General features: G+C 43.0%; 1 protein-coding gene across 1 annotated transcript; it reads right to left on the bottom strand.

The window, feature by feature from the left end:
• Positions 1–32,546: 32,546 nt before the first annotated feature.
• Positions 32,547–61,582, bottom strand: CLYBL (citrate lyase beta like; the record flags this gene model as incomplete). The annotated part of the gene is made up of 6 exons (XM_017816722.1): positions 32,547–33,192; positions 49,296–49,420; positions 54,424–54,591; positions 55,928–56,021; positions 57,795–57,896; positions 61,394–61,582. Coding segments are annotated over 6 exons (774 nt in total), but the record flags the coding sequence as incomplete, so codon positions are not given.
• Between the last annotated feature and the right edge of the window lie 10,507 nt (positions 61,583–72,089).

Genomic DNA, 72,089 nt, shown 5'->3' with positions numbered 1-72,089 from the left:
GCTTTTCGCAGAGAAACGTGTGAGTAAATACGGTTCTCCTCTGGATTTACGTTTGGGTTTGCAGCCAGGCAGAGGAGGGATGCTCTGGGCCGAGCCTCCCCTGCGTCCCCCCCGCGGCTGCAGGCCTTGCTCCTGGGGGGGTTTGCCCCGGAGCCGGGCTAAGGGTGGGGGCATGGGGGCACGGGATTGGGGGGTGCCTTCTCATGATGGAGCAGTTGGTGATCTGCTGCTGGCTTCCCGGGCACAGGGGAAAGAGAGGGATAGACAGACAGATAAGACACAGACAAAGTCTGACATTCATACACACGACATTCTTCATTTCTCTCAAGGACAGCTAATCAGAGTATCAAATCAAATCAATTAAAATGTTAGTATTTCTGTTGGGAATTAAAAAAAAAAAAGAAAAGAGATGTTCCTGGCAGTCTGCTCTCTCAGATACTTGTGAGTTAAATAGCACTACTCTTCAGTAGTAGACACAGAAGCAAAACGGTATGCCAGAACATGATTCTGAAACAGAGTCAGGTCAGGCAGGAAATAACGCCAGGAGATCACTGGAATGAAGGAGAAAAAAAAAAAAAAGTAGTTTTCTGGAGCTGAGGAGCAAGGACACAGGTTTCTCGTTTCTAGAGAGGAAAACTGAAAGAAACGCGTGAAAAAATCCGGACAGAATTGTGTGTCAGCATCCTTCAGGATTACTTTTTAATTTTTAAAAATAAAATAAATTAAATAAAACTAGCCCAGGGTGATTGCACTCCCCGTCCTGTAATTTACCAGTGCTCGAAAATGACTGGTCAAAATGTCAAGAACAGTTTCACCAAAAGGTTAGAGTGTTTTTTAAGTCAGTTTTGTTAAATGTGGTAAAGGTGAAACAGGTTGCAAAGAGTTGTTTCAAGCAGAATGACAATAACCAACATACGAAGCAGAAAAACACTCATAAATGAGGGCTCCAATCAATGGGAAAACTTATAGCTCCCTAATGAAGTTTCTTGTGAAAAGGAAGGCGACACAAAGCCACCGAGACATGAATCATTCATGGGAAATATAAAAGATAAAAGATATCTGACAATGAGCAGAACCTTGTATAGAGTGTCTAAAACAAGTTTCCCCTTCTTATTTTCTGCTTCCCCCCCTCCAATCTCCCTCTCCTAGTGTTCCTTGCCCGCCCTATAGAGTTAACATTGACCAGTGCACGTCCTGCCCCACTTCAAAGTAATTTAGCCCAGAACGGAAGGCTTGGCGCTTGGACAATCTTCATGGTGTGTTAGGATTTCTATGGCAATTGGCAAGCAAGACGTTCCCATCTGAATATGGCTCAAAGAAAGCCACTTATTGACACCGAGTTGGCCATCATCAAAGACTTCATCTTTTCCTAGGCGAAACGTGGTCCTAGCAAACACTGTTTAAATCATCTACCTTTGTAGTCGCGGCTGGGAGACATCTCGCCACACACTATTGCTGGCGCTCGGCCCTTTAAAGGCGAGAGCGGCGGTCGCGAAGTTTGAAGGGGCTAAGAAATTTCGGGAGTGTGGGAAATGGCATTGCGGGGAGGGGGGCTGTGGATATGGATAAGCGGGGGAGTTCTCGGCGGAGAGCCACGGGGCAGCGCCCCTGAACGCACCCGCCACGGGCAGGGTGCGGGACGCAGCGGGGCCGGGATAGGCTTTTTCTTTGCCTTACAAGAGGTGGGTGGTGGGAGAACCAAGGATTTTTAGCGTTTTTCTCCGCGTGTTTCGTGCTTCTAGGGGTGTCGCCAGGGAGTTGTGAAGTGCTGGGAAGGATGGACTGTCACGCACTTTTCCCCTTCCCCTCCCCCATCGGAAAAATATTTCCAGGTAGAGCGGACCAGGAGGGATCAGGCAGGGAGTGTGCTGGCACACACACTGAACTCACACAGGGACACAGACGCTCCCCCCTGGCTCGGACACCCAAACGCCGGCGGGGCGCTGTCCCAGCTCCCCCCCGCATCCCGCGTACCGCCAGCACACACAACCACGCTCCCGCATTCACACACACACCACGCAAGTGCCTAATCAGGCAGGGAGAAGTTCAAAGGCAGGTTCTTTGAAATTCAAACTACTGCTTTTATGGTACATCAACATGGAGCGTTAGGATTGCTATGGCAATGAGCGCAGCAAAAGCAAGCTGCATTTAAAATAGTCCACCTCGATTCGAGACACTCTATTAAGATACAGTTGCATTGACCTTTAGTTTCATGCCGTGTTAGCGCAGTCAATTTTCACTTCATCAGAACGTCTCATATTTTTTGGCCTCTCTCCCAACACCCCCTCCCCTCCCCCTTTTTTTTAGGACCCCCTCCCAACTTCAGCAGATAAACAAACAAATAAGCGGCGAAGAAGCTCCATCTCCAGCTCTTCTTGTCTTCTCTCTCCCTCTCCCTCTTTTTTTTTTCCTCACACCTAAGCACTTTTATTTGCAGAGCGATTGTTCTTTGTTTATTTAATACAAGTACTGTGTGAATGGTGAAAAATAAACACGATGAAAAATAACCAAACAGATGATTCCGCCAAGTGAAAAAGCCCGGACTTAATAAAAGTGCGAAGCAGTCACCGTTGAATGAGAAATCCTTTGAAGTGGAACTTATTATAGGAAGAATACTTTTTGGTTTCCCTAACGACGCTGCTGAATTGAAAGGGCTCGCCTTTGTCAACGATTTGTTCTCCTTTGCCGGGATGCCCGCAGAAATTACTTACATGGGCTGCCTTAACATGCAGCCTGCAAATCAGTAACTTCGCAGCTCAGACTCGCAGACGCCGCTCTCCTAAGGACAAAATAAAGTCAGGAGGAAAACACCCCAACCTTTCACTCAGCCTCTTATTTTGGGGGGTGCGGGGGACGGAGGAAAAAAGAGGGTTTGGGAGGAGGGGGAGAGGCCAATGTATCCGTGTAACAACACTCCCCACCCCTCCAGCCCCCGGCCCCCCCCTCCCAGGCCCTGCCCGCCCCGCCCGGCGGCAGAGCACCCGGAGCGGGACAGTCCTCCGCTCGGTCCCGGCCCCGGCGGGAGCAGGGGGGCGGCGAGCTCCTCCGGCAGCACCGTGTCTCTCCTTCCCCCACCCCCGCTCCCCCTTTTTTCTAGTCTACCAAGTGATTTTCCCAGGCAGAGACATATTTAATAAGGGTCGTTTATTACGAAGGCGCTTTGAAGGGTCGCCCCTGAAGCCCTGTGTCCATTAAAAACATGGAGGTGACATTTAAACCTCGTTTTAAAGGAGCTCTGGCGTAGTTCAATGAAAGGCAACTCGTTTGTCTTATGAGCTTGGAAACAACCTCCCTTCTTCTCCTTTTGACCACATGGGATAACTCAAAAACAATAGTTCAAAAGTAAAATGGCATCGTGGTGTTCAGCCTCAGACAGGCACCCATCTAGCAGGAGAGAAAAGGGATAGTCCATAACACAATGTGCTTTTTGTGTCCGACTCTGTCACAAGGATTTCGTTGTTTGCTTTAGAGGCTGCGCCTGTTATACTTTCTTGAAAGTGCTTGTGTTAAACAAGAGTTATAAGTCATCCAAAACAACAAACATTTTGATTTTCTTTGCCTAAAGGGTTTTCCCTGGCCATGGGCACCGTGAAAAAATAATGTACTTGCTGAGAAAGGAGCACCAGTAGTAGCATTACAAGCACAGTGCATTAAATATTGAATGACACGAGGAAAAAAAAGAACTTGTCGAGGGGCACTCAGCCTTAAAGTCTTTCTTCAACTTTGTCTTCAGTGCCTGTTGGACTATTTAAGATGGTGTTAATTAAGGGCTGCATCTGATTCCACTAGCCCCCAGCTTTGTCTCTTTGCAGCGTTCCCGTCAATAGCCCCTCTCAACTGCGGGCTTTCCCCACACGTTGGTTTAGTGGTGCATGTGTCACTTCTTATTTCGAGGCTGAAGAGAAACCCGGATCGTGCATTAAGGGCAAAGGGGAGATAGTAATCAAGCAGTATTGTCGGGCTGGGGTGGGGAGCCGCGGCGGGGCAGGGGTAGGAGGAGGAGGATGTGCGGCCAGGGCTGGAGCAGGGCAGCAGGGAGCAGAGCGGGGGCACGGCGCCGGGGTGAAAGCCTGTTTGCACATTGCCAACAGCCTGTTTGGCAAACAAGACGCTGGCGAGCTTAATTTGTTTCAAATTAGTCGTTTTCCACGAAAAAAAAAAAAGAAAAAAAAGAGAAAAGAAAGTAAAACCACGCGTCAAACAGCCCTCTTCAAAATCCTGCAAGCGAACAGGAGGAACCGCCTCAAGTCCCGCGGCAGCCCCGTGTGCGAGCCCATGCATGCCTGTGTGGGGAGCCGTGGCAAGTGCCTGTGCACATTCCTGGCTGTACCCCGGTCGCAAGCAGGCAGATGCTGCCGCTTCTCTTGGCGGGCCCCCTAAACGCGTTTGTCCCCCTGTGTGGGACAGCCCCGAGTGTGCGCTGGGCAGCGGGGTGGGAGATGGCAGAGCCCCCGGCAGCCATGGGAGTGGGGGGGGACACAGCCTTGGGGACATCCGTCGGGGCGCCTCACCCTGCATTTATCTTCTCGCACTTAGAGACTCGCCGCTCCCCTCTCTGCCGGGAGGACTGAGCCACCCCACATTTCGAGGAGAAGCTGTTCCTGGGCCCAATCCCTGCGCCCGGGCCGTCGTGGGCGCAACTCGAACCGCGGTGGAGCGGCTCGCCCCTCCCTCCCCGGAAACACTGGAGGTAGAGAGGGGCTCTGCCCGTGGGGGGTATCGCCTCCGCGCTCCGTAAATACCAACAGCGGGGGCGCAAATTGGGGGGCGGCTCCGCTTTTCTCCCCGACTCCTTTGCAACCTGCCAAACGTACCGGGCGTTAAAAGCAAGGAGGCGCAGAGGAATCCTTCGGAGGTGTGGAGGGGCGTGTGCCCCCGTTCCCTCTGGGGTCAGCGGGGACCCACTGCCCCCATAGTGCACTCAGAGCTGAGGTCGGGTTAGGGGCCCCCTTAATTAGAGGCGGCGGGGGGGGGGAAATGGGTCACTTCGGCTCTGCCCTGCCCGAGGGGCGAGGAGGGGAAAGTTAAACGTGGAGCTAGGAAACCCAATAGCCGGATTTTGTTCGTCTTCTTCTACTTTTTTTTTTTTTTAATCTCTATGTTCCCCCTCTCCTCCTCCTCTTCCTTTCACTCGGCAAGCCCGTCTAAAGCGTTCCAAATGGCCTTTCAAACAAGAAAACCCTTGAAGGACAAATGGGCACACATCCCCCTCCAGGCACCTTGCCAAAATCTCCCAAGCACCCTACCTGGCATCCTAGCCTAACTTTCTTCAAGAAGTGTGTGTGTGTCTGAATATGCGAGGGGGGGGTGGAGGTTCGGGGCCGGGGGGGGTGGAATTACAGCCGTCCTGTAGTGGTAGACACAAGTTCAGAGCTCCACTTCCCCCCTCTTTAATTAGGCTGGGGAGAGCCGCGGAGGCGCCTGGTTGAGGTGCAAGCGAGGCGGCCGGGACGAGCGAGTGAGTACCCAGCACAGCCCCGACGGGACGGGGGTGGGCGCCGGGGGGGAGCCGCGCCGGGGGCCTCCGGACTGAGAGGAGAGGGGGCGAGCAGCCGCCCCCCGGGGAAGGGATGCGGGAGGGGGTTGGGGGTTGAGGGTGGGAGCAGTGGGCCGGTGGTGTGCCTAGGGGACTCGTCTCCCCAAACTTGCGGTGCGAGTCCGGGGAGGCCAGTGCCGGTGCTGCAAAAGTCAGCCCGACCCAGCTGTGACTTCACCTATTAGCCCCGATGTCTTTCCGAGGAGATTGGCGGAGTTAAACATCCCACAATGGGCGCTCTGGGGCGTCTCCAGCCTGACCTCTACCCGGTTTTAATAGTTTCATAGGAACTTCATTAAATCAATTACTTAGTGAGCACATCATCATTTATTTGTAATTAGCACTGAAGAGCTTGATTTTTGCAGCAGCCCACAGCCCGGTTCCCAGCGGGGTTGGCCATGTACTACAAGCACTTTTGTTTGCTGTGTGTGTTGACTCGTGGTATTATTCGGCCGCCACAATAAAAGTGTAATCTTCACGTCTTAATCTAGCGTTCAGGGGGGAAAGGAAAACAAACATGGCACGGACGAGGCACCGGTTCCCCATCTCCATGCTCCCCCCCGCCCCGGGCTGTCGGCCCCACTGCGCGCAGCCGGGCGCGGTGCGGCGGCGGCTCCCGGGGCGTGCGGCCGGGAGGAGGGACGAGAGGGTGGGACGGAGGCCGGGGCCGAAGGGGGGGAAAGGGAGGAAATGGGTCATCCGCAGCCAGGACAAAAGGGAGCAGCGCGGTGCCTTGAAGGGCATGAAATAAGGGTTGCAGCTGCGAATCGGCTGCCCGCGGCCCGGCAGAGCGTGGGCGTGTGTGTCAGGGGGGAACCAGCGGGCCTCAGCGCTGGGGGGGACAGCGAGGCGGCTTTCGTTTTGGGGATTGCGGGGCAGGAAAGGGATGGGTAGGGGCAGGGAAGGCCTCCTCGGACGTGGAGTGGACGTGACCGTTGTTGGGGAGGGTGAGGAATAGGGGGGAGAGAAGCATAACCACGTAACCAGCCAGGCCTCCTCGCTTCTTCCGCAGCCAGCATCTTGCCATCGCGGCTCCCACGGGGAGGCGGCTCCACGCGTGGGGCGCCCCACGGCCGCCCCCAGGCGACAGCCCCTGCCCTTTTCTCCCACCGCAGAGGCTGCCGTAGCCGAATCGCTGCGCATCCCGGCCGGGCCTGCTGCGGGGCCCGCCGGCGCGGTGAAGGACAGGGATGCCAAGCGAACCCAAGGGGAGAGAGGCTTTGCAGGCCCCTCCCTCCTCGGGCTGTGCTGGCTCCCAGAAAGGCGCCCTCCTGGCAGGCTGGGCTCTGGAGAATGGGGACTGTTTTGGGCTGTCTGTCTGCCGCCCTCTCACTTCCTTCCCGGTGCTAGGCGGGAGGTCGGGGGGGGGGGAAGCTGAAGTCCCGTTAGGGGCGGCAGCACACCCGCAAACTCACGGGCTTATGCACCCCACCCTTAGCCAGTCACGGGTGGGCACTGGTGCAAGGACCCACGAGTGAAACAAAACGAAGGAGAGCGGGTCATGCTATATGTACCCCTGTACGGAAAGAGTACTGTGTTCGGCCCTGGAGACACCCCGACTCTTGGTCCTCAGGCGCTGCCCACATTTCGGCAGTTCACCTGCAGAGGGGCCCTCTTGCCCCGCTGCCTCCCCGGATCTTCCTCACGGAAACCCGGCGAGGAGAACAAGACGAACAGCCAGTACTTGCCTGGGCCGGCGCCCCCCGGCTGAGGGGGTGGGGATGATCCTTAATTTCCACCCTCGTCGTGGCGAGAGCCCGAGTCCGAGGCAAGGCAAGTGCAGGGGAAAGTGTAGATGTCACTCGCGGTGGAGCCGCCCCTCATCGTGCCGTCGGGCATCTCGTCGGGGACTGTGGGTCTCTGTAGGCCCCGGCTTGGGCCATGGGGGAGCGAGGCTCGGAGGCCCCCAACAGCAAGGGCCGAAGCGGGGGGGCGGGGGGGTGGTGGTGGCTTTGGCAGGGCAGAGGCCGCCGTGCAGGACCGCCGGGGCGGCTGCGACGCCGTTCGCATACGGGTGATAAAACAGGCGGGGAGGCAAGGGGGGCGGAAAAAACCCTCGCGAAAACACTGCTCGGGATTCGTGCAAGTGCTGGGGGTTTCAGGAGGTTCCCAAAGTCACACACATAGCATGGAAAAAACCTCCTAAATACTATATGGGAGTCGGAGGGGACAGACGTTCTTTACTTGCGCAGAGCAGCCGGCACGAGGTGTGATTTTAATTGCTACGCATTTTTAATGTTAGAGTACATCAAACATATCCAATCTCTTCTGTCCGAAAACGGCCACCCGAGAAGCCGAGAGCGGCGGGTTCGTCGCCGGGGTTGGGATAAATGGGAGCTCCCCGAGATGGCACCGGGGAGGCGGTGAGCGAGGCTGCGCGGTCGCGGAGGTTGCGCGGCTGCCGAGAGCGCTCCCAGCGCGGCACCTTTCTTCTTGCCGAGCAAGAGACAGGGACAGAGCCCAAACAATACAAAGGCGTTTTCTGGGGGAAGGAAACCTGTGTCGTCGTCATCCCCTCCCCATCAGCAAATCCCCGGGGCAGCTTCGTCCCCGAGGAGTGCTCACGCAGAGTCGCGGGAGCTGGCACATGCTGCGGGGGGGCTATTTTTAGGGCGTGGGGCTGGGAGTGGTAGGGCAACCCTGGGCTTTGCAGAGCAGGAGAGGTGCAGGTGGAGAAAGCAGCGCAGGCTGCAGCCGGGGGAGTCAGCACGTCTGATCCGCGGATGACACGAGTTGCTCGTGGGTGGAGGGAGAAAGAAAGAAGGACCGCCCGCCATCCACTCTCCCCCTCCAACCCAGAGCCTGAATTCGCTGGACAGGCGCCGTGGTGCGCGCTCCCGCTGTGCGCGGATCCGAGGAACGTAGGTAGCCTGCAGCAGAGGCACCTGCCCGTGGCCAGGAGAGGGTCTTGCCCGCGGCCGCGGCCGTGGCCGTGAGTTTTATGGAACAGGGAGCAACCCGGACGTGTTTTAAATTCTAAGCTCTGTTTGGGGGGGGTGGGAGGTGCTGCCGCTGCGCCGTGCCGAGGCCGCATGGGGAGGGTTGTCCCGGGGGGAGCCCGGCCCCACGCGGAGTCACGGACACTGCCAGTGGCGGGCGACTCAGCACTCCCCCGCCCCCGGCTCCCGCTCCTGCTACTCCATGGCTCGTCCTGCCTGGCCTACCACACTTGTGCCTACTTATGCTTGTCCGTCCTGCCCGTGCCTGCCCTTTCTGTCCGTCCTGCTTGGTCCTGTTCTTCTGCCCGTCCATGCCTTGCCCAGCTCGCACCTCCCCGGCATGCCCTCCGGACTAGCAATCCTCAACCTCTGAAGCTGGTGATTTTCATCGCTGGCAGGCAGCTCATATACAATTATTGGGGGCTGCACCCTCTCGCAGCCAACCCTCTCATCTGCAATAAGGAAGAGGAAAGCTGCCTTCTGTGGAAAATGGGTGAGGAAAGGAGGGTCAACAGGGCAAATCCAGTTAGCGATCCCCTATCTCAAACCTGGAAGTGGCTCCCAGACAGCTACCATCATCAACTTGTATTGCAGGTAGTGTTTGAAAGTTGGGGCCATGCTATCAAATATTTTACTCCAGCTGTTTAACATTCCCTTACCCAGTTATTAAACAGAAATGGGAGTAAATTAAAATGGCACAGTAAAATGAAACAAACTCCCTCTTCATTCTACTAAGAGACAACACCTAATTAAGGAATATTTTAATTCCACAAGAATGCAGACTCTCCGTGGTGATATAAAACTGCTCTTTTAAAGGTATAGCCAATTACAAACTAACCCAGCTCAGACCAAGTTTAGGCACGTGTCGGTCCCAATCCTGGCTTGCCAAGGGCCGGGGCAGGCCAAAGAGAGCAGCCTGCTGCCTTGACTCTACCTCAGCCCAGATACTCTCACGGTGGGGAGCCTCCTTTTGACTTTTATGTTCTCATTTCTTGCAGGACAGGGAGGCTGGCTTGGCCTAGAGCACTTTTTCAGATTCCAGGTTTGCTGGTGGCAAGCCAGGGCAGCACCAGACACTGGCTTCAACAGCAGTGCCAAAGTGTGCCTAGCTGTCGGGGACAGTCCTTGATCCTTTTTCCCCCTCTTCTCTAGCACAGAAAAGAAAGAAAGCTTCCTTTGAAACTGTTGATAATGCACTTCCTGGGAACCTTGGATTATTTTATGCTGTACCATCACCTGATCTAGGGCTCAGGACAATCTGCCCAAGATTTTTTCAACGTTTACTTCATCAGTACTTAGGTTTCTGTTCACTATTTGGAAACGTTCATATGCCAGATACATTTGCCATGTAGTGCATCCTGCAGGGACTAGAGAAATATAACCCAGCAATGAGATTAACCTGTCCCAATCACTGGGAGCATAGCTATTGGGTTTGATGCTTGCAGGTGGCACCTGGGATCTTCCCAGGGGTATGAGCCTGCTGGGTAGTGCTTGGAGAGAAAGCTTTGGGCTGGGTGCATGCAATCTTGCACCAGTCTGCTCTTAACTAGAAAACAGGGAAAATGGGAAGATCTTAAGCTCAAATACAAAAATGAACTGTGGGCATTGAGCTCTTCCAATGGGGCAGCAAAGCAGGTGAGTAGCCCCAGTTCCCCAAGATGGTAATGAGCTGGCAAGCTAAGGATTTAGAAGCACTTTATAGCCGTGTAAATAGAGCTATTCATTGTTTTGTAAGGTACGATAAAGCAGGAGTCTATCTGCCTCTTGGCTGCTCCAGTTCTGCTTTGTGTTCTCCCCAAACAGAGACTATTTCTGCAATTGCAACTAAAACCCCTCTAGACACAGATAACACATACATGTACACACACCTGGTTCCCAGCCCTCCCTTCCGTGCAGGCACTGATCTCACCCAAATACCCTCAGATCATGTTCATTAGGAGAGTAAAATCCACAGGGATTTTTCCAGGATATAGGGGAAAGAAAAACAACCTTGAAAGGAAGGCGATACTGCTGTCATTCAGCCGCCTTCTCCCCTGAGCTCTCCAAGGACACAGTCAACCCCTCACCACTGTGCAGAGCATAGGGCACAGAGTGACAGCAAGATCCCCTTTAATGGCAGATGTGGCTTTATATGAGTGTCCTGTTTTGTAGTGTTTGCTTTATTTTTATTACCTTGCCACATAAAAAGCAGAGACCCAGCTTTCATAGGGATCAAGGCATTGCTCCCTCCCTTTCTCAGTTGCATATCTGTTGAGGAACTAAGAATTTTACAAAACCGATTTATTATATCGAAATCAAATTAAAAGTGTCAGTGTGGAGGCTTTTGTTTTAAAAAAATTGTTCTTAGTGTCAGAAAAGATAGGGCCAAATCATGGTCAAGTCTATCTTACCTGCTGCCCTGCCAGAAACATAACTTGCAGCTTCCACTCTCCCCAAAGCACCTGTGAGTCTGATAAGCTGGTAGGGACAGGGGTGGAGAGGAACATGTGTCCCATCCTCTGGCTGGGCAGCTGGTCAGCCCAGATGTGGGACTGGAAAGGGTGGTGCTGAAATGAATGTGCAGAGAGCCTGTGCTGGTCCCCAGGAGAGAGGGACATTCACATTTTGTATACCGCCTCTGTCTGCTCCTTCAAGGAGGGCCACCTTCACCTCCTGGGAAAAGGATCCCACCCTCTACCTTTGCACTACCTGGGCAGCTCCTATGCTCTGACACAACACACCTTCCAGCTCAGGATTCCCCATGGCAACACCGAACTTCTGATTCACGGAGGGCAGTAGTACCATTTTCTGTGCTAGCATGGGGCCCAGATGCTCCCCAATGACAAAAGGGATGGATACGTGAACTGCTGGTGACATGGATGTGCAGGCTTGTCTGTGGCTGCCAGGTCTGGGAGCGAGTGTAGATCAGTGCTGGCAGAAGGTGCTTGATTGATGGCTGGGAGCTACGGGGGACTATGGTAGATGTGTCGTGCCAGCTTCCGTGTACCAGTCCAGAAAACCAGGGATTATATCAAAATGGCAGGTTACAACCATGCCTAAATAAAGGTGCTTGCTTACAAGTGCAGTGAACCCAGCCATTTCCCAATGCCAGCACTACACTTGCTTTCCACAGTTGCATCTGTGGCTTGTCTGAGCTCTGCACGTTGGGGAATTTAAAAACAATAATTCGTATTTTTTTCCTTGTTTCTGAATGAACCAGGCTCCTGCAGGGGGGAATATTTTTCTGTTCAGGGATATAGCATTCTACTCAAGGCATCTGGAGAACAAAAATGTAAATGTATAAAGCTGTGAAGAGATAATACACGGGAAAATAATTTTTAAAATACAGAGGTAAAACCAGGATTACACTTTTTAAGAAGCAGTTTGTAGACTCTGTGGCAATAAGAATTGGCATGGCAAATGTGAAACTTGGCTATCCATATATATAGATGCTATCGGGATCCTTCAGCAGCCATTTAAAAAAAAAGATTAGGTCACGACATGATGGTGTGCAAACATTAAAGTGTGCATACATGCACATGCATAAACAGACATATATGTGCACACACACATCTTTACAACTGGCACTGTGTGATTATTCCTTTGTTTTCAGGAGGTTTAGAAATTTTGAAGCGCTCTGATAATTTACACTTACCTATAGAGTCTCAACCATTGGGGTGGCACCTGGTTTATTTCTTGGTGATGTTGATGTCAGTAATTTATTTCAATGACCAGAGGGGACGTGCTATGCATTAATGAATACTTGTGTGCTCTATACATATTCAGATTTTGACTCCTGAGACTGTGCACGTTTAGTTTGCCAAGAGATGCTGCTGTCTCTCCAGCAGGTGTTATTAACTGAGGCAGCATTAAAGTGGCAAATGGGGCACTGGGAGAATATCTCTGCTAGCTGAGAAGGGCCAGGAACAGATCACATACTAAACTTCACTAATGCTGAAATACAGAGGACATTATCTTGGAATGAAAAGTTATTTGAAACTCCAGTCTTTGAGTGAGGAGTTCATAATGGGATCTATTACATTTCAGAGCCAAAACTATGTTGCCAGGTTATGAGCTTGGAATTCTGTCATGGTCCAGTCGCTGCTGCCTAACCCTCTCTTCAGGCACCAGCACTGCATTTTTAAAGGGCAGTTTGGGAAATGTGTGGTTTGGGAGGAACCAGGGATGCCAGGGAAGTCAGTCTGGTTCAAGACCGACTCTTTCTTTTTGTAGCACAGGAGGGAGTGCCGGGCCCACGGCATCATCAGCTCAGAGGAGGTGAGGGAAACACAGACAGAATTACTAACCACATCTCCCTCCATGACAAACTTGTTTGCCTTGTAAGAAGTGAGATGCTTCTTCAAAGCATGAAGGAGAGGGGATAACTGGCAGGCGGGGCTCTGCTTGAGCATGCAGAGATTTTCTCCCCCTTCCCTGAGGTCTATTTTTTGTGGTTGTGGCTGTCTTTGAAAGGCAGTAATGAGGCTGGAAATCTTCACGCTCCTTTTGGTGTTGAAGGGTTTCAGAGCTGGATTGATGCTGGATGGCTGGAAAGAGAGAGTCCAAAACAGGAGCGATATTTGGGGCTCATGTAGACAAAGTAATTTTTGTTTGATATATATGCAAATCATTTGATATATGTGACTACACAGACAGCAAGCAGAGCAGGATCGTTACAGGTTTTCCCAAATCTATCCAAGTCTAAATTGTTTTCCCAAATCCCAAGTCTAAACTGTTGCCGAACACCATTGTGCAAACTTGGTTGTTCTTGCTTCTAAAAGGCTATCTTCTTTTGGATCTCTTTTGGATGGTATTAAATTTTAATCGACAATATAGATTTCTAACTCAGCTAATCCTAAGGGTGCCCTTAAGACAAATCAACATGGCATTGGTAGGAAGAAATAATTCCCTTAGTGAAAGCTGGAAGGTATTTTTTGTCTCTCTTGTGTCAGAAAAATAAAAATCTTCCCCCAAATCTCTTCCAAGAGACACGGTCGATGCACGGGGCTGAGAGCTGGGACACATAACCACTAATCCCAGCTCTGACAGACCTCCTTGACGGCAAATCTCCCCAGCCTCCCTTTGAACACCTGTAAAATGCAGATAATGAGAACGACAGCCCCCCTTCCTCGAGTTCGAGGCGTTAGCTAACATGTGCCGAGCTGCTGGAAGCTGGTCTCGCAGGCGTGCCTGTGTACAACCAGCTAGCCCTGATCTACGCGCTGGTATTTTGTTGCCATTTGGTTGGCATGGATATCCCACAACAGCACAGTGCTCCAGACGATCATGGGCAGGCATGTAGCAGTCATCCTTTGTTTTCTTTAAATGATTTCCAGCACCAAATAACATGTCTTTTTCTGGAGCTGCAGGCAAACCATTTGGCCTCCTGGCAAACAGCTTTCCTAGTCCTCATGAGCCCACTGCCCTTTGCTGGGTAGGCTCACATTGTGTTTTCTAACCCTTTCTCTCAAAATGTTTCTTTTGCAGAGGGGAGGGGGAGAGGGTGTGCTCTTGTTTTATTTCATTTTTCGAGCCTCAGAGCTGGCAGAAAATACCTCTGAATAAGCATGGCTGGCATAGAGCAAAGGCCATGGGGGGGATGAACATGAGCCAGCAGTGTGCCCAGGTGACCAAGAAGGCCAATGGCATCCTGGCCTGTATCAGGAACAGCGTGGCCAACAGGTCCAAGGAAGTGATTCTTCCTCTGTACTCAGTGCTGGTGAGGCCACACCTCAAATACTGTGTCCAGTTCTGGGCCCCTCAGTTCAGGTAGGATATTGAGGTCCTGGAGCAGGTCCAGAGGAGAGCAACAGTGCTGGTGAAAGGACTTGACCACAAGTCCTATGAGGACAGGCAGAGGTAGCTGGGACTGTTCAGCCTGGAGAAGAGGAGGCTTAGGGGAGACCTCATCACTCTCTACAGCTACCTGAAAGGAGGTTGTAGCCAGGTGGGGGTTGGTCTCTTTTCCCAGGCAACTATCAGCAAGACAAGAGGCATGGTCTCGCGTTGTGCCAGGGGAGGTTTAGGTTAGATATTAGAAAGAATTTCTTTACAGAGAGGGTGATCAGACATTGGAATGGGCTGCCCAGGGAAGTGGTGGATTCTCCATCCCTGGAGGTTTTTAAGAAGAGACTGGATGTGGCACTTAGTGCCATGGTCGAGCAACTGCAGCGGTAGTGGATCAAGGGTTGGACTTGATGATCTCAGAGGTCCCTTCCAACCCAGCTGATTCTATGGTTCTATGATTCCTGGCTGCATGGGCTGTACACTCGTGATTAAGGTTGGTTTTAAGAGGGTTCTTCGTAAAGCACCCAACAGACCCCAGCATGAAGCGACAAGAGATCTCGGAAATGCCAAAACGGCGCTCTTAGTGCATTTTTTTGTCCTAGGAGAGATTTTTAAAAAACTCTTCTATATTGACACACTGTCAAGGAGTGAACAGGAGAAATATTTCTGATTTTCAGACTGAAACATAGTGCAACAACTCGTGCTATGGCTGTAATAAAGGTGAAAAGAGACAAGGGAAAACAAGCACTTGCTCAGCTCTTGCCTCCACACTTTCTGCAGTGTGTCTGTGACCTGAGCAAGCTGCTGCCTCTGCTGCACAGCTGCCACCACAGTGGCCTGCAGTGTCACGGGGAAACTGTCCAGATGCAACCAAGGCCACCAGCCCTGGATGCACAGTACAACCTGTACTGATGCTTAACTCTGTAAAACGCCGAGCAGGGCCACACTGATCACACCAAAAGCCACTCTTCCCATTGCATCAGTAAAGTACTCTTCCCCCCTCTTTTGTTCCCTGAGAAAGCCCTGTCATGGCAGAGAGGGACCAGGCCACACCAGGGACTGGAATTTAAGAGAGCTGAAGCCTACATCCACCTCCTGTCCTGTTACTCCATGTTGGAGATACCACGTTGCATCTGTCCCTCTTTAATTTCTCCTGTTTTTTAGATCAGGCTTGTTCGTGTTATGTGTACCTTAAGTAGAACCAAGGGGGCTTCCAATTCACTGTGGTAGTAGTAGTAGCAGTAGTAGTAAAAATAGTAATTATAATTATATTAAGAAACTGGGCTGTAGCCAAAACAAAATCCCTTTTCACACATTCCTACTTAGATATAATCCATAAAACTGCATTTTTATGTCAACACATTGGCAGTGCTATAACCCAGGGGCTGGAATAGGCAAAGGCATAGCTATATGCATATTTATTTTATATCAGCTCATTTTTACACTAGTGTGTGCATAATTGCATGGCATGTAAGAATTTATTCTCCTGTGTTCACTGGGATATCCATTCATAGCAGTGTGCCATTTACACAGCAAATGTTAAATGACTTTAGCTTGTTATTCTGTGTGGTACACAGGTAGCCTAACCTTTTTTGATCAGCTGCAAGCTGGTCTAACTCTTTTATGGCACTAGAAAGGATCACCAGGCTTACAATTTCACAGAAGCAGGGAATTGGCTCTTGCCACTTGTAGCTTCAAAAAAGAAAAAAAATAAAATTAAGACTAATTGCATGAGGTGCTACCACTTCCCTCCTCTGATGTGGCATCTCCCATAGCAGCAGATTGTATCGCTGGCTCATCCAACCCTGGAGTCAGGCGGTTGTCAAGAACTGACTTTTTCCCCTCTGGTATTTTGGCTCTAGGTCTCCAGGTTGGAGGTCACAGTCTTCAGCACCTGCTAATAATTTTTTAACAGATGATAGAAAGGAAAATTTCCAAATACAGCAGATACAATCTGCTGTAGCCTGGCTCAAGCATGGACCACAGGGTTCACTTGCCCTAGAGATGGGGAGCTAATGATGTCCATTGTTTTAGCAATTATGTTGTCTTTCTTGAAGATGATGGTCAGTGCAGCACCTTTGCTGCAGAGGGGAAGTAGGCTGCGTGTAAGCTCTCCTCTTTCTACTCTAACAGCTCCCAGCTTCACCACCACTACGGGTAGGAGAATCCACAGTACCAAGAATTATAATTTGCATTATTTCAAACAAGCTTTTATTTAAAATCCAAAGGAAACATTGCATATATGCAGGTTCAAATTGTAGCACCACCATGGTAAGAATTCAGATGCTCTGTTTCTCACAGAGTTCATGTCTAAAACAAGTCTTGACATAAAACCTCACTTGAATATTTCTGGCAGCTCTCTGTCTCGTGACTTCCACCACCCTTTGCTAAGCAAGTCCCCTGCCCCCTTCCCTCTGTTTTTCTTGTGATAGTATGTGTATTTTAATCCAATATAACTATTTGTTCTCATAGCCTTCCCTGGTCAGCAGGAAGTAATGGGACCCCTGAACGGCTCTTTAGAGGCAAGGGAAATAAATAAAAGACAAGGAAATTGAAAGAATAACAAAGAACATACCACCAAGGGCAGGTTTCCCTTAGGCTCAGGAGGCAAATAACAACAGGTGTGGAAGGCTGTAGATGAGACAAAATGTCTCATAAGGTTTTGTCACTCTCTGATGGCACTGGCTACAAATAAATATGCCTTTTTTTCTTTCTTCTGAGTCCTAAGCTGATACAAGGTATAAATGAGGAGAAATGCAGAAGGATCAACATTTGCAGAGTGCGTGTTACAGCTGGGGCTTTTGCCACTGCCTTTTCCTAGTAAGTATGTATATAACTACATATGCACACCATATACATCTATAACATCAGCCAAGTCTCTGCTCTGGTAACTGGCATGGGGGAGGTGCATTGCCTTCCTCCAAGGAGTATTTGTTCATCCTTGTCCCAGCCCACAGGTGATGGATACACACGCTTTTCTCCTATGTTGCATTCAGAAGTTACCTTTAGGCTCTCTTTCACAAATTAAGTACTTTCTAACATACCCATCATAGGGTCAGAGCCTAAAGGTGAAATCAGAGTCTAGGTGAATGTTATTCCCCTCTTCTCCCCCTTTATTTTTTTCTGCTTGCAATACTCTTGTCAAATTTAGAAATTATAGTTATTTTCCTGCCAATGTTTTCTGCTTCCATGTGGCAAACATTTCTCTTTCCAGTGGAGCAGAAGCCAACATGGCTGCCTCGAGCATGCATGGGTTTTGTGTATCCTGTCAACACTTTCTGAGACAAAGTGAACAGTCCCAAGATCTGTTCTGTCTCCCTCTAACCCCCTCGTGCATCAACCCTTGGTTTTAGTGCATCGTGCATGAACCTGAGGCAAAGTACTGGGTACTTTTTTCTTGTAAATACGATTTTGAGGACACTGCTTGTTTTATCAGAACTATGAACCCTTTTCTGACTTTTCCCTGTACCTTTTCAAGCCTTGCTATTACTAAAAAATGTGATGTAACACCCAAAGCACAGACTTCCACATGATTGTATCTGAGTGACTACTCTTAGTTGCTCAAGTTTTGGATAAATGGATCATTTGTCCTAATTGCTCATTGTGTGAACTTTTGATAAGGACTTTGGCCTGTACAAAATACAGACGGCTGTTGTTGCAAGGTAGGAGACAGTGTGATGAGCTGGTGTATCTTGCTGTCCTTTACAGATGGAGGAGTTGAGTGGGTTGTAAAAGTGTACTGGAGGTGTCAATGCATACCATTATCCTTTTTGTTAGGCAGCCAGCACACGCACCCTTAGAGATAGGATTCCTGGCTTGGTGGCCATTATCCATCCTGAACTACAGTGGTTTTTAAGGAAAACATGAAGCACTAGGGAAAAGAGTTTCAAGACAGGCAGGTTTCTCTTGTCAGTTCATCTTAAATATTTCTGTCAGTTGTTCTTGTTACATTCATATTCTTTCATATAAATACATTTATAAAATGAACAAGTATAGTAGTTGTATGTGCTTGTTAATATATAGGGCTATGCACTGCTTCTGGAAAAGTCTGTTGTTGTGGATGGATATTATCTTGAAACGTGTGTCCCTTTGCCATGGAGAAGTCCCTTTGCCATGAGAACTTGGGTAATGAACTGGAGATTAGTTCATGTTTTCCATCATATATCTGCTTATGTCTATTAAGGGGCTTAATGGGAGTCAGTAACTCTAGGTCCTAAGAAAGTATGTTAGATTGGTTCTCTCTCCTTTTCAAATCAATCTCCCTTTTGATTTCATATTTTGCACTCTGGAGAACTACAAGTATAAAACTGTCCATATACTGTTCCTTCGTCACATAGTATGAGCATTGCAGCCTCTGCTGAATAGTTTTTAGCTGTTTCTAAGGTTATAGAAAAAACCACCCCCTCTCTGTTTCACATGAATACCTTTAAAAACTAGACCTTAAATATGGTTTGCGTTTTTCAAGTATTGAATCAGGTGGTCATAGGTGGATTTTTGCATGCTAAGTTAGAACAGATGTAAAATGAAACAAGATTTCAGCTCCTAGCATAGGCTAAGTGCCAGCTTCCAAAACCTGTATTTCGGGGTATGTTTTAAGTTTTGCTTCAGTTTTTATGATATCATTGTTTACTGTGTTGTCAACAGATTTGCTTCTGCTATACCTCTGCCCTTATGATACATGTACTGATGACTGCTTAACTCTTGCCAGAGTGTGTCTTCCATATTGTGAATAAATTGCAGCTTGAAGTTGCCACAGAATCACTGTTTGTTTTATTTTGGTGGTGTTATGGTTCTACCATGATGGACTTTGAGTGTGATTCTGTTACTTTCAGCAAGTCCATGAAAAAATTATGGTGTCTTGTCCTCTATCTGCCACCTATACATCAAAGAACGTGATTTGACATATAGCTAGTCCAAGAGTTGCCAAAGACATATGCCAGTTGGGACAAGACCAAAATGATGATGAAAAATAGCCATGATCACTCAGGGCAGAATGTGCCTTTACAACTTCATTCAATTAAATCCAGTAATGCCTCCAAAAGTGACTGTTGCTTCATGTCTTCCCTCTTCTTTTGGGACTACTTTTTTTCTATCACTGCATTAAACACCATAACAGAGCCATAGTACTGAGAATTGCAAAGATTTGTTCTGTGGCCGACTGGAGTCTTTGATCTGTGGCACTGAAGCTTTCCATCATCCATATACTGGCAGGGCAGGGACAGAGGTGAGTTTGGAGACTGGCAGCCAGTGGGTGTAGCATGAAGACAAAGGCTGGGACTGGTGTCAATGATCTAAGAGCTTTTGTTTTCACAGCACCTTTCAGGGAAAGGATGGGGTAATATATGGAATGAAAGGATGACAAAGACCAGACAGCATGGACATCTCTTCTAGACCTCTCAGCAAACAGTGTGGGACATGCATCTTGGCAGCTATTTGGAGCCAAGAAGCTCAGAGAAATCCACCAAGAGACAAGGGACAGGAATGGATGCAAGACATCCTTGCACTCTGACAGAAGCCAGGTGGTCATTTCTGCAGTCCTTAGTCAAGCCAGGCTCTCCTTGGACCAGCGAGACTTTGGTCCCTGTACGGACTACAGATTTTGGGCTCTGTGGTGCCAGGTTTCTGCAAAAAACTGGTGCTGCAAGGCCATTGCTCGGGGCTTCACCAGGAGAGAGTGAGCACAGGAGGAAGGGATGTTTCCGAATGAGAAATAGCTGCGTTTTTTTAAATGAGTGATTTGTTGGCTTCAGGCAAATGGCAGAAGGTTTTGCTGAAAAGGCTTCTTTATGGGATTGTGGTTTTGCTTGGGGTAGCTGAAAGAAGTCTGTAAACCCCAGGAGCTCAAGGAGTTTGACAGGTTTGACAGGCCTTCCTGCTACTTATGAACAGGAGGCTGGAGCAAGTGTTCCTGAGATCACCCCCCTGTTTTCCATCAAAGCATGCTGTCAAGTCAGAGGAAGAGAGAAACTGTTTTCTTCCCCCATTTTATTTTCTTATATAAAGATAATCTTAGAAACCTTAATTCTGGATCTTTTAAACATTGTATTATCTGGGCTTCCCCTCAATACAAAATTCCTGTCAACCTTTTTAGGCTTTGGATCAGACCCTTCCACAGAGCTTTGAGCACATTAAAATCATTACAGCAATAATCATTAGTGACAAAGGGGAGTCACACCAAAGACTGGTGTACGTCACCTCTGAAAAACATGCCAGCTCTAAAGAGCCATACTCTCACCTGCACCACATTACTACTGTCGTCTTTTGTGTCCACTTACCCTACCATGCTTCATGTGCTGCCCTGTCCAAAAGTGAGAAAATGATGAAAATTATAAAAATCTTGAATGACAATAATTAAGGTAATGGAAATGAAAACAACTGTAGAGCTATATCTGTGTCATGTGTAATGACAGGGCTGCAGCTTCTGGTGCTGACAGGGAGAAAAGCCCTCTTGACTCTCCCTGGGTCAACCTATGCCTACACACTACCCCTGACTCAATAAAGGGAGTGAGTGCTTCTAATTAAATCACATACACCCTGAATGTGCAAAGCAAAGGGCTTGGATTTCTGCTGTAACAGGAGTAGCTGCTGCTGCAATACTTAAACCATCGCTGGTCAGAGAGCTGTTGCAGTGCTTGAGCTGGGGGTCACCAGCCTCCAAAGGGAAAGCCTGGAAAGAATCAGTAGTTCATGAAAAATGTACGCATAAGAAGGAATTTCGTATTTCTTTGAATGCTGGTAATTTAATTTAAAAGGAAATCCAGTGACAACTTCCCAGGAAATAAATGCTGTATTGTAAATCTCTGTGGTGAAAAGGTGCTTAGCTGAAAATCAAATGAATTCTTCTTACTCTAGTTTCTAGTTGTGGCTCAGTTTCTAAACCAGCCCAAAGCTTGGGAAACTGAAATGAGCTCTGATAACACGAACAGAATGCTTAGGGCAGAACAAACCCAAGAGATTAAGTTAAACTTGCCAGCTGAAGCAAGCCTCTGAGCTTTATCAAACATGCAAGCTGAAGAAAACTCTGGAGCCAGCACGTGAGCCTGCCAATATCTTCTGCAAAATCTTCCAGCCACAAGGAGGTCCTCAGACCTGGGTAAGTCTCCTACCTCCTGAAGAGAAGGAGCAGCTTAGTTCCAGAGGCTAGTTGGGTAATTTTGTAGTCCTTAGCTCTGGCAGCACCTGATCAGCCCACCTTATCCAGCTGACCCAGCTGGGAGGCTCTTGGGCAAGTCACTTTATTCAGCACCAGCTCAAAAAGTAGAAACTACAATATCATAGGCAAAGCACCAGAGAAGGCTAGTTGGACTGAAGAAAGAAAAGCAAGCCCTTGGGTGTAAATCCTCTAGCTTCTATTTTCCTCTTTTTTTAAACTTTTTTTTTTTTTTTAAATTCTTATTGAAGTCTTTTAATACAAATTATTTCAACCTTTTAATTCTCATACAAAACCGGTTTCTGCTTTTCTGTACTCACTGCTGTGGTGGACTATGTCCTACCACTCTCAAGTATTTTTGTGGAACAAGTATTTCTTCCCCCTTCTGGATAGAGTCATGAAACTTTGGGGCTTCTTTCACATCATCTAGACACTTATCTGGTTTCTTCAATTAGGGTAATGACTGCAAGCCCCAAATGACTTTGCTAGAACTATGCAAACACCATAAGAGGTGACTTATGTCCCAGAATGCATCATCTATATAAACAAGACAGGAAATACTAATGTTCCAGCTGTGCAAAGAGGAACCAATGTACAGCAAAATTTAAGAAACATTTCCACGTAGAAAGTGTATGCTAGGAGCAAAAATTCAGTTTGGTCCTACCCAGTGCTTTGTCACCTTGTGGTTCTCTCTCTGACTAGTTTTTCTCTCTGTGGAATTAAATGTTACGTTCCAGGTTTGCTCTTTGTAGGTGCAGATCGGGCAGGGGAGCTAGAGGGGTTATCACCACAGTTCATAGATTTCTCGTGGTGAATGTGGACCCAATGATGCTTGTGCTCTGAGTTGCAGCTAGCTCTAGCTGCCAAGCTCTCCCTGTTTGCATAATCAACTGCATCACATCCTACAAATGAAAACCAGAGCATCCTTCAGATACCTCAGTCATTAAACAGTTGGTTACAACCATATGAAACCCTTCAGGAGCTGTGGGAATTTCCCTATGGCTCCCAGTCTGGGATTTGGGCTGCACCTCCCCCTGTAGTCCTTCCTCACAAAGTATTCCTGCTCTCGTGACTGCCTTTTGCTTGAGTAAGGGGCGTCCAACATAGCTTTTCAATTTGAACTCAGCTCCCACTCCACAACTCATTTTTATTTTACTGGGATACCAGTGAAGCTGTAGCTCAGTAACTGATGTTAAGAGGAACTTTTAACACCTCAACAGCAAATGGAGGAGAGTGTTTCCCATTAGTGGCTGAGGAAGTAGTACTCCTGTAGCTTCAGCCTTGAAAGCTAATGAAGCTCAGATTGTGGCCATGGCCTTTGATGTAGAGATGCCTGAGGTCAGTGTAGCTTTCAGAGGTGCCAGTGCTATGCTGTGTCACTGTGTTCATTTGGGCGAGGGCCCAATAACTCTAATCCTGTAATCATGTTTCTGTAAGCAACAGCATTTATGGTGCAGATAGTGGGGAATAGCTGCAGTGGTAATTAAATCAGGGATATACTACAGAGGAAAAGCTAATCCAACCCTGTAATATTTCCAGTAGAGCAAGTTACAGCCAACTAAGTCAGTAAATAAGTAGCAAAGTACTGGAATTGGTGGAGGGAGAGACTGTGGGGATAAAAATGCCATGTTTGGCCATCTAATCCATCTCCCTGCCAGGACCCTCATTTTGCTAGGGGAGTGATGTTAACATGCTGGCAAAAGTCAGGAAATTCAAAGCTGTGCCTTGACACTCCATCTTTGTCTCCCACTAATACGTGGGGAGGGGGGGTAAAAGCACCCACTGATGAGTTTGGCACTGCTAGCTTTGAATTTAATTCCTTCTCTTCAGCTGTTTTACAACCTTAGGCCACATAGTATGTATTTTATGTCTTTTAATATAGGCTGTTGTCTCCCAAGTACATACAATGGCGTATTCGACTCTAATCGGGGAAAAACACATATTTGAGTAAATATGGTTTGTCCGGGAGATGAGGAGAGCCTCCAACAAGCTGTTCTGCTGTACTAACGAGTATGTGTATAGACATTTGTGTTATTTTATTTTGCACAGTCCTCTCAACTCCATTATAGATAAATCTCTTCCTATGTACATTTTATTAAATCAGATCTCTTTTATACCCTCATTATTTTTAAAAGGAAAAATAAATGGGAGTACTTTGTACCCCTTTTTGACGTGGATATCTCTAACTTTGGTGGGGGTTCTGTATGTGAAATTGGTCATGAAGGATCAGCTCTATATATCAAGGAATAATGAAAAACGTTTGTTTATAGAAAGTCTAATGTCAAACTGCAGACTTCAGTTGCGTTACTCACAACTACACACATGCACATATACAAATAAATTAATATTTTGTATGCATACATATATGTATAGAAATACACACACATGAATATATTTCCTTTAGCTCAGTGCCTGAAAGTTCAGTTGTGGGCATCCTGATTTTGATATATTATTTGTAAACAGAAGGCCAGGGGACTGGAGTATTTCCTTGACTTCAATGGATGATGGGGCCTCAAGCTGTGAACTCAGATTGGGACCTCTAAGTATCCTGCTGCTACCTAACAGCTTGCTGAAAAATGACATAATTTGTGACATCAGCAATATGCTACTTTAATAGAGGTTTATAAAATGGCTTCCACCCTTGTGTGTCAGGACAAAACCATCTATACTTACTAAATCTGAGGCTGTCCCCTCACACACCTTGCATCCTTTGTACTTTTTAGGCGTACATGGCTATAAAGTCTCAATATCTGAAGAGCGGTAGAAAATCATTTGGTGACATCCGTGCAAGAACTCCCACCCCACCAGTGCCAGAGATGATGTCACTTTTCGGAAGAACGGTGGCTGCCAGCAGGAGGCTCAGCAATGCAGATTTTAATGTGGAGATTTAATTTCAAATACAGTTCACAGTTTGTATGCGGTTGAAAAATGTTTAATACCACCTGGATGTTCAGGACACTGTTTTGAATTAAATAAATTTCAGTTTGGACAATGCCTCGTCATTTCAATTGCTGCCTTTAAAGCATTTCACAGCTCTGCAAACAAGATGTTTCATATAATTCTAACAGTAACAGCAAACAACATACCAATTTAAAAATCACCCAAAATAATTCCAAAAAATAACTGACAACCTTGGATAACAGGACATTAGTCTGAAACTGATTCAGATGTGAGAGTTGTAATGACTTTTGGAAACGCTCCATTCTATAATACAAGAAGAAAGGAATGATTTGGCGCTTGGAAATGACATTGCCTTTGGGATAAATTTATTTTAAAATAAGATGAAAACTAAACTCCTTCACATTTTAAAGAATATAAACATTGTCAGAACCTGAATGGCAGTAGGAGGAGTGTGCTTTAACTTGAAAGAGTTGATGCTCTGGATTCACTGCTGTGTCACTGATACACGACATGAAATCAGTACCTGTCAGGAAACTCAGCCTGGCAGTCACAGTTGACCAGTCTTCTTCGGCATCTACTGAGATTTCTGGTTGGAGAGAGGCTTGACACAGTCATGGGAGAGGGACCTTCACACACAGCTCCTTATAAATGGTAAGGGAAGGTATCTTAAGTGAAAGGGGCTCCGCAAGTGAGTACATAGCGGATGAGGCAGAGTACCTGCCTCTTCAGAAGGCTGTGTCCTGGGTTTTCCAGCCCACCACAATCTGCTCCCTGAGGCAAAGGTGCACTGAGTTAAGAAGAACATTGAAGAAATCAGGGAGGGTCCATGCAAAAATACAGAGACTTCTTTATCTCTGTAAATAATAGTGTTGTAGGTCTTCCTTGGAGAGAGAGAAAGAGAGAGAGAGACAGATAGATAAAGAAAGAAAGAAAGAAAAGAGAGAAAGAAAGAAAGAAAGAAAGAGAAAAGAAAGAACTTCTTAAAAAGTATTTTCAAAGGGGGAAACTGTTAATTGATGTAGATGTTTAGGCAAAAAAGTTAGGAAAGTAAGTTTCCTATTCTTCCCTTTTTAATTTTATAAGATTCCTCTTTCTCCTCTGTTTTTTCTTGCATCTCTGTACATTTTATAGCATTAAAAATTTTTTATAGCATAGACTATAAAAGACCTTTGGGTGCACCTAGTCCACTCTTTCATGAAGGCCCTGTAGCAGATACTTGCCTAGCCTGCTCTTAAAGTAATCTCATCCCTTTCCTTTAGTGTCTCATCTCAGTGTGCATCTAATCTTCAATTAGATTCTTTTTTTTTTGTTTTACTAATAGTGAAGATGTTCACACTTTCCTTTGCTGCAATTTAAACATTATTTCGGCCTATCCTTATGCCTATGGATGCTGAGAGCAAGTGATGAATCCACTGTGGAGCATGGGAGAATAGTCACGCATCTATCTTCTCCATCCCCATACCTCAGCCATTTCTCAGCCACTCTCCAGCAGTATTTCTCCATCTCTTAGGTCACATCTCTGTTAACTTTGTTTTGAAAGTTATGGTCCATGCCCATCTACTTCTTGTAGTTGGTTCTTTGTTCAGGTTGGTAACTGTATGCACCAGAGGAGAAGCAGCATAAGGGCTTCCACAGACAGCTCCAGAGAAAGGTCACTTTTGATGATTTTTTACCATGGGGAGAAATGGTTTATCAGATGTTCTAGAACTGAATGGAAGCATGCATGGAAGGGGAGCTGCAAAGGCAGAACTGAGTGGGTTCTGCCAGCTCCTCTTCAAATGCCATCAGGAGCCTCAGGGATGCAAAGAGGAGCACACTGAACCCACAGTGCAGTTGGTGGACTTCAGCCCTGTGTTTACTTCTGGGACAACTGACATGAAATATGGTGTAGAAGCAAAAAACCAATTTCTGCTTTTGTCCGTAACAGTACTTATAACTAACCTCAGATCTCTGCTGATTTCTTCCCTGGTTTTATGCACATTGACTGTATCAGGAGGGAAAGCCGTGGCTTCTCTTTTCGTACTTGGTTCTCACATAAAATAATGGGGGGAGGGGAAGATGGAGGGGAAGATGCAGCTGCAAAAACAGTCAGTGAAAGATAAAAATCCGTATTGTTTTGTTATAGTTTTTGGTGTCCTTCTACTTCTGGGCACAGAAAAGGCCTCCTCCTGCTCAGATTCAATACGCAGGGGAGCCTTGAGGCTCAGAGCTCCCTTCCTACTTTCCCTAAGCCTTGCTGTCAATTGTGCTTTTGTTCACAGGAAAAAAAATTAGCCCAACGCATGCTAATTTATAGCCAGGGAAGCAATTAAAAAAAGTTTATTATCCTTTCCCCCCTGGCTCTCAAATGGAGTGTTGCAGCGGCAGGGTTTTTTGGTAAGCTTGACACAAACTGATGTCAGTGATGAGGGAGCAAGGCCAGGAACCAAGCACAGGTCTTTACATCTCTCCTCCATGTGAAATGGGACAACCTTCCAGTTTTCTCTGTCTGCCTATATTTGGGAGTGTGTACGCTTTAGGAAAATCTAGGTGCAAAGTCACACTTACTTCCTTAGGCTTTGACAGTAAATATGCACTGTACGTATTGCTCTCACACACCCACTTTAACAAATGATAGTTAAATATTGAACAAAGAATTGCCTAATATAGCAACAATGTAGAGACATAGTTACCTTTTATTACTGAACTTACTATATGCCTTTTTCTGTAAATTAAGGCATATCCTTAAAATTCAACAAAATATTAGACACCGGTTAATCCATATAGTGAAGTCAGTTAACCCAGTTTGTCTCTGGATTTTGTAACTCTTTGCAAAACCTTAGAACTGCCCCAAGAGAGATTTTGCCATCAGCACAGAACTGGCCTTTTCTTTCAGGAGGAGCTGGTTTTTTCAAAACTGATTGTAAAGAAAGCAATAGATGTCTCTACCTACTACATATTTTAAGTGGTCTCTGAGTGAAGTCATGATGTTGAAAGTGCATGAATACTTTCAAATGAGCAGGTATGCTTTCATATGTACCCCAGAAGCCACTCCAGTGTCGAGGTTGAGGCACTGACAACACTGCCTCAGGGCAGGCAGGGACGGGCAGCCTCTGCAGGGTGAGCTCCTTCTTGGGCATCTCATGGGCAAGAGACCATAGCCCTTCCCTGAACTCCCACCAAGTACCACAGACCTGGGGGACCTTCTCTCTGTAGTTCAAAGTAAAACACAGATTCTTCACTGGGGACCCAAGTGCTGATGATTGAAGAGGGTGGAAGTGATTTTGTTCCCCAGCCTGTTCTCTCACACAGCAACACTAGCGAAGTGACCAGGCAGCCCTTGCACATCCACTGCCACTGGTTTCTCCTTCACTTACAAGTGTTTAATTCTGTGTTATACAAGCACAGACCTCTTGGTGACAAATCTGGAGGCAAGTCTGTCAGTGATGGTCAGATTTGCAGTGATATGTGCACTGCTGACTGAGCTGCATTTTTACACAGGACAGAACATGCAGAGTTAACATGCAGCATTTCCAGTGGCATCCCATAGAGTACCAGACATGCAAAACCTCTACTATATATTAGGGACTACTGCAAAAGCAAGCCAGGAATTAAAATACTTATCAGGAAGACTATACCAGGTCTTCCCAGCATGACGGTCTGCCATAAATTCTAGGCTTTTGCAGGCATTTCTCACACAGAGACAAGGCTTTTTACCTTCAGCAAGCTTCACTTCAGAAAATTCTAAACTGGTATGTGTGCTTGATAGCACAGCTTTAATAACATTAACAGCACTAGAAGAAGTAGGAATAAAATTCTAAACATAAGACACAAAGCTACATGGAGCCAGACTTTAAACTACAGAGGCCCAAGAAGGTAGCATAAGCATTTATCACTCCTCATTCTCATCAGGATGATCAGCTTCAAATAATGCCAGCAGGCAGTGGGCACCTACAACAGCTTAGGAACAGCACCTCTTGCATTTCTGAAGACATCATTCTGAGCAGCACTTCATGTTATTGGCTTTGCTATCATAGATTGGGAGCTTCAGACTTAATTGGAGAAGCAATAACCCTAAACATAGTGAGGCTGTCTGATCTCTCCCCTGCTTGCAGTGTGGGCACATGTAGGACATTTCTGCTCTGCATTCCATTACCTGCATCCCAATGTGAGGAGAAAAGACCCCATTCTGTTCCCAGTGAGGGACATCCAGTCCTGAGAGCCGAAGGGAGTTTTGGGGTGCACCAAGAGGACAAGAAGACTGAGTGGGGAGGGAATGTGTGATGGAAATAGAGGGCACTAATTTCTTCACTGTCCCTTGCAGGCACCATTGGTGCCAGGATGGTGTGTGTGTACCACTCTGCAGCTGGCCTTTTCACGGGCACCCTGGTCCTGATTGAAGGGGTGTTGTGGGCATGACAGTGGCTGGAGGAGACCATTCTGGTGGCAGAGTAATGAGTGTCATTGAAGGACCTCATTCTTCTTCCTCCTTCCTTCCCCCTCCCCTTGCTTCCTTCCCTTTCTCCTTGGTGTCCAGGGCTCCTGGCAGAAGCCCAGGAAGGCGTAGGGCTGTCTTGAACCCTGCGGGGCCAGGGACCGCCCTCCACCCATCCATCCATCCCCACCCACCGGTGTCGCGGCTGCATCCCGGCGGTCCCGCGGCACTGCGGAGCGCTGCAGGGGTCTCACTTCTGCCACCCCGGGCGCTGCTGGCAGCTTCTCGACCCTGGGTGGAGAGGACACCCCTCCCGTCTTCGGGCACCTCGTGCAAATACCAGCACTCCGAACCGACCCGCAGCCGCCCCCCCCGCCCCGCCTCGCCGGGCGCTGCTCCCCGGGGCTGCCCTCCGCGGGATGCGCGGCTCCCCAGCCCCAGCTACGGGGAAAAATAGCAAATAGTATACTTGCCCGTACGGGCTTTTATTCCCTTCTTCCCACTTTTTTATCTTTAAAATAGTCGTTGTAAACTAGCCCTGTCTCGGGGCTTTGCCATGATCTGAACTTGAGGGAGGTGAAAGTGGCAGAAGAGAGTTGGAGGGATGGGATGAATGAAATGTGGTCCAAGTTAGTTCCCCCCCCGCCCCGGCCTCCTTTCCCCCTCCAATTCGTAATCAGAAATTACTGCCCGAGGAGCAGATACTTCGTTTTATTGGCTCGTTAAAAAAAAAGTTTTCAAAGTCTAATTTCCACCAGATACATTGATTTTCCGTTGAAAACAGAATTAAAACAATAAGCGCGGGTAGGTGCCATTAAAGCTAAGCCATCTTTGGCTGTTAATCACGGGAGAGAAGTATTAGGAAAGTCAGTAAAGGAGCACTGGGTTTGAAACGCAAAAATCCAGAGTTTAGGAAGACTTAAGCTCAGAGGAGAGGGACTGAAGCAGGTCAAGAAACAAGGCAAAACTCTTAATAAGAGTTAAAATTCAGTGTGAGGTTACTTCTCGATATGGCAAATAATACGTCGTTCCTGGAAGGGCTTTGTGATTGTGAAATACATCCATTGCTAAAATACCGTTTGATGCTCGTGTCGAAGAGGAAACCAAAATAATCTTTTTCTTTTAAGCCCCGATTTCAAATCAAACCAAACCCAAACCCAAGTAACCAAAAAAACCAAACCGAACCAAACCAAAAAGCCACCCCAAAAATCCCTCTAAATTTCCATCCCCGGCTGTGAACAGCTTTCCTAGTGATATTTGTTTCAAACCTTACAGGCTCAGTGCCCTTGTGTTCCCGAGGACTCTCTGCCTTCCCTTCCCTTCCCCCTTTTCTACTGCGTGGATGGTCCGTTCAGAAGCAAATGTCTTGCTAAATAATGGCTAGAATTTGGAAAGAAAAAAAAGAGAGAGAGAAGGGGAAAAAAAAAGCCGGGAAAATGCGCACCAGCATTCAGGTGCTAACCTACTTATTTGAAAGTAATTTATTTTCCATTTTGCCCGTTTTCCCCCTTTAAAACAGAACGCTGAAAGAAAGAATAAGTGCTTTAACATTTCAGTGTTGTGCTCTGGTAATTACTTTTTCACTTTTCCCCTAAGTTCCAATGTGAAAACCTCACAGGGGGGTCTTTGCTGTAGCAGGGCTACAGTTCCCAATCCCAAGCGCAAGATCTGCAATTACAAACCCATTCGGTGCCCTTCCCTATCATTAATATGCATAAAATCCTGCTGCTAATCTTATAATCTGTTTTGTTTCATCAATTGCTTGCCTAGCACCAGGCGGGAAAGAAAAAGCGAGAAAGAAAAAGAAAGAAAGAGGAGAAGAATAAAGCCGGAAAATCACGGAAAGCTTTGGAAAGTAAACGGAAAAGCCAAATAAATCGGATTTTATTTTTGATAAAGCAAAAATCGTTAAGGCTGTTAAATGGAAGTAGGATTTTCCGATGGAGGGGTGGGTGTCAGGGAATTTTAAGGAAAAATCTGAATATATCCAGCATTTTATTTGCATATTCGATTTGTCCGCGTACGGGTCATGAAGTTCCTTAAGCACTCAGCGGCGAAGGCGGGAGGGTGCGCGTAAACACCTCAGGAGGGTATATTAATATTCCTTCAGTCTGACGAGGGAGAGGAGGTGGCGAGCTCGGGGAGGGGGGGTACGGGGGCTCCTCCGCTGCCCCCTCGGTGGCCTGCGCGACCGCGCAGCTCCCGCGGGCTTGTCACGCCTTGTCATTAAGACTTCAGTAAAACAATGAAGACATTATTTTTTGAAATCCTCCTTCCTCGACACCCCCCCCCCCACCACCACCTTCCGGCGCGATATTAAGGGAATAAAACCATCTACACCACACGCGTCCTATTGAGATTAATGAAAAAATTATGCCAAAAAAGCAGAAAAAAAAAATTAACCGCAACAAACCACCAACCAAAAAACCCCAACCCCAAACAACCATTATCTCGTATATCTTATCCTCCGTCCCCCGCGCCGGGCCTCGCCGCCGCCTTGCCGTGCACCTGATGATTTATTAACGCAATCTGCAGGGATAACGACACGCGTGCCCGGCTCCGGCTCGTCCCAGCTCATCTCCTAAGTAATTGTTTCTCATTAGTTCTGATAATGTTTTAATAGTGCTGCCCATAATTTAGTCAGCCTGGAATTAATAACGGAGGGTGTCCTGAAACGCACGGGGATGGGGGGGGAGCTGCAATATAAGCAGTTAGTCTTTAATTAATCAGATTAGCCCGGAGGTCCCCGCGCTGTAAGGGATCCGCCGGCGCAGCGCCCTCGGACGGGACTCGGGTGGAGGGAGGGAGAGGGGGGTCGGCCCACGCTGCTCATCCCCAGACTCCGCGGAGGGCTGCGACGGGGGTCTCTGCCGCCCGGAGCCTCCCGGAGGAGCGGGGAGGCGGGCTCCGTGGTCCAATCCCGGGGGGGCCGCCCTCCGCTCCGCTCTTACGCCGCTCCCGGGCCGGTCTCCGCCCGGTCCCCGCCGTTCCCGGGGGGGCCGCGGAGAGGCGCTCCCGCCGCCCCCGCGCTCCCTTCCCTCGCTGCTTCCACGCGGGCCTGTCGGTGGGATTCTTCCTCCTCCCCTTTCCTCTCCCTCAATTAAACCAAAAATAACCCAAAATGATTGAAATCGCTGCTCGGAGTCGGAGGGGAAACATGCTAAGCGAGGAGACGGGAGGAGTAAGGCACTGTGGCTCCATACGTGAGGCCATGGAGGTAGTGAGAAATGAAACTAAAAAACAACTGTTTTCTATTTACAGTTTTAAAGAAACAGAACAGCCTTCCCTGCAGTGTTTGTCTAAGTGCAGCAGCATTGCTGCTGTGTAGGTCATGAAAAGGTTGGTGCATAGTTTAAAACTTCCCATTCTGTTAATTTCTTAAAGAACAGTCGTTCATAGTCTGAGCACAAAAGCTCATGATTTAATGAGGAACAGAAACAAAATCTCTGATTGTTGGTGTTTCAAACTTCATTGGAGTCCTCTGGCAACCACAAGTTGATCCTCTGCAGCTTCAATACCCTTTAGCCCTCCATATAAGAGTACATGCTGAATAGAGGACAATGCCTGGTTGTTATGTTTATTTACCCTTACTACAAGCTGGGTTAACCTCTTCAAAACAGCTTTACTAAGCCCGTTAACCACACAGCCCACATGATCTGTAGCCGTATCCCTAATGTGATGTAAATCTGACTCGAGACCATATGCACGAGTTCTGCTGCATTGTGTCTCCGAAAACTACAAGTTTATTGCCGTCCAACCTTTCCCGGGCTGGATGCTTCCAGGAGGAAACTCTCTGAATAGAGACCACTTAAAAAAAAGAGAAAAAAGTCAAGAGTCCTGCACTGTTGGAGCAATATTTTTAATGGCTGTTGCACATTTACAGAAGGGCGGTGTGTGGGGGATGCAAAGCTCACACAAGGTAAAGATTTTCATTGCAATTATTTCAACTGATGCCTAATCATTTGAAGTTTTGCCCTTTCTGCCAGGAGTTCTGCATCAGAGTGGGAAGAAGCACAGATAGAAATAGAAGCAATTGAATCAGTTTTTGTCTGCTCTTTCAACAGAGCTCAGAGTTTGTTTCACCTTTCTCCTTCAGTGAAGTCATAATCCTACATTTGTAGTAATTATCGTGATGTCACACAGTTGTTGATGTAACTTTGTCACAGGCTATGAGTAGAACATGGGCCATGCAGGAGTGAGCAGTGGTTTGAGTCAGGAATAATTTTAGTAATTAGCTATTCTGGCAAGCAAACTATGACAGATCTGCAAAATGGAAATGAATTTCTGCTTAAGCTTGACATCTTTAATTTCCCCCCCACACCCTCCAAGTATTATAGTCATCTTTAAAAACAGCTACTGGGGCCCCATGGCGAGAGCTTCATTTACCAGCTCATTTTTTCTTGATCGCTGTGGCAAGCGTAACAATGTTCTGTGCCTGCTTCAGTAATGGCATGTCGATCATACTCCCGTGGAAAGTAAACGCTCCCTGGAAAAGAGAGAATATAAACTTCCTGAGAGACCTCTGGAAATTGTAGTTGGCTTGTCTTGTTCTTTAAAGACACATTTGTTTGCCAAGAAACAGCAGCTCCCACAATAATCCTGAACAAGTTTTAGGAGACAAACTAACCGAGACGGGGCAAGTGCATTTAAAGAAATGCAGAGAGCAAGAAGTGCTCCAAAGAGGAGGTAAAAAGAGAGAGAAAAGAGAAGCCCAGTGTGCAGCCAGCCTGTTTCAGCCTCTCTAGCTGGCAGACACTGAGGGCCAAGAGCAGCAAGGCTGTGCATGCCAGCTGGAGAGAGGGGCTGGCAGACACAGCACCTGGGGGGCAGCTCTGCTCCCCACCTCCAGCATTGATCCGGGACTGTGCCACAGGGTCAGCACGAAACTGCCTACAGACAGAAGGAAAAGCCAGAAAAGTTATCTTTGTCAGGAAACAGCAATGGCTGTTTGTGGGGGTGGAGGGAAGTTTTCTTTACTTGGGGGTTTGCTAGGCTGTGCTGCTGTTTCACCTCTCCATTAGGTCTCTGGTGTTAAGATAGACCGGGCCTGTGCTGAGAGCCAGGAACTGGGATGAAAGCTGAAAAAAAAAAGTGGATGGCACAACAATATTGCCCGAATCTGTTCTGGAGCCAAGGTAAAGCCCACCTGAGCACCACATATAGGGAATTTCCCCAAATGGATGCAGACTACTCTGTGTCTCAGCGGTGGTAATCTGAGAACCAGAACAGGTTTCAAAAGTCACTTAGTATTCCTAAGAATTTTTTGTTGGTACCATGGTGACAAGTTTAAAACAATTAATTGTGAATCATAGTTAAAATTTAAACAGAAGACATATGTTTTAAATAGGGCCAAACCTGACTTATTTCTTTGGATGCTTTAATCTACACGTGTTGCTGAGGTAGGATTTGGAAGACAAAACACTGCATTAAAATGTGCTGAAGTTCAGTAGACAAAAAACCCCAACTTATTTGCAATTCTAACAGTACTTTGGCACATTTGAATAAACACACAAAAAACAATAAACCCCAAAAAACCAAATACAAATACGAAATCCCGACCCTGAAGAATTCAGAACTGAGGGCCTGGCCCCAGCATTGCATAGGGCGTCTCTGTGAAGCACTGTGCACACTTTTAATGCCCTGCTGCAGTCGGTACGGGATCACAGGCTGGTCCTAGATTTGACAGTGAGCGAGGCTGACCAGGAACAGGGTAAGAATGATAGCAGCATGTGTGCCTGTGAACGCGTAGTGAGAGAAATGCAGAGGAGAACAAGCCATTTATTGTTTTCTGGTTTTCGTTTGAGACTTGATAATCATTAAATAGAGGACTCCAGTAAGTAAGGTGAAAATATAATCCTTTCACAAAAATGTTTAGGAAATGTGTTGATCCAGTGGCATATCTGATTTGACCGAAGTATTAATTAAATAATAATCACATTTTGGAATATTTAAGACAAAAATCCACCTTAAACAGTAATCTAATACAAATCAATATTGTTGTGTGTAAGAACAGGCTGTATTAAAGCCATTGAAAACCTAATAGTAAAAACTACTTTATTCAAAGTAGATTTTCCTACTATAGTGTGCAATATTTTAGGTAGATTTGGAGAATAACTGGAATGACAGAAATACTCAAAGGTTGATGCTTCAAATTGAATTTTTTTGTTTACAAAGCAAACAACTAATCCTACCTTACCCCAACAACACCAACATTAATATTATTATTTCTATTAATAAGACATTAGTAAATTAATAATTTATTTTAGCTACATATCAGTCATTTTCACTTTTAAACCTTTACAGAAAATGCAGTCTCAAACTATTCAATTTATGAGCTATTGTGAAAATAAATTAGGAACTAAGTAAATATTTTATGACATAGGATTTATTCAGGATAATCAGGTCTACACAGTGATCTCAAACTGCAAGATACATTTTTTTAACTGTAAGAAAAACATATTTTAATTGTGCCTTTTTTCTACAGCCATTCAGTAATGCCTATTCAGTAACAGCCAGTTCAGTAGCAAAGTAAAGAGTAAAACTAATTCAGTAACAGCTATTGCTTACGGGAGAAATTTGCATGCGGATGACAGTGACAGGTAGAAAAATGCTGAGGTCTGGCATTAGCCTTCTCAGTTTTGTGAAAGGAGCTCAGTTATCCTAAGTACCAGCAATAGTTTTCAGAAAGAGATGGGTGCCTAGCAATATCAGTTCTGATCTCTGGTAGTCCAAATCATGATTGGGAGGGTCTTATCCCTTCCACTGACTGGATACAGGATGATTTGAAGTCAGATACCTCTGCAAGGTGCCTAAGTTGTAGCACAATGAATCTAGGTCAGGATGTCTTTTTTACAAAGCAAGAGTTAATTAAACAGCATGCTTGTTCTCTCTTCATTAAAATAACATGTTTAGAAAGGAAACCAGGATAACTGTGGATGTGGACACATGAACACTGAACCACTTGAGAACTGCTGTATGTTCCCTGCTTGTCAGTGTGCAGCTGTACTTCGGGTTGCTAGGATTTGAATTCTTGAAGGAAAAAATGCCCCCCTCTTTTTTTTTTTTTTTCTTTTCTAGCAGTAAAGGGTAACATGAAGTTGGCTTCTCTGCCTGTTCACTCTGAGGCTTATTTTCTCCCTGCTAATTTGCAGTGTTGAGCTAAAGTCCAGAAAAAGAAACCGATTTTAATGCTATTGAATATACTCTATTCACTGACTCTCTTTCCACCCACAGGTTTCAACAGATAGGAAATACCAGTAATTACAGCTTTGTCCCCATGCTCTCTTTTCCAATTCTGCTAGATGAAATTTGCCTTTAGCATTCTTTTGATTTTCTCTCGCATGAATATAAAGAAAACAAGACTTCCTATAAACACCATTTGCTTTGATAGCATTAATCTGGGGATTAATTTAGTCATAGATCTAAATTGTCTTTTTGGCTAATTTTCTTAACAATCTCACACTTCCAGCCTGTACTTAGATTTCCAGTAGTTCAACTATGGGACCAAGGGTCTGTTTGTAAGGAAGCTTGCAGCATGAATAGGAACAATGGCAGGTGGGTAGTGCAGGGCTGAGGTTTGCATCCATCCTGTTTGGTGGCTGTAGCCCTTGCTTGCCATGTCACCATATAAATCATTCAGTGGGAGCCTTTTCAGGAACCTGTAGAGGGACCCTCCAATCAGGTTAATCCAATGTGTCAGACCAGCCCTGGGAAGAGACAGTCCCTCCAGGTAAAAGCTGATGGAGAACCTGGGAGAAGGAGCGGCTAGGAGGCAGTGTCAAAGATGGTGGGTGCAGCCTCTGGGTAATGGTGCACAGGTGCAAGTAACTCGAGTTGGAAGAGAAGTGAGGGAATGGAGGACAACTGCAGCACTCACCAAACAGCATATGAAAGTGCTGCCCTTATGAGAAGGGGTGGCTTTGTGGACCAAAGACTCTGCCCTATTTTAAGCAATGCAGTGTGTATTCTGTTGTACCTATCCAGTGCTATCCTTCATGTAGCCACACAGTGAATGTGCTGAAGGTAAAGCCCTGTGAGAAATAGGGTGACTTTTGGCACTCATCAGTCTGTAGTGTATGGGAGCTGTGAGGGCGCTTTGGATGGTCCACACTGTACAGCTGTGAAATCAGTACAGCACAGCAGAAGGGTTTGTATTTGTACAGTCTCTCTGCTCCTTCAGCCTGATCACTCTATGCTTCTGTCAGGGCAGATTGTTAGGGAGGAATCGAGGAAGAAAGTGAATGGGCAGCATTTCCCATTTGGGTCATGGTGCAGACTAGCTAAGAGTCCTTCTAACTGACTGACGAGCAAGGAAAGACTCAAGGTATTTCCTTCTGGATAGCTCTGTAAGGGCAGAGGAAGAGAAAGGCAGCAGACTCATCTAGCTCCTCTTCTCTCTGTCTGCCTACTGCAGCTGCCCACAGAGCCCACCAAGTCATCTGCTCCCCACCTCCGTCTCTTGTGTCAGACCACATTCTCCAGGCCGGATGATGCAGGATCAGTACTGTGAAATTTGCTGCTCCCCCCAGGAACCATGTAGTATTATTCACAATGACTTTTAATGCTCTGTTAAAGCAGTAGTAGCATTTTTTAAAAGTAACAGCAATTTATGCAAGATGCAGGCCATGCTGAGTAAGGTCTTAACAGCTCTATTTTGAATTTCAGTATGCCCTAAAGCACTTTGAGAACGGAATAGAGAAGACTTGGCAAATACAGAAAACAGTTGTAAGGGAAATAAAATTATAGAAAGCTGCTGGGTTTTGTTTTGTTTGTTTGTTTTTTGTTGTTTGTTGTTTCGTTTTTTTGGTTTTTTTCAGAAGGTAATGCCAAAAAATTATAGTCTTGATAAAAATAGAATTGAGAATGGTCAGCCCCAACTGACAAAAAGATCCAGTCTACAGACAAGAGAAGTAATAAGGTGGAGCTGACAGAGAACAATCATTTTCACAGGTCAGGAGATGAAGATATAGGCTCATGAAAAGGGAAGGCAAATCCAGCTGTGCAGTAAGAATAACTAATGCAAAAAATTTCCAGGTAGCTGTGGAGAGACTTAAGAGGTGCAGAACCAAACTTTGTAACACATCAGTTTGGCGGACTTTATGCTTGTATCCTATGAGCTTCCTTTTGGATAAATGCAGCCACTACCAAACCCAGCTCAGATCTGGGTTCAACATGTAATTGAGGGGTCATCTTTGACATCTTAGAAGACAACTCTGGTCATGGAACTTGGACATGTCTCTTGTCATATCTCTATGCCATCCTTAAAGATTTCCTTTACCTCTAAGAAATGACACTTATCAAGTCACAGAAAGAGCCTGTTATTTGTCTGTTATTTGCCTTGGTCAAAAGATGAACACATTAATGCAGTGTTTCCTGGAACATGAAGACCTCCTCTTTTTGTGTGTGTCTATGTGTGGCAGCATCCAGGAACATTTGCTTTGTGAAACTTCTGAGAGTAGTTAAGAGCTTGGTAAATCTATAAGACCATCTCATAAACAGAGCATAATCTTTTTAGTGGCAAGAAGCTTTCTAGAAGTTAAATGGACAGGATTCAGGGTCCATGATTTCTGTGTTGTCTAGGGATCAATATGTTCTGATGGAACAAGGAGAGGGAAGAAATGATACAGGTAATTTTATTGCTAGTGTTTATCATGGGTATGATGGAATTGTGTTATATATGGAATTGTGTTGATGTTGACTACAACAGGAGAGGTACAGGATGACAAACTCTTCATGTTTTTCCAGAAGATCAGGGAATGTAAAGTTTTATACTACTTCTGTCCTGAAACCTTTTTATATAATAGGCAGTGTTACATGGGGTTTTACTTTCACCATCTTTTGTTTCCTTATAAACCACTGGGTTAAGGAGAGGAATAAGCAGGATAAAAAGCATCATGATACAGAACATTTAAGGCACCTCATAGTTATGTGACACAATTATCTCTAAGCTGTGGATTAAAGTACTTGAGTTAATTAAAGTAAAATAATAATTGTTCTGGGACATATGGGACAATGATCAGACAAGCTAGTCCCCACTGGCTGACAAGACAGAAGAATTAGATGTACTCCTGCACCTGGGAATGCCTGTGGCTTTTTCCTCAGCATTTGCTCCATCTGTGGTTATCTAGTACCTCTAACCACATCCATCCTGATGACTGCAATGAGCTCACTAAGGGCGTTACTGCAGACCTTCAGTACAACTGCTGTTGTTATTCATTACCTCAGTCATTGGCAAGCCTTTGCTAACAAACCTTTGGTGTCTTGTTCTACCAGATCCCATCGTACATGTAGCCAACAACTTTAACTCCCATGTGACAGCAGCCAGGATTTTCTTAAAGATTACATGAGCTTACATTAAGACCGTGGCTTGTCTACAGCACAAATAAAAAAGAGCTATTATCTTGCATCGGATGAAAGAATATAGCCAATAGTGCTATGTTAATTTGTTATGTGTGTCAGTATATGGGCTGTCCTAGGCCAATGTGTAAAGACAGCCAACTTTTTCAAAAGCAGTTTACTTTGGGAATCTAGTCAGGCTATTTAGATGGCAGGCTTGGAGGTGCTAGGGGATCCTGTTGAGTAGGTAAGGCTTTGGAATGGAGGAGACTCTGGTTAGTCAGGCCAGTGGAAGAAAAGGAAAAGCAAGACAAGGTAATGTTCCAAGAAACTTCAACATGGACAAGAAAGCACCTGCTGCTGAATTTTGAATTAAGCATAGGTCCAAGATATGTGTTATCTAATGCTCATGAAATTGCCAAAAAATCCCTCTGCCACTAGTTAGGAGACTATTGAGTGGAAGGCAAGCAATCTCACAAGTGAGGGGAGGTCCTTTGACAGCACTCTGCTGTGACAGGGTTAGAAATAGTGCCTCACTGATAAAGATATGGGTTTTTTTCCAAATACTTTGCTCAACAGTTTAGCTAGCAATACTTTCCTTTGCAGATCAAATCCCTGCAAAGAGTGTGTGGCAGTTGGGTTATCTTCTTGTCCTACCTGGCTGCCTTTTGAGGGGATGTGCAACTAGGACCTGGGGGAAATGGACATATGGGGGCCAACTAGCCAGTCACGCTTTTCTCCTCCACCCCCTTCATCATTAGGAGATGTCGTGAGTCAAACAGAGCTCCCACACTGCTCTGGTAGCATGGGCCAGAGCCTGTGTGTGAATACAGCCATTGTGTAAATAAGTAATTATGTAAGTCCCTTTCCAACCCCTGTGACCTGTGTCAGCACTTGTGGGCAGATGCCAGGCTAAATGGAAACGAGCAGGATGGGTGATGCCAGCTGGCCAGGGCAAACCTTGCATACCTCCTACTAGGAGAAACAGAGAACCAATATAGACAAGCACCCTGAAGTCCAAAGATGAATCTTTGATCCACAGTTATCTGAGAAACACTAATTCTTTCCAAGGTAATTCAGTGGCTCGCCCACTTCTGAAACCCAAAGGTTTTATAAAATACAAGGAATAAACCCACTAAAATGTGCTTGGTTCTGAGAACATTACCTCTAATCCTACACTATATTAGCTGTTATAAGGAAATAAGAGTTTTGTGTTCTGCCATAAGGGCAGATTTGCTCTTCCAAGGAGGGAAGAGAGCAGGTGGATGGCAAAGGCTCCCCATAAAAAGCATGGCATTCAGGAAGATAATTCCCCTGGGATTAATGAAAACACACATTGTTTAAGTGACTCCCTGCAGAGGAAATTTGGAAATCTTTGCTTTGGGGCTTAAAAAGAATGCTTGGGTTTGCTTACAGGTGATGAACAAAAGAGAAAAGAGTTCTGGTTGCAGCAAATGACATTGGGTCGGTGCCTGGGGGAGGAGTGATTATCCTGAGTACAAAGGAATGATTTCTCTTGAAACAGAAGGTTGAGACCATATTTTTGGGGAAGTCAAGAGCAGGAAATAAGCTAACAGCTGTGATGGTGCTGAATGCAGGTTTAATTAATTTTTTTCTTCTGCAAGTTTTAGCCAAAGAGCTGTCATAAAGAGCTGGGTCATGACTGAACCTTCTCGTAATGAACTTCCAAAGGTTAGAGCTGCTAGGAGGTGTTCAATGATATCTGGGTCAACTGAGCATGTTTTCCAGACTATAATAAGATAAAGTCTCTCCCTCCTCTCTGGTCAGGCCTGTCCTGCCTCCAGGGCAAGCTGATAGACAACTATGGCCTTTTTTAATCACGTTTGCAATAGGTAGGAAATGCCCAAATAACTAGTGTAGTCACGTATGACAAACTGAAGACTTCACACACAGCAAGCTATATGGACAGAGTTTTTTGAGCTACATATTTCCATATCCTTTCCTTTGAACACTTTCACATTTGCTCCTTTTCTGTAGCAGTATTATGGGTTGAAAGACACTTGTACATAAAATCTTTGAGGAAAATAAATGATCCCTGAAAAGGTTTGTCAAAGATATCTTTTTGGCAAGAGGAGATGCTCAGTGGGTCTCTGTGATCTGTTGAAGGATGGACAGGGAGGGAATTCTGCCAAGTATCAACACCAGTAAATTTCTGTAGCCATTTTGTTGATATGAAGAAAACATTAAATATCACTACCTTTTGTTTCTTTTTGTCAGTGTAAACTTCTACTGGAGTAGAAGTAGTCAGTGAGTTCAGAGGATAAATCAGTTTGTAACACCAGAAGCAGGCCTGTTTGTATGAGATAGACTTCTACCTCTAGGAGCATATGGAAGGACACAAAAGGTCGAGAAAGAAAGAGCAACAACCACATGAAATAGAGACTGATTTTTGCCTCAGATAACTCCGAAGCAGCAGTACAAGAACTCTGGCAGAAGAAGCCCTTTCTAAAGCTCAACAGGTAGGAAGGACTTTGTGATCCTTCAAGTCCACAGTAGGGCAGGAAAGATGAAGATCAAGGACCTACAAGGTCCTTCACTTCTTCTCCACCTGATATTATTTTCCCAGCCCATATTGTATCAGGGTGAATTTATGCTGACACTTTTGGTCTGCGTTTGGTCTAGACAACTGTAAAAGTTTTGTTCTTTCCCTGCCAAGTTCACTGATAAAACGGTACCTTTGTCCTTGGGGAGAGACCTTCTTGTATAAACTGTATTAATTGGTGTTCTGTGATTGGTTCATCGTCTGCCAAGGACATTTGAAGGAGAAACTGAAGAAGAAGGGAGGAAGTCACGACCCCCGACTCAATTAGGGAAGACCCCCAAAGCATACTGCGCATGTGTACGGGGAATTCCAAAATTCTCACACATGCGCTGAAGGGATGAACTTGCATAATAGGGGGTGAGACTGAGGGCCTCTGGCTGGCGGTGATGGCCACACCTGCAGAGGTTGAGGTCACTCAATTAATTGTATAAAAAGCAGATAGCTCTTTCTTGGGGAACCTAGTTTTACCTCAAGGACAACGTTGCCTTTGGCAGGGACGCCTGCCAGTTTGTGAACTTACTGACTCCCCTAGGATGCAGCTTCTGCTATGGGTAATTATAGGCATGCTAGGTCGGTAAGATAACTTTATGGGCAACAGCTGGGTAACTGGGGAGGGAGGTCGTGCTGGGGGCTTATTTCTCTCCTCCTTCCTCCCTTTTGGGTTTGTTCGTTTTGTTGGCCACCTCTTGTTGATAAATATCAGTTTTGTTGAGCTTGCAACGGTGTCATGGTTTTCAAGATTCAGTATGATTTGAACCCTCACACATATATAAGGGTCTTGCCCTGCTGTGTGAGCCAGACAAGCTGTTTTTCCCTCTTACAGTCCCCCAAGCTGCCTGAACCACTGGGGACAGCTCTTTCAGCTGGGATGGGCCTGGGAATCCTGCTTGGTCCAACACCAGAGACTCCTTCAGGCTCCCCAAGTCTCTCCCTCTCACTGAGCAAACAACCTATTTAAGATCCGTGAATGGAGGGCAGACATGAGGCCATTTTTATTGCTGTCTTTGCACTTTCTTTAGTTACGTTCTCATTGTAGTTGTTGCCTTCCTGTGTGCTCCTCTTAAGTAGGAAAGAATAAAATTAAAGAAACTGAGGGAAGTTTTAGAAGTTGGAAATATTCTCCACTGGTTTTCATTCTCTGTCTTATAATGTATCGTGAACGGAAGAATCCTAGAGAGTACGCTTGCTGTTGCCAGGCAAATCTTCATTTTATAGCACAAAAGCAGCTTCCTGGACAAACCCTATCCAATGATGCATTTTTTCCCCCTAGTGAGCATCATGGTTACTATATGGAAAAGTGAAAAGTAACTAATATTAAGACCTTAGTATCCTCAGATACCCTTAATTAAGTAATTTGGAATTAACTTGAGGTTTATGGTCATGGATGCAATTTAAACATAAACTAGAAAATTCAATCTGAAAGTAAATGACTGATTACAGGACACACAAAAGGCATTTGATACTGAGGGGAAAGGTAGCTGTAAAATACAACACAGTTGAGAAAAAATAATAATAGCGAAGCTCGTTCTGCCAACAAGAAGGGAATTGCCTGTATTTTTGTGTTCTCTGTTTTTTCTAATTTTAGGTTCATTTTCTGAATATGATTGAACAGCCATATTTTACTGTGATTCTCTATTTCAGCTGAGAGAGCTGTTGCAGAGAGCCTCTCCAGGTCCCTGAAAAAGCTGGCTAGCACAGAGAGGAGTGAAAAGGCAGCAAGACCGCTGCTACTTAAATTAACTGAAACAATATTTTGGCTGTACAGGCTTCTGAATTCCCTCAGTAAGCCTTTAAAAGAGCCATCTGGTCAGAACATTACATCTCTAGTTAGATACTGCTTTGGAAATTGAAATGAGGCTCATGAGTTCTTGTTAATGCTTTTTAGAAAGGGATTTTGGAGGTAGGTAGTTGCCTCGGTGGGTTGCTTGGTGCAGAGCAGGTTTTGGCACGATGGCAGGCAGGTGTCTGCAGCAATGGGTGTCTTCCCGCTCCATGCCCATAACAAAGCACTGACTGACTGGGAATGTGCCGACACAGCATGGCCCTTCCAAAAGCAAGGGCACTCACCCTGCATATATCTCCTCGAGCCAACAAGGATAGAGAGGGCTTGTGCCTTGCTGAGAAAGAACTCAGAGAAGTGCCATCCCTCTGCAGGGCCCATGTCCCCTGGGACAGGAGGAGCCTCCTCCTCCAGGAGCTACCTCTAGGTGGAAAGGCTATGGAGGGGCGCAGCATCTGTCCTGCTCCAGGCTCATGGAGAAACTTCTCCCTGCGGGAAATATCAAAGTGCCACCCGAGTCTCTCTCCCTCCACATTTTGGTCACAGGTCTTTAATGAGTGGCGGAAAACAGATTAAGAGCCACCAAATGCCTGCTGGGGAGTGGGAGGGGGAGAAGTTGGCAAGAAAATGTTTTGTATGAGTTTTTGCCCTGCTTAGAAGCTTTTGCAACCCCATGTAGTAAAATCTGTCTCCTTCTCTCCCCACCTGGCATAACTCCCTCAGGACTGATTTCACCAGTCTAGGAACCAGTATAGCACAAGCAATTAGCCAATGCAGCCCCTTCTGCTCCATTGTAAAGGTTCAAAATTTTCCCCCAGATGGATCCTTCTAAGAGAAAAACCTTCAACTGTGACACAAAACACATTTCTAAAGTATCTTTCAAATACTAAAACTGTATAGAGAAACTTTGAGTACTAATATAAGCTCTCTTGACGTCTATTTATTCATCAGTTTTCACATTAAAATTTCACTTGGCCACACTTTAAAAAGATAAACAACATAGCAGTGGCCCATCAGCACTCTTCACCTTTGCATAGAGATGCATCTGAGCCTATATTAAGGCTGAAGCTCCAAAAAGGTGGCAATTTACCACAAATTCCTGAATCCTCCGCTCTGCAGTGGAATAAATATACATTGCCTAATTAACATAAACGACAGCAAATGCCCTGTGTTCTCGGAGGGAGGGCTAACAGCACTGCAGTTCAGCATGCACAGAGGCATGGCAGCACCCTGTGCTGCCACTGTCACCCTGGAATGGGATCCAGCTTAGGTGGTGGCACCTCAAAGCTCTGCAGTCTGTCCTGGGCAAGGAGAGTGGGGAGCTGGGCTGCTCCCTCACTCCCAGCTCCTCATAAAGCCCCGAGATATAATGCCCTATAAAGTTCAATATAATCCCTGGGGGTCGATGAGGTCCCATACAGCCCTATGGCAGAGGAATGCTCCAGGGCAACCCTTCCAAGAGACAGCCTAAGCCTGGCACCCCTGGGACATGGTCCTGCTTTCCTAGCAACCAGGGGCTGGACTGGGACGGGTAGGATCCCGTGTGGCTGGGGCCGTACACGGAGAGCCCTCATGGGGTCTGCAGCACGGCCGGAAGAGGGAGGGAAGCATGGAGAGACCGCCCTGTGAGGCAGTGGGAGCTGGACCTGGCCCAAGCACGAGGGCGCATCGTCTCCAAGATACAGTGGCTTGGGGTAGCTTTTCCTAAACAAAGAGCATTATAAAGGAGCCACTGCTGGAAATTTCCATTCCTTTGTTGGGTTGATGCTGTGTAAATAAATGCAGTCCTAAGATTTTTCATAATCCTGGAAAGGTCCGTAAATGAAATTGTATAGTTTGCCAAATCACTGGAGTTCATATATATTATTCCTCAGCTGCCGGGAACATGATATACAATGGCACAGAATATAATGCAAGAAACATATGCTAAAAGTCTTCTTAGAAGCACTCTGTGCATTTGTATGTGGCATGTACAGATATTTCTTTTGTTTTGCTCTATGGGATCTAAAATATTCAACCCATATTACAACTTGGGTTTGTGAATTACTTACCTTAACTCTAAATAATCCTTACTTGACAAGTGACTTTGGTGGCAGCATTTAGTTATTCCCTGGTTTAATGTGTGGGTGCTTTGAAAGCATTATAAATTAGTACGTGAGATAAATGTGTAATCAACCTTTTACTTTATTCTTTTGCTTTTCTTTATATTTGAATTTTATTTAAAAACAAGACAATTCGGGAAGATCCCAATTTTGATAATGATATTGTGCCAGATGTATTTATAAGTCGAATGGATTAAAAATGCATTTTTAATGTCTTACTTTTTTGTCATATATGAACACTCACTACATATAGAAGAGATTACAGTCCTGTATCCAGTATATTGGTAATGTAAATGTAGGAGTTACTTAAATAGTAAAGACTATGTACCCTCATTGTTAGAAATCAGATCTTTTTCTTAAAATAGGCTAATAACTTCTCCTGCTAATAACTACCCACTTGAATTCAGTTAATCGGTATTTATAAGATCACTTCCCTGTTTAATGTGGTACAAATGCTTCAGAAATTTCTAAAAGAAATTGTCCTTTAGACTACCGGAATGATGTTTATTACTCTTCTTTTTAATTTTTGAACACACTGACATTTATCTTATATTTAGACCTTCCCAACAGCTATGCCTGCTTTCTTTAGGATGAATATTTTTATTTTGAAAATCATATTCCTTACTAATGCAGTTCTACTGGAAATACATAGAAATCTTTTTAAGCGCTTTTCAGTTTTTGATCTCCAAGTTCTAGACAAAAGAGAGCACTTAATGAATAGTTGAATAAAATACAAAAGGTACTTTTGCAACATTTGTCTTCTACTTGTCCAAACTACCATGTTACCATTTATTTCCTAGATATGCTATTTTTCAGTTGGATTAGAAATGTAAAAAACAGCCCCACAACCAAAACAACCTAGAAACCAAACCAAAGCAATCCCTCAAACAGGACTATCTCCATAAGGTAAGCCCTAATCCTTCTGGCTTGCTGGCTAGCTCTCTAATTTTTTTCTGTTTGGACACTGCCACAGCACTTCTAATTCTGCAGTGCTCATCTGAGATCCTAATTTTTCCTGACCTCAGTACTCATATTTGGGGGCTACTATGTCAAAGCATTTCAGCCTCCAGGATGAAGTAGCCTGGTTCAGTCTTCTTTCAAAAGCAGATTATTATGACAAATGTAGGTCTCAAATTGGAATAGATTATAAAAGCTTATTACTGTATTTTAATATAAAATATTGTTAACTAAGGGCATCAAACTTTAAACCAAATTAATAGTACACTATGATCCCAGAGACTGCAGACTAGTAACTTATCTACCACACAAACAGCTGCACAAATCCCTCACATTTATTTTTTCCAGGCTTTCAACTTTCATTAATAACATGGCAAACCCATGCAAGTCTCAACCATATTAATCACAGCTATATTTTTAGTCTTACTGACATGAACACTTTAATATAATAAAAGGGAAAGGAAAACAGAAGAGGTGTTTCATTAGGACATGAGGATTACTAAAACCGCTGCGTGGAGTATTTGCCAGGAGGTGGTAGGGGAAGAGTTATTACTTACATTTTAGCATGTCACTAGGATGCAGAGTGAGAGGATCCCTCAGTGAGATATGTTTGCTTTGAAAAAAATATTAAGTAATCAGATGGTCCAAGCTCTTCTTATTGACACAATCATAATAGCAAATTATAAACTCACTTAAGGAGTTGTCAGCATTACATGGAAAACTATTTTTCCAATTTTGTTATAAAGTCTGGTAATATAACAGTGCTACAAGATCCAGAAATTCACATATTAACCTGCCTGTCCTTTTTTATTGATAGATGGCTACGTGCAAAAATATATGAAGCATGCAACCTGGTTGATTAAAAAAATAGCCCAAACCACAAACCCTCTGCAAATTTGCTCTGGTAGCTAACTACAGGACTTTATAACCTATTTTAAAAACATTTACGAAGAGAAAAAAATCCCCCAAACCCAAAAGCCCCTCACCCCACCCGAATGGCTGATAGAGACAAACCCCCCCAGTATTATTTCAGTAAAATAGCAGCTTCAAAACAAATCCAAAGACTAATGCTTGCCAAATACAAAATTATTCAACATTAAATGTTTGGCTCAGTGATAATGTAATACTGGGAATAGAGTTAAATTTAGTTCAGTCTCCTAACTGACTGTTCATATGACAGGGGTATTCCTTAGATGAGTTTCTGACATTAAATGCAGCTGAATGAATAGTATTGAACACATGAGAAACATAAACAATATTTGGCTGAGTATGTTGTTTGACTTTCTTCTTTCTGCATCTACCTGCCTACACATTTGCACTAGCAGTAATGAGCCTTTTGTAAGGGAGCCAAGCTTTGTAAATCAGAATAATGGGCAAAACCAGTCACACATTTTTTACTTCTATATTGTTTGCATGTAGAAAGCCACATTTCAAAGCCAAGGGGAACAGAACAAAGAGATACAGTCATACAGCATCCTTATAGTGACCCTGAAATCACTGCTCAGGACAGCACCCGAATATCATAGTCATGGCTGTACTGGAAACCACAAAGGGGATGCAATAGCCTACTGAAGAGAAGGGCAGAGCAATAGCAAATACCTTGTCAGACTTTTACTGAGAAGAAAGCATAATTTCTGTTTTGACCTTTACAGCATTTTTAATGTACAACATCTGTAGTATCAGAAATGCAGGGAAACATGGAAGGCACACATCCCAATCTTTTTCTACCCATCAGAAAGCAGGAAAAAAATGTACAGAAAACATTTATATGGCACCACAGAAAGTGAGACCCTATGCACAACTGTATAGATGAACTTCACGACCGGAGGGATTTGTCTCCTACTTGAATGTCACACAAGCACATGTGAACTATTCCCGCTCATCTGCAGTCCCCGTTCTGATATTGGGACTTCGCTTTTTAACTAGCCCAGGCTTGGCTGCAACTAAGATAAATACATTTGGCTGCAACTTTTTTTTTCTTTCAAAAAGAGGCAAACTGGATTATAGCAAATAACCTTTAAGATAATTAACTGACAATGCTGCAACTAGCATAAAATCTTCCTTCAGGCGACCCCTAATTTAAGTATTACTGGCACAAAGTGGAGACAGATTGTGCATCACCACCGCAATATTTACATAGCAGAAACCCACAGAGCAGGAAACGTGAGACTCAATGATGCACTAAATTAGGAACAATCATATTCTAGTGTTAATTTGCTTTCTCCTCTATCCAAAATTCAGGTCCAGCAATTGGTACAAAGGCACATAAAACATTCCCATTTTTAACGATTAAGAACCACAATCTGCAAGCAGTTGTTCTCAAAAGTACCTTCACTCACTACTGAGCACGTTTGCAGGATCAAACCCCCAAAAGTGAAACAGGTCTACTGACATAGATTTTTTAAGAAATTCAAGGTTTCTTAATACATTTATTTATTTCCATAAATGATGTCTGTGCGCAAGCAGTCCGAGTTGTCTGCCAGGCTACCTGTCTTTTGGTCGCAAATATTTTCATCTGACAGTAACACTGTGATTCTCCGGCATAATGGAGAATCAGTTTTAATTCACTGAAGCCGTAGATATATGCAGGTACTCAAAAGGCTGTGTAATCAAAAAATTAAAGTTAAAGTGGGGGGAAAGAAAAGATAGTAGTTCTATTTCTAAATATATTGGGAAGTGAGACATTTATAATAAATATAGTCTATAGTCTATTCGGAGACAGATTTCATAAGCATTCCTCTCAGTTACAGCACACTTCATAAGATAAATGCAAAGAGCCATCCCCAACCTTTCTAAATCTTAAATATTATTCAGATTTGCTTTCCACTATGGTATATTAACAGAATATTTACCTTGCCTAATTGCTGATGTTCTTCAAAAGCAGAAATCAGTTCTTGTGCCCACTTTATTTTTTCAGGGCTCGGAGAGAACTGTTCCTGGACAACAGCAATTTGGTTGGGGTGAATCACCTGCTTACCTACAAAGAAGATTAATAACACCAGAATCATGCATCGACAAACAGATGTTCAAGCAAAATGTTCCAACCACTTGAGGCTCTCATATGCCTTGCAGACTTTCTTGCTCTTTAACTAATTATTTTACTTGATTTTTTTTAATTTTTAAAACTGGAAAAGAGGCAGATAGCTTTTTGCCAGAATTTTTTAAGAATAAAAATATCTTGTGCTATGCTTGCATTCAGTATAGTTTAAAAGAACTCATGATTCTTTCTCCTCCCTCCCCATTTTGATCCATACTTCTTCTCTCAGTCATTTCAGGTGCAATTGTTTGTCTGGGGCAGCCAATAACACTTAAGTATAATGCATCTCTGAATTAACTATATAAATAGCAGCTCCAGACACTCTTAAATAAGTTGTATTAAAGTGTGTTCAGAAAATGAGATCCGAAGAAGATGGCGAGAGATTTGTAGGACTGAAAAGTTACCAGTAACCTAAGGATCATGCCCTAAATTCTCAGTATTGGCTTAGTATCATAAAATCTTCAATGGTGTTTAAACTGTTTTTGCTGCAATTGTTGGCAGTTGCAGGTAGGCTGCAATATTTATTTAGTCACCAGTATGCTAAACAACTACCAGCAGTGCCCTGAGGTTTTATGAAGCAGGGTTTTTTTAATCGTTTCTTGTATAAACGTAAGTTAATAAAAATAGATGTTGCCTTTTTTTTACTAGAGATTTTCAAACATGAATAGACAGCCACATAATCAATTTTAATCCGTGACTGTATTTAGCCACCTTAAAACAAATACATGTCTAATTTGTTTGCTAATTTTAAAAGTGCAACTTTTGACATTATTAGTTCATTTCTATGCGAATTTCACAGACTGGTGTGATTTCTGCAGTTTGCTTTCAAAGTATTTTAATAAAGAGAGGCTACCGTAATTCCCAGTTTCCCGTGGAATTAATAACTCTCCTCGGTGCCAGATAACAAAACTAGTTAGAGGGATGAGCCTGATCCTGCCAACGAGCCAGCAAGTGAGCAGTCCCCTGCAGACCAAGGGTCCCACAGCCCTGCCGTCCGTCCGGCCGCCCGCTGCAGCCTCTCGCGGGAGCGAGACTTGCACGCAAGGAAAAGTTTGGAGCGTCAGGACCTGCGGAGGTTTCCTGCACAACGGGGTCTGCTCCCCTGTTCTTACGGACATTAAGCCAGCTGTACGTTAGAAATCAGCCCACCACTCGATCTGAGAAGCCTCACGCGTGACTGCAGAAATACACGTATTTTCAATGAAATAACCACGGCAAAAAAACCCCTGGGATTACTTTTATCAGACTACAGTGCTTGTGGGTGATAACCTGGAGTACAAAGTAAATCTACTTAATTAAATGAGCAAAGGAATAGTCTTTCAGTGTTGCTGTGTTCCTTTGCTAAAAAGCCATAAGTGGTTCAATTTTATTTCCTATTAAATAACGTTTAGTTTATGATTTTACAAGCATAAAAATACTCAGTTTGAAATTTCAATTTCATAACTATTTTAAAAATAGTTTAAGAATAGGTAAAAGCTTAAAACCCTGTAAGAACTATATTTTTTGAAAGAAATTACAAAGAGATTTTTTTTAAAGCCAACACTTTTTACATGAAGTCTACTTAAAGGTTTTTTAGTCAATTTAATAAAATGACATCATTATTAAGATAATGATGTTCCTTATTTGTAATGTAACAAATTCTCACTAGGTAAACTAGTAATTCTAAAATTGAAATGTGTACCAACAATTCTTGAAAAATCCTAAGGAGCTTAACTTTCTGGGAAAAATATTGAGTATATTTTAAATTATATTTAAAGTCAGTCTATAATGATAACAAAATTAAAAATACATATATATGATTTTTAAAGTGTAAAACATTTCTGTAAAAAATTTGCTTTTTTAAAGATATCTGTAGCAGTAAACTATGCATTTTATCATTAAAACACTACTGAAAAATTTACAGAGAATATAATCTAACTTTTGATTTATAGCATTTGGTTGATTTTTGTCACAGACTACATATCCAAATAACTGTATAACAGACATAATGCCATGCAGGAACGAAGCAAATATTTTAAACAGAATTGTTGTTATTGACAAGTTACTGAGAGAGTGCAAAATTGGAAGACATTAAAATTTATGACCATGAAATCCTTTTTACAGTACCACTTGATATATCGTGCTTTAAATCAATACCTGTCAAGTCTTTGAGGTAACTGTATGATGGTGTCATTTTAGTCTTCTACAAAAGACTGCAAAAGAGAGGAAACCTCTACAGTTTCGTATTTATACCTGGCTTCTCAGCCTGTAGCACAGGACTTTATATAATAACTAAGTTGTCTGTTAAAGCGTATGGCAAGGTTCACCTAATTTTTTACATAAACATTTCTACAACCTATGCCTATTTATATAGGCAACACACTGTTTTAAAGTCCACAGGTACTGGCATTGTAAAACATCTTGCTGTGTGTCTATGGCTATATATGTATATAAATAAATACATATACATATACATATGAAAGGACTATTAATTTGGCTAAATTACATTTGAAAACATTTGATTTCATGTTAATATACTCACTGAAGGAAAACCAGGCTGCTTTTAAGATAACTGGAAAAGAAAACTTAGTTACAATAAACAGTGAGGTTCCCAACAGTAATTACATATCTGGTAAATTCTTTGTTATATTATTTCACTTGTTTAATCTTGAGTGAACATATTTGATTACACTAAGGTAAATTCTACTGGTGTAATATGGGGATATCTAAGGATATATACCTTTAGTGAATATTTTGGATTTGCATTGCTTTTGAGGGTGGTGAATTCAGTCCTGTGCATACAAATAAATGAGTGTTCTCCAGCTAAGAGAGCAATTTGGAAGCCTCAGGTCATCTGATTCTTTGTGAAAAAATAGCAGAAAAGGACCTTATATATTTAAAAATTAGAAGAATTGCACATTTTGGACTTGTTATTAAGGTGACATTTCAGTACTTTACCCTCACATTATCAGAGGACTGTCAGTGACAAATACGATGTACATACTTCTGCTTTATACAAGGTCATGGATTAAGCTAAGACCCATTTGTAATTTTCTGTGATGAATGAAATTGGAAATGTTAAAATGTTTCATTTATATAGGTTTGGGAAAAAAGATTTTTTTTTCAGTTTTGAAATTACGTTTTATTTTAATCAAAACAAGCAAGAAAAATTATAAAAGCATTGGATAAACTGCAAGCAAAAGAAACAAAGAACAAGTGAAAGGTTTTAGATTGACCTAAAATATTTTTGTTCTTTTTTACAAAATAAAATGAAAAAATGCTGTTTTGTTTTAGCTTAAACAGATTTTTAAATCCCCCCCCCCCCAATCAGAAAAGTCAGTATTGCTTGTCTCTAGTTATGATATTATGATATTATGGTCAGGTTGTTTGCTGGATTTTGGAAATGTGTTTTTTTCCTGCAGAAAGGCAGGAGGCAAAGAGCAGGAGCTGTGAGTTCACCTTAATGAAGTCTGTACCTTTTACAGACCTTTACTCCTTGTATGGAAAGGCAAGACGCATCTATGGCCAAGTTAGAAAGTCACTTTACACTCTAAATTGCCACATGTGACCTTTTTATTTTTCTCCTGTCTGAACCCTGTCAGACAATGTCAGACAACTTCCACCGTAAAGTCAGTGGAGTCCAAACCACCATCAACACTAGTTGTGCTGAGCATTTCTAAATTTCCTAAATTGGCAGCCTGAGTTAAGTATTTAAATGCACATTAAGCATTCAAAAAGAGTGCTCTCAAAGGTGCTAGGCATCTGCAACTCCATCTTCTGTCAACAGGAGGTTCAGATACCTATGTTTTTTCAAAAATCAAGCCTTTCCTTAAGCTAGGAAATATTGCTTGAGACTAGGTAGCCGTCAGCAGGTGCTACCATTCAGCAGCTCTATTATTTTTCCAACTTCAAAGGGAGATGAGTGAGGGGTGGAAGTCCACATGGCCGTGGATAATGTAGCTGTGAGGAGCTAGCCATTTCACCTCTGAAACAATATTTGGTTTTGCAAATGTCGAAGCTCAACAGACAGTAAAGCAGAGTTTGTGCTGAAGAGCATTGATTGCTATTCTTTCACTGGCACGCTGAAATCACTTAAAATAACACTTGTTTTTTTTGCTTGGTGCTTCAAGATATCATGTAAAGCTAACTGTAAAAATAGAGTTTGCTAGGTAGCATTGCCAGGACGCATGCTTTTGTTAATAAAAACCTAAGGGATGTACTAGTACTGTATGTATATTCTAAGTGATGGTTAGAGAAAAGATAATGTAATGTTCATCCTATATGTTAGAATTCTCTAATGGATGTGTTAAATGGCTATTTTCTATTGCAGAACCACAAACTTTGGTGGCTGCACCGTCCCAGCAGGGTGTCTGAGTGACCTGGTGCACCAATCACAGTGTAACAGGCTGCATTACAGGACTCTGGGGCAAGGAGCCTGCTGCTCTTGCTGTCTGCCAATACCCATAGGTGTCACCAGCACTTACTGGCAGGGGATGAGAAAGAAATCAAAGAAAATAACAAGAAAATAACTTTCTCCTAACAGTTAGCATACGACATTTGCTTCTCCCCTCCTTTGCCTAAAAAGTATTTTTTAACAACTGCCATAGTTACAACAAAGAGAAAAGGCTGCAATTGTTGAGTGGCCATTGCAGAGTACAGTATCACCTTTCCCATGCTCTGTGATGGGATGAATCACTGCACAGCCTCTACCCCAACTTCTCTTCAAAACCAGTCACACGTTTCATGGGATGTGGTTTTAAAAAGCAGCCTGTGACTTTTCAGGCAAAATTTCCAGCTGCAATTTTTAAGATACTAATAAACATAGAAGAGCTTGGTATAATGAGTTTTTCAATAAATGACCTGAAATAAAAATGAAGTTATTTGTCTAAGTTACAGTAAATGTAGCAATATATTTAAAATGAAGAAGATACGCGTTATTTTAAGACATCGGCAGAAAGTCATACCGGTGAATCCCATTGAGGCACCTTCTCTTGATTGCCTGCGGAGCCCGTCTTCATCATGGAAATCGATGTAAACAAGGTCTATTGCTTGAAGGCCAAATGCCTTTGCTGTGACTATTATTTTTTGCCTGGCATATAGAATATCGTGAGTTTCCTTACTGCTTGTTGCACCTATGAAAATAATGAAAACAAGGAACAGCTGACAAGAGTCTTTTAAACCTTTCTGCTTTAAATATTTCCCATTTAAAAAAAACAAACAGTAAAGTTTGAGATGCTATTTAACGAATTTAGAAAACAAAAGAGGGGTGTAAGGCTATATAGCCACAATCATACTCTTCTGAGAAAAAAAATGCTGCTTTATCAAAAATTAAAAAAAAGCCATCTCTTGAAACACTAGCTCATAAATTCACATTTTGATTTGGTTTAAATTAGAAGTTGTAAGACTGAATTCAGTGTAAGCTTTCTCTGGTGAGGACTGCTGATTTGGAACTAAAATGAAGCAATTATTTGATTTTAGTATTTACTGCGTATACAGTGAGAAGCATTACAGCAAGAGAAGCTCTACAAAAATTGATATACTGGGTCCAACTAAATGGTTAAAAAATTCACACTGTGAATAGAATTGCACTTTCCTTCGTTCTGATTCTTGTCACAACTGATGTCCTAAGCTGAATATTTAAGCTTTAATATTTGAATGAAAAAATGACGGTAGATGACTTCTGAAGAAGCAAAAGTATTCATGAGACTTCATGTGCTCACAGGGCACCAGCTAATCAACATGCTCATGTGAAGACTAGTGGTAAAAAAATAATAATAATGTCACTATTTAGACATAGATTTCCAGTTTGTAAGGAATATTTTATAAAGTAATGCTAATTTTTACATTAACGTACTTATTTTTAATTTAGAAGTTGATAGCTCTGTGCTTTTATATTTATTTTTAAACTGAATCAGAAGCTAAGTGGCCTCTTATAAAAGAAATGGTGAAGCACTTTTTATTTTTTAGGAAGGCTAATAGTGCTTTCATGTGAATATGTGGCTATATTGACATGTGACATATTTAAGTACATTTATGAAAGCAAAATGTAGCAGAAGAGTATTTGTGCATGATATCAAAAGCCTGACTGACAGTTGTCTATGAAGAAGTGATGAAGCAGACACCAGAATTTTAGGACTTTTAAATGTAGTTCTAAAAAGCATGTGCATATTGCTTATTTATATAATATTTTAAAATTATTTCAGTGACTCAACAGGTTTTTTTCTCATTAATTTTTGGTGCTGAATGGCAAGAAGCACAAGAAGTATCAGTGCCCTGTAAAACCCAGGGACCATGTTTTACGTGTTTTAATTTGCCAATGATACATTCTGCACTGAAAAAAATTAATGAGAAAAGTGAAAACATAAAATGCAGAATCAAGTGTTGTCATTGTTGCTGTTGGATATGCCATGGGCTTCTCCAATGCCAATGCCATGCATAAACATTTATAGTAAAGAGACAAGTAACAACCTATGCTGGCACGGAAATCCTCTCCTCCAAAGACAACTGCGTCCAAATGAAAGCCAACCTGGGATCCTTTTTTCAGTGCTTCTTCACAGACAGCCTTCAAATGAGAACAGAGTATTAATTTCTACAGAAATGCAGGATGGAGAGACTACAGAGGATATTACTGCAACTCAGTGTTACCAAAATACTTCAGTGAAATTTGGTCCTATTAAGCAAAGCTGTGGTAGGTGCTTGACTATGCACACTGTTTTAAAATGACTCAGCAAAAGACAAAAAGTATTTTTCTTTCCCTGAGCACCTCTGTCCCTAGACTGTGTAAATACAGGACAACATAGCAGGTTCCCCACCTTCTGGTTAACATAATGCCCTGGGTATTACTGTGATCACTACTTCAGATATCTACGTAGCAATATGAAACAAAACATTTGGCAATTACTGCTTAAAAGCAAGCAAAAAGTATTAAATTTGATTAGTTTGACATGCAATATATTTGCATGACAAACATCATTAAAGATGAGAACCTCTTTTATGAAATAAATAATATGAATGGTTTAGAATTATTGTAGATTCCTTATAGGATATAAGGATTTCTTATAGGATTGTCAATTTAAAGTCTTCTGCTACATATAACTAATAATTAGCTAAGGAAGTTAAAAATGCAACAAGTGCTGCAGAAAAGCATTAAAATAAAAGTAAGAAAAATATTACTCTAAGAAGAGAGTAACAGTGCTATTTTATATCGATGTTTGGATAATGTAAGTATTTTTTAAGGCTAAGGTACTTGGAGAGAGACAGATGTCATTACCAGCTCTACTAATGGGTGTTCTTCTATGGCAGCTGGTGGGACACAAAATTATTCTTTAACAGAGTGCTTTAAAAGGCAACTCTCCTGCCAGCATCAGGAACTGCAATATTAAACCTCCACTATGAAATCCTGTAGGTGAAGAAAAACCTCAGATGGTTTAAAATATGATTTAATTCTTTGTTTGTACACTGGACAGGAGCGTGTCCGTTTGGTTACTGCTTTATTATGCTCCTAGATAGGTTAGCGTGTGCTGTAAGATAAATGGCTGTATCAAATGAGCAGGCTGCCTGTGAGGCCTGCCAGTACTTCTGGAGGTACTTCTGATCTGTGTGTCCTCAGCTGGTCTGAAACTTTTCCCTTAGAGCATGGGAGGGGAACACAGAGTTTCTTGTCCATGCACACGGTCTTTCGCTTTCATTACCATGCTGCCTTGCCTTTCTGAAAAATCTGGACTCAATAGTAAAGGTAGAGGAGTGATTTATATTAAAATGAAATTTATAAATTACTCTAAAAAATGAGCATGTTTTTCAGATATTTTCAAAGTTAATTATACTTCTAATCTTAGCATTAAACACTCCATCATATGCACAAAGAAACTATACCATGGAATTTGGTTGTAATGTTATCAGTAGAAATCATTATAAAGATGCAAGTTTAGCAATAGCGAAAGGATGATTAACTCTTTTATCTAATTAAATGTTATACAGAAGTTGAGTCTGACAGCTACTAAATAGCCAAGTGTACTGTAACACTGAGTATTCCAAATCTTTGGAGAAGCCTGTTTCCACTCCGAGTATGTTCAAAACAATAACAGGAATGCAGAGAGGTTTTGTTATTTGGCATGGACTGTCTGGAACTGTTCTGTCACTGGAATATTTTGAATTTATGAAGGCTTTTACAATACAAACATCAGAGTTCAATGTGCAAATGTTTCTGGAGATTGAACAATATGTATAGTATTTTTTAACCTCTCTTCCTTGGTGAAATTAAGGAGAGGCTGAGGAGTATTCTGCTTATCCTAGTTTGCTGAGATGGCAAAATATGAACACTTCAAGACTGGCTTACCTTGAAATTGAGCAAGCCCATTGCAGTTTCCACAAAGGGGATAAAATTCATTGGCTCTACAAGTGTTCGGCCTTTTAGATGATGTAAGAATTTGTCTGAAAACTAAAACTAGACAGAATGAGCTATCAGAGAGGAAAAAAAGAACAGTCTACTTGTATATATAACACGTTAAATATTCACCTGACTATAACAAACACCTCTCTCCACCCCAAAATCTGTTAACAAGGCCTGTGATTTGAAACTCCAGCATTCCCATACATTTGGAGGTTGGTTTGCAAGAAAAAAAAAAAATCTAGGCTTAGCACCTCTCACCCTGGCTTAGTGCAATGCAAATCCGTGGGCCCTGGAAAACAATGAAGTGCTGCTGTACCTGAGGTCCGGTTTTGTTTCAGGTCCAGCACTGCCAGCACTGGAAGCACTCCCCAGCCTTCTAAGTGGCATCCGTATTATTCATTACGGCACCATTACCCTTTTGTTCAATAGGCTTTTCTTCATAATTTTTTAGCTTACCTAGGAAGGCCTTAAAAAGGAAGTTTAATTCTTTGAAGACCAAAGCTTGCCAATTTTTTCCATGAGACCAGTTCACAGCTAGCTCTGAGCTGCCAGTGGGGTAGCCCAAATTCCAAAATCTATCATCTGGAAACATACAAAAGCTCTTGCACAGATTTTTCCCCTTTCAAAAGGAAAAAAAAAGGGGGGGGGGGAACCTTCAGCCCTATATTGTAAATCTATTATATCTGTCCAGATCGCGTAATTTGTGTCAAGATAAACATATTGCAGGTACTGCAAAAATGTAAGTAAATAAAGACAGAAATAACATGCATATATTTTAAATTTAAGGAATATTCGACTATTAATGGATATCAAAGGAAAGGGAATTTTAATCATCTCTCCATTCAGTCTCAGTTGGGTAAATCATATCTAAGAGATTTGCATAAATATAAACCATCAAAGACTTTTCATCTTCAAAGGGGGTTTCAAGACCCTATAAGCTTTGTACTGTAATCATCGCAGGTCACAACCCTGCAGGAATAAGGCTGCTATGGCAACATAAAAAACTAATGCTTAAGGCTTAGCATAATATTCTGACTAATAGAAAGGAAACTCATTTTAAAAGCTGGCAGCCTATTTACCAGAAGCTGGATTAGAGGTGTTATTTCCCCTTTTAGCTTCCCCCCACCACCCCTCCCCAAAAGAAGGAAAAATCTAATCACCCAGATCTTGAGGAAAAAAAAAAGCTTTGCAGCGATTTGCAGTAACTTTACAATTAGGCCAAAATAAATCACAGCTTTCTTCCATGAAGAATTCTGCCCTTCCCATTCCTGCTTTCATCGTCACTCTGGCCCTCTCTGTAACTTCTCTTTGGAGAAGAGAATTCCACTCAAAAATGTGCAAGGAGATAAAAAAAAAAAAAATCAGTGCAATTCACTCTGTACAGTACGGCAGGTACTACAGTGACAGAAAACAGTAAAGTTGACGCAGGCAAATGCAAAAAATGAGGTAATATAATGGTATCAGCATATATTCTTAAGATTCCTATCTGTTTTCTATTTTTTTAAGAGAAAAAAAATTGTAAAGTGCTACTGTGTGTATATTTGAGGTGCAAGTTAGGGTTTGTTTTATTTTACAATATTTTAAAAGTCATGCTCCTGGGTTTTTTGCTATCTTTTGTTTTGAAGGTAAAGCAAAAAAAGAAAAAAAAGCACATTTAATTAAATATTGCCTCCCTTCCTCTCCCTTGTAAAAGATTTGCAATAAGCACCAATACAAAAGGTAACGAGTGGAGAAGTTTCAATTAATTTTTTTTTTTTTTTCCAAAGGAGACGATTAAATGTTTCCGGCCTGGTAAAGTGTTCATTTCAGGGAGAAAGGGGAAAAAAAAAAAAGAAGGCGGAGGAAAAAAAAAACCCACAAAGCTTGGGGAGGGGATGAAGTAGCAAGGCCTCAGCAATTCTTTCAATTCCAGTGCACACCCAATAGTGTGTTGGGAAGAATGCACACTGGTCAGGATTTGTGGGAGAATTGTCCCGCTACAAAGGAGGGAGAGTTACGCTTGTTATAGTCCAATAAGCCATGCCAGTCAAACAAGTACCCACACTAGGGACAAAAGGAAAGCAAGAGATTCTCACACAAAAGAAAACAAGTAAGCCCATCTTTTAGTTGTGCATCAGCCTCCAGGTTTTCTGCTGCACATAAATAAAAATGAAGGGAGGGGAGCGGGTGGAGGGAAAGAAACAGCTTCTGGGAGGCTGAAAAATCATGCCAGAGTGAATTTTGGGTAGATTGGAAAAAGAAGGTAGTGGCGTTAAGCAGAGTGTGTTCTTTGTGTGCAAAGGTTGGGCAAAGGGAGAGGGAAGCGAAAGGAGGACAATGAGGCAGAAGCTGCTGGGATTGGCTTGTTTTCCATGATGGAAATAAAAGTTAGTGAGAGGGAAAGTGGAAGAGGATGAGGGGACAAAGAGCCCTGGTATCCCACCTCCCTGCAAAACCTACTTGGTGGCAGCAAGGGCTCTGCCATTTTGGTATCATTAATATTCATTACTGACAAGTTACGTCTAACACTTACATGGCTGTAAACCCTGAGAGGTATACTCTGGTTAATTTAATTAAATGTTGGTGGAAGGGGATGGTGTGCCTTCCATCACGAGCAGCAGAGGCCAAAGGGGCAGCGCCACAGAACGGACGGGGCTTGTCACACCCTCAGCATATCGGGCTGTGCTCAGCTGTACGTTCATGCCTGATCTCCATGGTTTGATCAAGGTTAGATGCTGAGATTAAAATAGATCCTAATATGCCTGTCTGCCTTTCATCACAGCTTGCACACTTGCTAGTTGCTTGTCTAATGGTTTGCAAAAATATAAAGTGAATAATTAAGCATTATTCCTTTACTGTCATGTTGCAGCAATAATGGTATATCTAAAAAAGTGTCCCTCTTTTTTGACAATTAAAACAATTATAGCATAATTAGGCCTATTTCAAAGTTTTCTTAAGTAATTTGACATGCTAACCATTTACATTTCAGGTTTTTATTGGCTGAAAAGTCAGTTGTGAAACAAACACACCTGTCAGCAATTAAAAAGGAAGAAATAGAGAACTGTTCAGGAAATAATATCTGTGCTAATTAAAAACACTAGTTAAAAGCTTCCTGTTTGTTCCTCCAGTTGCCCCAAGGAGTGACCTTCCCCCCAAACCCATTTTTTCATATGTTGCTAACATGGTTTCCCATCTTCTGCTTCCAATGCACGTAACTAAGGCTCATGGACAGACACTAATTTTGCTTTTCAGAATAGTTAGAGAAGCATCAGGCACTTACTCTTCTATTTTTGATCATAAACTCTGACAGCAATATTGGTTCTTGGTTGACCGTGGGAGAAATAAACCTGGGTTTCTTTATAAATGCAACATGGTCCATATATGTTTTTTATACAGCACATCACACACACATTTAAGTGGATGCATTTCCCAACTAGCTTAGTCAAGCAACAACATTATATGGTATATTTGCAGCCTTCCCCTTAACTTACAGCCATTCATGTCTGTGCCTGTGTGAACTTGGCCCAAGAGCTTCAGTCAAAAGCTACTGTGTTGTTGGTACTCACCCATCTTATTTCTTCAACATTTTCAACCTTTGGCAGCATCATGCTTGAAGGAAGGGTCTTGGACCGCAAAAGCACCTCTAGATCTTCTTCTGCAAGGCCGCTGGACACAGAGTTTATCCTGACACATTTTTCGGCATGGCCAAAGTCAAACTCTTCAAGGGTTTTCACAATGGCCAGTCTTGCTTCTTTCTACAATATATATGAGTTTAGAGGCACAAGAAAAGAAAAATAAAGAATATTTTCTATTGACAGAAAAAGTCACTGAGAAGAAAACTTGTTGAAATACATAGGGAAAAAGCTGGACAGCCAGTACACTGGTGTCTCTCAAATGGCTGTCACTCTTGGAGCAGTTGTCACCAGCACCTTGCAATTTTACCTTCCACTTTACTGTTTCTTTATAACTGGTAAATTAAATGCTTAGGGTTTCTACCAAAACAAGACTTTTGTGTCTGCTACCGCTGAACATGTCTAACAAACGCAAATCTTTACATTAAGAAAATGTGTTGCACTAACTATCTACTGTCTCAAAAATTGGAATGTTATTAAATCTGCATAAAACAACTAATTTTTGTAATTCATCTCTATATTGCCTGGACATCAATAAGCACAGATGTACATATACTTCTTTGGTTTTCCTTTTCTGCATGTATTCAAAGTGTACTAAAGCCAGTAGTCGAGTTTACAACTTGCATATGAAAACAACACTGAAATAACTTGGAGATTTTTCTTAAACCTCATAAAAAGATATTCTGCTGGCAAAAAATAAAATCTCCAAAAACACATGCTTCTCCTGGTAGCTTACTTTGTGAATGCAGATTTACAAATCCGTTAAACAGTTGATTTCCATGAAGAATACTTGCATGCTTTTCTGAAATGAAGTGAATTTCTTGGCCTTGAGAAAGGGGTAGGGGTGGAAGGAGGGTGCTGGGCTTCCTGCTTCCTGCCAACTGCAGTTTCAACCCCAAATTCCTTCCACTCACCAACAGCCCCTAACAAATTCGCATTGTCAAAATGCACACTTATCAAAAGTCATTTCATTTGTGAAGAGTTTTTATGGGGCTAATAAAACTTTAAAGCTCCTGACTCATGGAGGTTCAGTAATGACTTTAACAATATGCAGTCGCTGAATAGGGATGCTTTTCAAGAAAACAGGAAAACTCAAGGGGAAAAAATAATAAAAAAAAAATCATCAAAGTTAATATCCAGGCTAATACCAATCAGCAAGAGAGCACATGACAGTAGATTTAAACCAGACGGATACAAATCTCTGCCAGTGAGAGGAGCAGAGGTGGTTTCCCAGTGTGGTCTGAGTTAAACAGTGTGAGGGAACAGTAGCTTACAGTTGTCAGGCCCGATGAGAACAGCGTCTCCCAGGCCAGTTTAAGACAGCTCTGCAGCGTACTGATTTACAGGGCTGGGACCCCTGATAATTAGGGTAAGTTTAGAGCAAAGCAGTTGATGGCTCTAACTGGTTAAAAGAAAGGAATAATGAAGCAGAAAGCTAATGAAATCTGAAGTGAACAGCCTTCAGCTTGGGGCTACTAGCCATGCTTCTCCCAAGGTTGGGAGCATATGCCCGTTAATCGGACAGACAGGCACAAGGAGCCCATGAATGTATCCCTGTGTTGCGATCAGGGGGCACGTTCAGAGGTAATCTTTGGAAAATGAAACCCAAAACATTTGAACTGCTGTGAATGGACTTTGTCTGGGGCCATTAGGGAAGCCACATAAAGATGTATGCAGTTTAGTACAAACATGTCCAGCTGGAAGACAGCTCTGGTGCATAGCTGTCTAAAATGGCTCTTCCAAATTAGGTAAACCGAACCATATGATGCTAATACTGGGTAATACAAGTCCCCTATGTTTTCCTTCTCTAACCAGAGGTAATGGGTTTCTAGGGCTGGGCTGAAAGCTTCTGGATATGATGCTTAAAAACACACTCCAAACCAATTTATGCTTTTAATTAAAGTCAGATTATCACTGTTTCAGCACACACCGATCCAATTTGCAAAAGAGAGATCTCTCCAAAGTATCCACTAAGGCAGCATCCAATTCCAAATGAAGGCACATCTCTAGCAAACTTGCAAACTAATTTTTTGTGATTTTTTTTTTCCCCAGAATATAATAACAAGTAATAGATCGTCTCATATCTCTTTTTCTCCTCAGTCTGCAAACTCCCTTCCCAAAAAAGACAGATCATGTCTTTCTAGGTATATTTCCATACAAAACACTTATTAACAGGCTGTTGCTGTTATCAATTTACATAAACTAAATGTGCATCCCTCTGGTACATATCCCAAAAATAACCAACAACTTCACTGAATTTATACCAACCAACAAACATGGGGAGGGGGTTGTTGTTTTTTCCCCATATTTTAATAGAAAATATGTTGCTATGTTAGTTAACACACCCATGCCATCTGTTGGGTTGAGAATTGATGCATTTTCTTAGAACCGCTACATTTTAGATCTGCCTGCCTAGATACTCCAGGAATGGAAACATTTCCCTTCCGTGATATAGTACTTCTACTCACTGCAGTTTCCACATCAAGATTCAGTTTATGTTTTTGATTGTGGAACAAACTGAGGGCACCTGGCTGCCAAAGCCAGAGCTCATGATGGGGCTGACTCAGTGCCGACCCTTCCTACAATGGAGAAAATCCCATTGATGTTCGTGGGGTGTATCAGCTCTCCACGCAGGTTTCCAATAAAACATTTCATAGGTAAATAAAAAAAATATGCTAAAACCTCTGACTAAATCTAAAACTACAGAGGAAAGGGAGAGCCCTTTCTGCCTCGTTACACAGGGAAATGTAGATGCTACTCTTATGGTAGGATTAATGAAAAAGCGAAAATTCTAAGCTAGGTAAACTACTTTAACATAAAACAGAGAAAAAAGTAGTCCTTGACATAATAACATATTTACAGAAGTAGATGCAGAAATAAACACATTTTTCAGACACTGCCAAGAATGAGCAAATGAGAATTTTTAAGGAATGGTGAAAGAAGTTATTTGCCCTGTTCTTCACACAAGAACTACAACATCAGATAATACTTGGTCATGAAAGAATAGTTGAGAAAGAAATAAACTTGATTGTTAAGTAAACTATTCCACGCCCAGGTAGCTTGGGATGGTGGTATCCTCATTGGGTCCTGCATGAGTAGGGTTCTTAACTGAACTAGGGAGAAAGACAACAGAGAGCTTCATGGTAAACTGTGGTACTACTAAAGATATTAAATTTGCAACCTGTGTTGGAAAGCCCACTGGGAAAAAAAAAGTTGTTCAGGGTGGCTACTTTAGTATCCCTTCTGTTTGACTCTGAGGAGGACACAGGAAGATGTTCATTACCACGTGCAGCTACGCCAACTGGAGAAGATAAAGGTTTTGGTGACACAGCATTGCTGACAAACCCACTGCTACCCAGACACACAAACACTGAAATAAAAATTGGGAATACGCGTATTGCTGGCTCGACTGGCACCCATTAAACCTAATAACTAACCATCCTCGAGAGTTTCTAGCTCTGAATTATCAAATTTGCAAAGAAAACAACATCCGTCCACTTTTACACTCCAGTGGAAGAGGTGGTCCCTCGCGGCAGGGCTGCGCGGTCTCGCCATCTGGAGAATAAATCGAGTGTGAAGTACAGTATAGTTTGGGACCAAGCTCCGTGGCGGCAGCCCAGCAGTTAGTTCATTAGTCCCAAACTTGCGGGGATTAGTGCGGTATCAGCTCTACTGTTGGATGGGATCAGGCAGGCAGAGCGCGAGACTTGAGGAAGGGGGTGGTGCTAAAGAAGGAGCCCCTTGGGCTTATTTATAAAACTACACAGTATAAGCGCACCTAAATAGGTGCTTTTGGTTAACAGTTTTAGAAACAGTTTCCTATCGGCTGAATCAGTACCTTTTCATTTTTCCTTCTTTTCTTTATTTCCCCTGCTTTTTCCTTTAAGTTATATGTCAAGAATAGAAATTTCTGCTTCAAAACAGAAGGAATGCCAATGAGCTGGAAGCTCAGCCACCCACTCACTCTGGACACACTGTTAATACAGCAAAAATGAAGCAAAGATGGTCAGATTAACAGCAGATGGAAAAATTACATTTTCTTCTTTCTTTTCAAACTGGTATGATACCCTAGAAATCAGTTTTCCAGCACTGTGATTTCTAGATCTACCTGATTTTGAGGACAAAATTTCCGTTTTGCTTTAACATTCTTGCCTAGTTGTAACCTCTTTTTTTCTAAAGACCTTCAGGTCTTAATTATAAAGATAGTGGTCATACTTAAAGATATGTTTATTTATAGATCTCATCCTGTTAAAATCTTTTGGTAATAATTCTTCATATGGAAATATAAATATGTGATGCACTAAAATGGCGGGCCAGGATCTATCATCCCCATTGCCATAATAAGTTGGCATATTTCAAATGCGAGAGGAAAAATTAATTACTATAATCACAATTGAAGTTCTTTTTTTGTGACAGGTCTGACATGATAAAAACATACAATTTAGTGTTAATGTTAATTCCTTGGAGCGGTTTGTTTACAGGACTTGACATTGCTGAATCTTTTGTCACTTATATTAGTGCCTGCCCTACGAATGTGCCTTTCAAATAAGATTTCGCAGAAGTGCACATATATATTATATACCCATAGTGGCTTTTGTGCAGAATTGAGTTTCTGCAGGAGGAAAGCCTGACATTTTTGCATGTTTAATTTTCCATCAATGAAGTGATGCCATACAGAATGATATTTCATTTAGTTTCAAATTCACAAATGACATTGTCAAGAGAAAAGACAAATTACATTTTTTTTTAAGGAAACGAAGAGAACTCTTAACTGTGGGGTAGAGCATTTCTGAGAGCAGGAGGTGCTTGTCTCATGAGACTTGCCTTCTACCTTACATGCATCAGGTACTTGTGAGAAAAAAATCTTTGACATGGCAGATACTTATTTCTAGTTAGCCTTGTTAGACTGAAAAACTGTTGTAAAATATGCATACATCACGAAGTCTCCAGGAAGTGGTTATTAAATATTTTCTTATTGTTATCCTTGAGCAGGTAACCAGTTAATGAGTTTTTAAAGACTTAGGAAATTTTAAAACACATTTTCTTTTGGTTCAACATGGAATACACCAAACCCACCATGTAACTAATCCTAAATGAAAGAAAGGGCAGGAGAGGGGAAGAAGAGGGGCAGTAGGGTCTCCATCATGTATTTCAGTGTTTCTCCTCTGTTTTTCATGTGTTCAGGCAAACACATGCTTTAGGGTAATGCAAGACACTGATTTTTTTGCTACTCTTTCCTGAAATCTTTAAATTATTTCTTTAATAATTATTTGGTCTATTCAAGCCTTTTCTTTTTTTTTTATACCAACCTTTTCACTTGTCTGAAAAAGATTCTTCATGACATAATGACGTATCTAACTCTGTGCATCTCTAGCATCTGCTGCTTTTCTGTCTGCTCTGCTAATTGTCTTTACATGCAGTATATGGTCTAGCAACACTAAAATGACACAAACGTCGATAATCAGCATTGTGAACTAAGCAGCAATTTAATTATGCTCTGCTGAGGAAACCTAATTTCTTTGCCCATTTTCTTAGAAGTTTCATTTAAGGTTTAGGAACACATCAGTGCACCTATCAACAATATATATCCTGTGGTTTTAAAAGACAAGATCTCTTAAGCTGTCTAGGAACAGCTGGGAGCAGCTTGCTGCCATGTAACTTTAGCCTCTCCCTTCCTCTACCAGCATGGCCAATGTGGATCCTGGAGATATTAGGTGGGGGCCTATCCAACATCATCAGAGTTGGACAATTTCCCTATATGCTGATCAGGTGGCTCTCCTGAGCTGCTGTGAATGTGGAGAACTAGAGAACGAGAGCTCAAGGTCCACCCAGACAGCAGCCCACAACCCAAGGCTCATGAATCCCGATAAACCTTTAGGGGTGCTTAGCTATGTAAGCAATACATTTCTTCTGAGCCTAAGTATCCAAGGATGTGTATATTAGTCCAACAGCAAGACATTTTCACAAGTTGTCATCAAGATATTTTTCTGACTTGCACATATCTCACAGAAATTTAAACAGAGGCCAGTAGGATGCAAAAATGAACTGGCACATAGAAATATTCACCTAATATGAGGACTGAGTATAAATATGTCAGTAGCAAAAATAATACAGTGTGGTATGTGTGCATGTGTATGTTCATAAACACAGACAGGATTATACCTTTACAACTATGTGTACAGAAATATTTCAAGAGGTTTTTAATGACAGCACTATATACAACAGCTTCAATAAATGAAAATTTTGTTCATGTAAGTAGGCAGCTATCCTTCTGTCTGCCAACTTTTATAAACACTTACAAAAGAGATGTAAACAACCTTTCAATTATGACAAATCCAGATAACAGTAATTTAAGCTGGCTGCAAGATGTAGTCTCTTTACTTTTTTCCCTGGCTTTCTGAGGGTACTTTTGGTTTTGTGACAGATTAGCATCACAAATGAAAGTTCTTTAGACGCATTAGTGTTAATTAGTCTTCCTGAACAGTCCAAATGAGCTGCTGCATGATGAAATAAGGCCACAAAATACACAATCTGATGTATCAATAAAGAAAAAAAAAGGCTATACTTTTCTTTTATCTGGCACATGAACTGAACTGTATGTTATGATTATTTTTTATTTAAAAATTAAAAAAAAATTGAAAACGGTCTAAGATATATTTACTTGGCAGTATGTAATGGATAATTATGGAAAATGTGTACATTTAACCATCCATTTTTAATTTTATAAATGCATCTTTTTGTTAATGCTGATAGTGAAATACATTAATGTCTGTCAAAAGTACATCTACTTTAGCAAACTATCAATCCCTGTTCAACAGCTGATTTCAAGTGTGATGATTCAAGTGAGATATGGATCAAATGTTTTGAAGATCATCAAATGGGTACTGTCAGAGGCACTGTTTAATTACTGCCTCAATTATTTAATAAGTTAATTGAAAAAAATACTTAAAGCCAAGAGAAGTAAACAGCGGTTTTCAGAAAAAAAAACAACTGACCAGAGGCTTATGTCTGCTTGTACTGAAGGAACTAGTGTCTGCTCCAAGCAGCTTAGAAGCCCCTAGGAATGAAGAAAGCATTAAGGAAAGTCAGGTCAGCTGTGCCATGGCATTTTTCATCCTTTCTCTTTCCTGGAAGAAACTCTTCCCAGTCTACCTACAGTCTCAATAAAACTAAGTGTTTCAATGAGAAAGCTTGGAACAACTGAGCATGTTTTCTGGTTGTGCAAATACTGATTAACAGCTCTTATCTCAGTTTTCACGAAGTGCCTTATCTGCATTGGTAAATTAGCAAGTTAATATTCTGTAATGTGATCAAAACCCCATTGAATGCCCTAAGTCCAAGTGTTTACAGGTCATGTTAATAGTAAAATTGTAATTGTACAAAAAAACCTCTCAACTCTTCATTTTCAACTTATATTTCATTAAGTGGTGTCACCTTGTAGATGCATATATTTCCATGCAACGGGTTTAGTAGGGGATTCATGGCCCTAACTGGTCACTCAGGTATCTTATGCTGGGTAAGGCACTCCCAGGAAGTCCTCGCACCAGGTGGGGTCTTGAGCCATCTAGAAGAGGACTTCTGAAACCACCTTATCTCACAGGCACTTTTTAAAGCAGAGATTACTTTATGTGGTCCTGTATGCCCTTGTGAGATCATGCCATTAGTATCAATTTCCATTTATAGACCTTCTGAGAAAATCTGTACCATTGGATAACATAGCTCCCAGCTTCACCTGAAGGTCTTGGGCCCCAGCTGCCCACAAGGCACAACTGCTCATGTACATTCAGACTCTTCTTTGGAGGACTGAATCATCTGTTTCCTCCAAATCTCAACACAGGTGTGGTTTCAGAGATGGATCTCTCCAGGCATCATGCCCAAAGAGTGGCTTGAGGAGGACTGCACCAAGTTCAGCTGCCTCCATCCTGCTCAGTCCTGTGACGCAGCTCCAGCAAGGCCTGTGATCCCTCAAACACTCCCATGAGCCATCTTGCCATGCCCCAGGGTATGCAGCACATATCCTTGGATGAAGTTTAACAACCCCCCCACTGATATGCCACCCTGCTCATCTGATGGAAATTAAGAAAAAACACCTAGAAAAATGATCATACTACAGGTCCATCAAATCCCCACGTGGAGACACAGGGTACTCGTATGCTACTTATCCATCACTGCACTTAGTCTGCTCTAGAGATTTACCCCTATGCCGTGGGCTCAAGCCCCTCTGTTGCACTAGTGGGGGCAGCAGGGATCTCTCCTTGGATCAGATGCATTTAGCATTGTAGAAGTAGCCTGTAATTGCAGTAATTCCATGGGAAACTTTGATCTAACAAGCTTCTCACTAAATTGACTCTTGCCTTCCTGCAAAGCAAACTGGTTTTATACATGTGTTTCACAGCCAGTGCTTATGTCAACAAAACCCCACCTCTCTACACTGTATTTTGCCAGAAATCCTTCTTCTTTCTCTACCAGAAGGGCTTCCTTCTGATAGAGAGCTGACTTGGATGGGTGACTGGGATGAGTCAAGGAACCCATGCATCCCACTCCACCCCAAATGCAGGTTTTAGCACCTCCTGCAGGCAACATATTCTCAGATGCTCCTAATGATGATATGAAGCCTGTTACAGCTAGCTGTTCACTCTTGGCAGAGTCCTGGAAGCATGGGCACTAGTACAAAAGCAACTGCACTCCCTTCTTTCCACCCCCACATCCCAGAAGTGGGAGAGAGGAAACAGCACTAGAATGCCATGTCCCACATGTCCTTGCATCAGCAGTGACTAGCTGAGGCAGAGACTGATCCCTGATATAAAATAAAATATTAAAAAAAACCTCCATGACTCATGTATTCATGGCAAGGAGTAAGAACCTTTTAGAAATGACTTCACTTGTTTTCTGTGGTCTAAACCAAACCTGACAATGTGAATTTTTCCCTGCCTAGACCTGTGATTGGTGTCAAAGGAACTGAGATTTTTTTCTCCAGTTTGAAAATGGGACCTGAGAACGTGGTTATTTCCTGGGTCAAATCTCACCCATGTTAATCCTACAGTTGTAGGATGGTATTTGTACACCACCGATAGATGTATTGTACTGGTATAATAAAATACATACCCTTATAGACATGTGGAGTGGAACCCTTAATTGATTACTGGTTTTCTTCAAAACCTCATGAAGTTCCTCATTTAGATATGCCTGACAGCGGTGGAACAAGTTACTGGAACTTGTGACATTTCTTTCCCTAAGCTTTTCTTCAACTTTTTGATGAAATTAATTATTTTTAAATGCTAGGCTGACTGAGAAGGTCCTCCTTAGTGTGGCTTCTGGAATATCTATGAAGTTTAAAGTAAGGTTGGTGCATATTCCCCAATAAAAGGATAAAATAAATCAACATGTGATTATTTCTGCAAGATCTAAGCAGTTCCTACACTCTTCTGTTTATTCCCACTCCATGCCCCACTTCTTCCCCATGCAAGCATTTCCAATGCAACTGTTTCTTGAGCCAAGATGCAAACTGAATCACTGGAGCAATCCCATTAGAGAAACTCAGGCTTTTCTGGGTGGGAGAGTAGAATTGTTTTTATTCCAGACCATTTAAGCAGTCCTGTTTACAGGCTGGCCATACAAACAATTGCATTCCTGCAAGCAAGGGCAAAGGGTGACAATAAGTAGCTAGGAAGGGCAGCATGGAAATAGGAACTTCTTGAGCTGTTTTTGCTTCCACCAGAGCCAGCCAGCTAAGCACCCATCATTTCACTTGTTTTGTGCCAATAAGGAGAGTAGTAGGTAGGATCCAAAAAAAATGCTTGCATCCCTTAACAACCAACACTACAAGCTCCCATTCTTACATCCATATGTATTTATCCATAATCCATATACATACCTAGGCATAATAATCGACCTGGGCATCTGGAAACAGAGCACCTTGTTAAGTTGTTGATCACTTGACTAACACAACTTTTGCCTTCACTTACATTGTTCCCTTCACAACGTTACTCTGAATATGTGGGGTTCCTTCACCTGTGCCTTTGTTATCTACTCTTATATTGGTCCAAATCCAACATCGATTTCATTCACTTCAAGCAGACTGTCAGGTTTTGAGCTCAAATTCTTTACATATGGCTTAACAGGTATTTTCTCTCACTTCCTGGACAATGACTCTGCCAAATGCAGAGTCAGTAAAAGACTAATAAAAAGATGGGCTCAGCTTTGGACCATTTCTGAACACATACAGTGGATGCTGGGGTCAACCTGGACTTTGCTTCTGTACTGATGGAACTACTTCAGATTTATTTGAGACCAATAACATTAAGTTGATGCAAAGCTCTGGCATAAAACCGTTTGCTAAAATGCTACTAGCAGTATAATTTATTTTCCTGTGTGAATGAAATTCCTGGACAATAAGGATTTTACAGCAACATAATTGCATTCATACACTACTGCTGCTTTGTTTATCTTATATTAATTTTAAGCCAAGAGTGATAAAATGGAATTCAGTATTCACAAGTTTCACACCCATTAAACTGCTTTTTTTTCTCACTTTTTTCTTTCCTCTTGCATTTTTGCCCAATTTGCTTTATTGTTGGGTAACTGTCTGGACTAAGTATGTATTTAGCAATTTTTTTTGTCCCTTTGACTT

This window comes from Lepidothrix coronata, unplaced genomic scaffold, assembly GCF_001604755.1.
Source record: "Lepidothrix coronata isolate B3197 unplaced genomic scaffold, Lepidothrix_coronata-1.0 Scaffold57, whole genome shotgun sequence".
NCBI classification, from domain to species: Eukaryota; Metazoa; Chordata; class Aves; order Passeriformes; family Pipridae; genus Lepidothrix; species Lepidothrix coronata.
This window is presented reverse-complemented; position numbering and strand designations above follow the sequence as displayed.